Source organism: Tursiops truncatus, chromosome 12 (assembly GCF_011762595.2).
Source record: "Tursiops truncatus isolate mTurTru1 chromosome 12, mTurTru1.mat.Y, whole genome shotgun sequence".
Lineage (NCBI taxonomy): Eukaryota > Metazoa > Chordata > Mammalia > Artiodactyla > Delphinidae > Tursiops > Tursiops truncatus.
The window spans coordinates 44,513,862-44,585,950 of record NC_047045.1 but is presented as its reverse complement, the minus strand read 5'-3'; the positions used below and the strand labels follow the sequence as shown (position 1 = coordinate 44,585,950).

The 72,089-nt window shown below is 37.1% G+C and overlaps 1 long non-coding RNA gene across 1 annotated transcript; it reads left to right on the top strand.

Moving 5' to 3' along the window:
* The first annotated feature begins 32,031 nt into the window (after window positions 1-32,031).
* LOC141276092 (uncharacterized) lies at window positions 32,032-42,440 on the top strand. Its single transcript, XR_012325034.1, has 3 exons — window positions 32,032-32,149; window positions 33,558-33,725; window positions 42,274-42,440. It is a non-coding gene; the product is annotated as an uncharacterized lncRNA (long non-coding RNA).
* The last annotated feature ends 29,649 nt before the right edge of the window (window positions 42,441-72,089 follow it).

The window sequence follows — 72,089 nt, the reverse complement described above, 5'->3', positions numbered from 1 at the left end:
CTAGTCAGGAAAAAAAATGATAAACAAACAAACAGCAATAACAAAAGAGCAACAGACCTTCCATCCCCAAGAGTGTTATTAAGGCTTTGTGAATAAAACACCCAGCAGTCAGGCCATCAAAGCATAGCATGTAAAGTCTGAGAAAGCATGATATTTCTAAATCAATAAAACATCAAATTGGTCCTAGTTTTGCTGGAAAAAAAATCTAGTGGTTCAACTTTAAACGTGAAACACAGAAATTTAAAAATAGATCAAATTTTTACTCGATATTACTTGTTTTTTAGGGTTTTTTTCCCCCAAATAGGACGTGTACACCTAAGATAAAGTTACATACAACAATGCATGTTAGAATTAGTAATGTTTTCTGAATGAAAGAGGCTCTCAGCTAAAGCTATCGTTGGCATCACAGCCATGGTTGGAAACTGTTGCTAGGATGAGTTCACATCTCTGCATGTTTGCTGATCTTTCTTCCACATAACTAAGTTATTCAGCACTTTTCTAAATACATGTTTCAGATCCTGTCTCTAATTTTCCTTCTGGTCCATACGCTGTTTTCCTAGTTTTCTTCTCCCTCATGCTGCTTCTAGAAAACTGTCATGGAACACATCAGTTCAGTCATATATGCACATATAAAAATAAAATAAAATAGACTTTAAAACATAATTCAAAACACATCCAATCGTCTAAATATTCAGAAATATTTAGGAAAAAAATGGACACCTAGAAATCTCATTCTTATGTTGTTTTGTGTTTCTGCTTCTGCACTTCAGATAAGAGTTACCTTATATAAATAATTTAATCTGTAAATTTAAATTAACGTTGGATGGGATTCACTTTGATGACATCGCTCATGGAGAGAAGAGAATAAGGGCAGATGGGATGATCCTCATTAAGGAGAAGGCAGGGAGGGATACAGAGCCATGCGAGGGAAATAAGCTACCAATGGAAAAGCAACGAGTAGGCTTCTAGGACTGTAAAAATGAGAAATATCAAAAAGGAAGGAATTTGAAAGGAGGGTTAGTATCAGGAAGTAGGCATAGCAATAATTAGTGAATATTAATGTCAGATATCAAGGAAAAGAAACAAGTTCAAAAGAGCATGTGTGTAAAATGTTTTTCCAGTGTAGAATGTGATGATTCTGCCACTTGCGTCATGGAGTACGTGAACAGTGCCTCATGAAATTGTGCCTTGCACCCTGAGTGTGACCATAAATGAGGGCCCTGGGTATCAAGAAAATCGTTCAATTTAAACAGCGTATCTGTCATTGGTGAATCTTTCAGAAAGTACTTTGTTTTCTATATCAAGCAAAAAGCATGGTCTACTAGAAAGGCCCTTCCCTAGGAGCATGAAGACCAAGCATAACATTATTATTTTTAACTATATAAAGTCACCATTATTAGACAGTTATTTTAACCTACAAAAATGTTGATTTCATAGAGTTCAACGTACCAGTTGCATAATCTCGGTTAAGACGTTTTACCTTTCTTGGTAAAAGTTTCCTTACCTGTAAACTAGACTAGATCAGTGAGTGCCAACCTGTATTTTGCTTTGCCACTTTTTACATCACTACACAGCACTATCCGCAATAACACTCCTTATGCACAGTGATTCTAAATGGGGACAGGGGTGAAGGTTTCACATTTTTTCTCTCCTGCAGACAGTTGTTCTGATATGCTTCTTTATTGAACCATTCCATTTTCCTGCCTCATTGAAAACATGAGAGTGAGGTGCTGGAATTGTTCCAGTGAACAGAATAGTTCTTTGAATGTCAAGTACCAAAAGCTACAGTCTAGTTAGTACTCAAAGTCTAGAAGAGGGCTTCTCTGGTGGCGCAGTGGTTAAGAATCCGCCTGCCAACACAGGGGACATGGATTCGAGCCCTGCTCTGGGAAGATCCCACATGCCACGGAGCAACTAAGCCCGTGTGCCACAACTACTGAGCCTGTGCTCTAGAGCCCGTGGCCACAACTACTGAAGCCCCTGCACCTAGAGCCCATATTCCACAACAAGAGAAGCCACCGCAATGAGAAGCCAGTGCTCCACAATGAAGAGATGCCCCCACTCACCGCAACTAGAGAAAGCCCGTGTGCAGCAACGAAGACCCAATGCAGCCAAAAATAAATAAATTAAATAAATAAAATTTTTTAAAAACACTCAAAAAGCCCAAAGTCTAGAAGACCTAAGCCCCATAGTTACAAGTTTAATCTACCCACATGTATGTTGCATATCCTGAGATTCTTCTTCTGCAGCAAATAGAGGTCACAGGCCAGCATCAATGGGTTGAGAGTGTGATCATTTTGATGGTCAATCACATAGGAAAATCGGTGGCCAGAAATAAAGGTCAAGGCTAAGGGTTAAAGTAACATACTAAAGTGGAGAATCCTCTACTGTCTTTTGGGAGGGCAGATGAATCTGGGGAATACAACCAGCTTCACTTAGGAAGAGGTACAGTAGAGCTATTTAGATTATAGCACTCGTGACACCATTTTGTAACTCCTGTTTAATTTCCTGTTTTTGCATCCTCTCTGTTTTTGTATTGCAAATATCTCTAAGAATGCCTTCTTGGCATTGGTAGACACTCAATATTTTTCCTTTTTTAAAAACTTTATTATCATGAAACAATTTGATAATTTGGACAGAAAATTTGCAAAAATAGTACAAAGAACTCTTTTATACTTTCTATCCAATTTCATGTGTCATTAACATTTTGTCATATTTACTTCCCCATTTTCTCTCTCTACCCAAGAGAGAGAGTAAGTCATATACTTCATGGCCCTTTACCCCTAAATACTTAAGTGTGTATTCCTGAAAACAAGGAAATTCATATATAGTCACATTCCACTTGTCAAAATCACATTATAATCCATATCTATACTTCATGTTTATACTTTGTCAATCACCCACAATGTACTTTATAGCAACATTTCCAGTCAGTGATACAGATTGCAGTTAATTTTGATTTCCTTTTTAATCTATTTTGATTTGGAAAAGACTAATACTTCTTGAATAAAAGCCAAGGAGTATTCTATCCTCCCAACTCTCTTTTTCTTAGTACTGAATTTAACACCAGGAATTTCATAGACAGTAGTTGAAAGGAAATGAGACTTGAAATCAAAAGACTTAAGATTCAGACTGAAGTCACTAAATATGTAAACCAGAGTAATTTTTGTAGCTACAGTCTTCTTTTGAAGTGTTGATCACCCTCATTAATACATTATGAAGTATATTGTAAAAGAGGCAAGAACCCCAAATAGCCAAAGCAATCTTGAGAAAGAGGAACAAAGCTGGAGGTATCCCACTCCCTAACTACAAACTATACTATAAAACTATAGTAGCCAATACAGTATGGTACTGGCACAAAAACAGATCAATGGAACAGAATAGACAGCCCAGAAATAAACCCACTCACACATGGTCAATTAAGGAGGCAAGAATATAAAATGGGGAAAAGACAGTCTTTTCAATAAATGGTGTTGGGAAAACTGGACAGCTACACGTAAATGAACCAGTCTAGAACATTTCCTCACACCATATACAAAAACAAACTAAAAATGGACTAAAGGCTTAAATGTAAGCCCTGAAACCATGAAACTCATAAAAGAAAACATAGGCAATATGCACTTTGAAATTGGCCTTAGCAGTATTTTTTTTAAGACAAAAAGAAAGGAAAGGAAACAGCAGCAGTATAATTTTTAAATGTCTCCTCCAACAAAGACAACAAAAGCAAAAATAAACAAATGGGATCACATCAAACTATAAAACTTTTGCACAGCAAAGGAAACCATCAACAAAATAAAAAGGTAACCTACAGAATGGGAGAATATATTTGTAAATGATATGTCTGTAAAGGGATTAAAATCCAAAAAATATAAATCATACAACTCAACATCAGAAAACAAACAACCTGATTAAAAAATGGGCAGGGGATCTGAACAGGTAATTTTCCAAAGACCTACAGATGGCCAACAGGCACATGAAAAGATGCTCAGCATCACTGATCATCAAGGAAATGCAAATCAAAACCACAATGAGTTATTATCTCACACCTGTCAGAATGGCTATCATTAAAAAGACAAGAAATAACAAGTGTTGTTAAGAATGTAGAGAAAAAGGAATACTTGTGTCCTGTTGTTGGGAATGTAAATTGGTACAGCCACTATGGAAAATAGTATGGAGCTTCCTCAAGAAATTAAAAATAGAACTATCATACGATGCAGTTTTTCCAAAGAAACAAAAACACTAATTTGAAAAGATATACGTACCCCATGTTCATTGACAGTAGCCAAGATATGGAAGCAACCTAAGTGTCCATCAACAGATGAATGGATAAAGAAGTAGCATATATATACAATGGAATAGTACTAAGCCATAAAAAAGAATGAAATCTTGCCATTTGCAACAATATGGATGCACAGGAGGGTACTATGCTAAGTGAAATACGTCAGACAGATAAAGACAAATGCTTTATGTTTTTACCTATATGTTGAATGAATAAATATAACAAAACAGAAACAGACTACAGATACAGAGAGCAAACTAGTGGTTGCCAGAGGGGAAGTGGGTGGGTGGATTGGTAAACTAGGCGAAGGGGAGCAAGAGGTACAAACTACCAGTTATAAAATAAATGAGTCAAAGGGATGTAATGTATCGCACATTCAATATAGTCAATAATATTGTAATAACTTTGTATGGTACATAATCTATAAAAATATCAAATCACTATGTTGTACACTTGAAACTAATACTGTAAGTCAACTATCCTTCAATTTAAAAATAAATAAATAAATAGAATCAAACAAGATGTGTGGAGGTTTTGTTTTTGTTTGTTTACTCATTTTGTCTAGCTTCTTTCACTTAACATAGTGTTTTTGGGATTCCTCCATGTTGTCATTTGTGTCAGCAGTGGATTCTTTGTTACTTCTGAGTGGTATTTCATTGTACAAATACTATAATTTGCTATTTGTAATCCTGTTAATGGACATTTGAGTTATATCCTTTTTTTTTGGCAATTAGGTATAAAGCTGCTTCTCATACAGGTCATTTTGAAGACACATGTTTATTTCTCTAAGGTTAATACCTAGGAGTAGAATTGCTGAGTGATTGTTATATGTTTAACTTTATAGGAAACTACCAATAAATTTTCCAAAGCACTTGTATCACATTACCCTGCCATCAGCAATGTATGAGTTCCAGTTCTTCCACATCCTTGCTAGTACTGGACACTGAAAATTTTTTTTTCTGGTCAATGTATAATGGTAAATCATTGTGATTTAATTTGCATTTCCCTGATGATTTGTAATGTCAACACCTTCTCATATACTTTTTGACCATCATGTATCTTCCTTTGGGAGATATCTACCTAATTCCTTTACTCACTTTAAAGGATTATTTGGCTTCTTATGGGTTTGAGGGAATTCTTTACATATCCTGGATATAATTTCTTTGTTGGATATATGTATTGCAAATATATTCTCCCAGTCCATAGTTTGACTTTTTCCTCTCTTATTTGTATATTTTAATTAGCAAAATATATTTATTTGGATGAAGTGTAAGTTATGATTATATTCTTTCATGTTTAGTGCATTTTTGTCCTAAGAAATCTTTACCTATGCTCTCAGGTCACAAAAGTATTTTCCTGTATTTTCTTCTAAGAGATTTATGATTTTACATATACATTTAAGGCTATAACCCATCATGACTTTATTTTTGTTTGTGGTGTGAGGGGGAGTCATGATTCCTTTTTTAACGTATGTTTATCCAGTGGCTCCAACACCATTTGCTGAAAATGTAAAGTGCCTCTGTAGTCTCCTGGTCTTTGCTGTTTCTGATGATAATTCAGCCATCATTTATATACTTGTTCGCCTGTGTATAATTTCTTTTTCTCTGGCTGCTTTCAATATTTTGTCTTTATGTTGGGTTTTCAGAAGTTTTATAATGATATGCCTAAGGTGGTTTATTTTGTATTTATCTTGCTGGGAGTTATTCAAGTTTTTGGTCCTATAAGTTTATGTTTTTGAACAAATTTGGGGAATTTTTGGCCAATATTTAAAAAGAATAATTATCTGCCCCTTCTTTCTTTTTATATTTATCTACTTTGAAGTTTATTGACCTTTTTGTATTAGTTTTCGATTGGTGCCATAGCGAATTACCGTAAATTTAGCAGCTTAGACCCACATACACGTATTATCCTACAGTTTTGTGGGTCAAATATCCAGTGCAGGTTTCACCAGGCTAAAATCAAGCTATCAGCGAGGCTGTCTTCTTTTATGGAAGCTCTAGGTAGATCCATGCAGATTGTGGGCACAGTTCAGTTCCTTGTGTTTGTGAAACTGAGGTCCCTGTTTCTTTGCTCACTGTCAGCTGAGGGTCGTTCCCAGCTTTACAGGTTCCCTGCCTGCCTTAGTGTGTGGGCCCCTTTCTCTGTCTTCAAATTCATCAATATTTGGTGACATGTCTCTCACACTTCAGATCTTTCCTGTCTTCTTCCATTTTCTCAAATCTATGACCCACTTCCACCTTTAAAGACCCATGTGATTACATGGGGACCACATAGATAATTCAGGATAATCTCTCTATTTTGAAGTTTGTAGTCTTAATTTAATGTGCAAAATTCCTTTTGCCATGGAAAGTTACTGTAAAGGAAAAACTTCCTCCTGTGTGATTCTTTTAATATTACTCACACTCAATACTTCTGGTCACCAAATGTGTCGGGGGGTGGGGTTGGAAGGGAAGGCGGAGAAGGGGTGCAGGGTAGTTTCTACACACAAAGCAATTCTGTGACACCAGCTAGGTGTCTTACAATTTAACTCAATTATGACATTACCTACCTGGAGACAGAGTCAGATCCCATAAGTTGAGGGCTCAATCCTACAAGCCTGCCCCCCATTTTGAATGCCAACTGCAAGTCCAGGTCGTTGTTACCTATGCTTCTGACCAACTGGCTACAATTCAGAGGTTCCCAGGACCCCTACCTCAGGCTTGATTAATTTGCTAGAGTGGCTCACAAAACTCAGGAACACATTTTACTTACTAGATTACAAATTTATTATTTAAAAATGTAACTCAGGAACAGCCAGATGGAAGAGATACCTAGGAGAAGGTATGTGGGAAAGGGCCAAGGAGCTTCCATGCCTTCTCTGGGCATACCACTCTCCCAGCACCTTCACGAGTTCACCAACCTGAAAACTCTCTGAATCTCATCCTTTTGGATTTTTACAGAGCTTTCATCACATAGGTGTGATTGATTAAATCATTGGCTGTTGGAGATTAACTCAATCTCCAGCCCCTCTCCCTTCCCAAGAGGTTAGAGCCTGGGACTGAAAGTTCCAACTCTGTAATCAAGGTTGGTTCCCCTGGTAACCAGCCCCCATCCTTAGCGTACCTGGGGACTTTTCAAAATTCCCTTCAGTAATATAAACTCAGGTGTGGTTGAAAGGGGCTTGTTATGAATAACAAAAGACACACATTTCACCTTTATCACATAGGATATTCCAAGAGTTTTAGGAGCTCTGAGCTAGAAACTGGGACCAAGATCAAATATATATTTATTATAAATCATAATATCACAGTTACATATTTACAGGTTCCAGGGATTAGGATGTGAACATCTTTACAGAGCTATTATTCTGCCTACCAAAACATTTTATCTGCTAACTCCAATCTTCTACTAAATTCATCCACAGAATTTAATTATTTCAGATGCTAAATTTTTCATTTCTAGGAATTCTTTTTGATTTTTTTATAGCTTTCATTTCTCTACCAATAATTCCCATCCGTTCACTCTCGTGACCATCTTTTAAATTAAGTCCTTATGATAGATACTTAAATGTCCTTTACTGTTAATTGTCTACTAATTATCAGTGGTCTACTGATATTGATTGCTTTCATCCTTGATAATAACTCACATTTTCCTATATCTAATAAATTTTTTATTGTACCCTTGGTATTGTGAACTGAGACTCTGAATTCTGTTTTCTTCCTGTGAGAAGTGGTGATTTTCTTTTTCTGATAGTTAAATTACTGGCTGACATTGAATTTTTGAAGTGTTGGTTTTATACTTTGTTGGAAGATATTTGTTTCCATTTTGCTCTTAGCACTTGGGCAAATCAGGGAACATAGTATTTGCATCTAATATGGGGAATTTCCTGGGTTTCAGCGGAAAGTCTGAGGTATTTAACAGGTTCCTTTTACTTGGCAGGACTCAGCTCTAAACCTGTCTTCCCAATATGGGTCAAGAGCTAAAATTTATGCTGAACTTTTCCAGCCACCACATCATTGATTTGGACTCCTTAATGTAATGCTTACTATCTATGAATTTCAGGAAATCGTCCACAGGTTGGAGGGGAGTTTTGCGGGACCCCAAAAACAGATTTGGGGGTCCTGTGTCTGTGGATCCTTTTCTGGGCTTTCTCCCCTTAATTTCCAGTCACTCTGGTAGCTCCTACCTTGTAATAAAATTACAAGTCAGTAAGTGGCTTCTGCTTAGTTTTATCCAACTGCACCACACATTAATTGGGTATTGCCATCAGGAAAAAAAGGCTTTAAATGTGGCTGTTACCCAGGATGGTACCCTTCTTTCAAATGTTAAGTCCGTCTCAGAGTCTGCTTACTTTGGATTATGTGCCAATGCTAATCCAAAATAGACACTGAGGGATTTAACTGCTTTTTAAAAAATATTTTGTCCAGGGTTTATAATTGCTATCTGCAGGAAAGTTAGTGCAATACAAGCAACTCCACCAGTATCTATGCTGGAAATTTGTCTCAAGTTTTTAAAGGATAGGATACACTTTTAAAGGATAGCTGTCTTCTGTGTTGAGAACATATAGTGGGGGAGGGAGACAAGGATAGAAACTGAAAGACAACAGGGAGTTTCTTGAAATGATCCAGCCAAGAAATGAGATTAACTTGTCCTAGAATGGTAGCAGTGAGGTGGTGAGAAGTGGTCAACTCAGGATATAGTTTTCAAGTAGAGCCAAAAGAATTCCCTAATAGATTGGGGATAGAGTGTAAAAGACAGAAGTCAAGGAACACAGCAGCTGGCATGGGAAAGTTATCTTGAACTTTGGAAGAACGAGAACAAGGAGCATGAGTTTAGCTTTAAACATGTTGAAATCAAGATGTCTATTAGACATCTAGGTAGAGATAGCAAGTAGGCAGTTGGATATTCAAGTCTGGGGTTCTGGATAGAGGTCTGATAGAGATGTAAATTCAGGGGTTGTATTACTTATCTGTTGCTATGTAACAAATTGTCCCAAAATTTAGCACTCTAAAGCAAAAAAAAAAGAATCTCACACAGTTTCTGAATGTTAGAAATCTAGACATGGCTTACCTGTGTTGTTCTTGCTCAGAGTTCCTCACGAGTTTGCAATCAAGTTGTTACTAAGGCTGTATGTAGTTTCTGAACACTTGATTGAGGCTAGAGAATCTGTTTCCAAGATCACTCATGTGGCTCTTGGCAGGAGGCTTCAGTTCCTCACTATATGGACCTCTACATAGGGCTTCCCAGGGCATATCTTCACACAGAGCAATTGATGACTGAGAGAGAGAGAGAGAGGGATAACCCAATATGAAAGCCCTAATCTCAAAAGTGACAGGCCATCACTTAGTCACACTAGAAGGGTCACTATGTATAATCCACACTCTATACTCAGGGAAGTGGAATTAAGCTGTCTTTTGGAGGGAGAACTATCAAAGAATTTGAGAACATATCTTTAAAATTAGCAGAAAAGTAATCAGCACAGAGATAATATTTAAAGTCATAGGACTGGATAAGAGCATCAAGCGAAAATGTGAGACAGAGAAATCCAAGACCTGATCTTTGGATCATACCAACAGAAAGAGGTCAAAGAGAAGAGAAGAAACAAATAAGGTTTTAAGGGAGAAATCAGTGAGATAGGAAAATAAAAAGATTGTAAGGTCCTTGAAGCTAGAAAAATAAAGTGCATTGTGTGCTAAGCCCTGTAATAGGTTTTACAATAAGATCTGCTTTCTACCTTTTTACACTTGGTTTACAGACATTAATTGCACCTAACATGTACTGCATAATTATTACATGCGGCAGATATGTCTGGGCATTTTAAAGTATGTTATTTCATCCTTATAATAAATCAATGAGGAAAGCTTTATTATTCAGCATTTTAGAGATGAGAAATGCATGGTTCAGAGAGTTAAATAACTTGCCCAAATTCACATAAGTAAGTTGCAAAGCTCATAACTGAATTATGGTCAGCTGCATCCAAAACCCAAGTTCTAGCACCAGCTTTCAAAATATTTGCTAAAGTATTAACACCTTAAAATGGCTGTATCTTTCATCTACCATTATTTAGTTAATTATTTTAGCCATAGAAACAAATGATGTTTATTAAAAATTGACCATAATCCTTAAGAATTTGAAATACCATCTTTGTAAATGAAGGTATTTACTCCAATATGCAGAGTATACAAAAAATACTATCTTATAAACACAATAAAGTACGGTAATTCTTCAGCAATGTCCATTGCATTCAACTTTTCCTTTCCATTTCCACTGCTACCTATTTTATTACTTACCTATTAGTCATCTTATTAGGCTCCCATTTCTCTGACCCTAAAAATGTATAACTGGACATGTTAACTCTATACATAACTGTCATGTTAACCTTCCAAAACACAAATATCATTCTGGCTTATTACTAAGAAAATTTCAATGATTAAATGGGGCCAAGTCCAGGCCTGTAATTCTGGTGTTCTTTTCTAATTTCATCTTCTTAGCCTGGCCTCCAGTACATCCAGCCTATAAATCTTTTATGTAGTCCTATCTCCATTTCTTTTTTTCTTTCCCTTCCTGAAATGTTTACTATTTCTTCCAATCTTCCTCCAGTGTAATCAATCAATCTGTATCTTGCCTGGGGCCAGAAGAATCTCTCCATTCTCTGAACCCCTGATGTCATGAAGTTCCTACCATGCTGCTTTATATTCTTAAACTTTTGCGTTTGTGCATTTCTTTACCACTGATGTACAAGCTTCTTTTGGAAAACTACTGTGTCTACTGTATTTGTGACTCTGATAGCTTATAGTATTATAGCTGCTAATTCATAATAGCTGCTTAATATTAACTAATATATAAATCCTTAAGTTGACAGTAAGTATTCTATATATAATAATAGCAAATGCAGAGAGCTTACTCTGCAATGTTTTCTTTTCTAAGAGTTTTATGTATATTAACTCACAAATGTTCTCCTTCACTTTCATAAAACTTTGCCCAAAATGTCTAAAATTCACTTTTGGTAAAAAGAACTGTTGAACATGCTAAATTGTGTATTTCAAACAACATGTGTGGCATACCCATATATATCAAGTTTGTAACATAAGCAAAGAGCTATCCTAAGTTTCCAGCTTCCCCACCAGAGTACAAATGGTGAATAATGAAGTGAATGTGACAGGTTATCATTCTTTTAGTAGCACCTCATTTAGCTCCATAAACCATCATCATTATCCCATCTACTTTTTATTTATTTATTTATTTAAACATCTTTATTGGAGTATAATTACTTTACATTGTTGTGCTACTTTCTGCTGTATAACAAAGTGAATCAGCTATACATATACGTATATCCCCATATCACTTCTCTCTTGCACCTCCCTCCCACCTTCCATATCCAACCCCTCTAGGTGGTCACAAAGCACCAAGCTGATCTCCATGTGCCATGCGCTGCTTCCCACTATCTATCTATTTTACATTTGGTAGTGTATATATGTCCATGCCACGCTCTCACTTTGTCACAGCTTAGCCTTCCCCCTCCCCGTGTCCTCAAGTCCATTCTCTACGTCTGCATGTTTATTCCTGTCCTGCCCCTAGGTTCTTCAAAACCATTTTTCTTTAATTCCACATATATGTGTTAGCATACAGTATTTTTTTTCTCTTTCTGACCTACTTCACTTTGTATGACAGACTCTAGGTCCATCCACCTCACTACAAATAACTCAATTTCATTTCTTTTTATGGCTGAGTAATATTCCATTGTATGTATGTGCCATATGTCACATCTTCTTTATCCATTCATCTGTCAATGGACACTTAGGTTGCTTCCATGTCCTGGCTATTGTAAATAGTGCTGCAATGAACATTGTGGTATATGTCTCTTTTTTAATTATGGTTTTCTCAGGGTATATGCCCAGTAGTGGGATTTCTGGGTCATAAAGTAGTTCTATTTTTAGTTTTTTAAGGAACGTCCATACTGTTCTCCATAGTGGCTGTATCAATTTACATTCCCACCAACAGTGCAAGAGGGTTCCCTTTTCTCCACACCCTCTCCAGCATTTATTGTTTGTAGACTTTTTGATGATGGCCATTCTGATGGGTGTGAAGTGATACCTCATTGCAGTTTTGATTTGCATTTCTCTGATGATTAGTGATGCTGAGCACCCTTTTATATGTTTGTTGGCAATCTGTATATCTTCTTTGGAGAAATGTCCATTTAGGTTTTCTGCCCATTATAGGATTGGGTTGTTTGGTTTTTTGATATTGAGCTGCATGAGCTGCTTGTATATTTTGGAGAGTAATCCTTTGTCAGTTGTTTTGTTTGCAAATATTTTCTTCCATTCTGAGGGTTGTCTTTTGGTCTTGTTTATGGTTTCCTTCACTGTGCAAAGCTTTTAAATTTCATTAGATCCCATTTGGTTATTTTTGTTTTTATTTCCCTTTCTCTAGGAGGTGGGTCCAAAGGACCTTTCTGTGATTTATGTCATAGAGTGTTCTGCCTATGTTTTCCTCTAAGAGTTTTATAGTGTCTGGCCTTACATTTAGGCCTTTAATCCATTTTGAGATTATTTTTGTGTATGGTGTTAGGGAGTGTTCTAATTTCATTCTTTTACATGTAGCTGTTCTGTTCTCCCTACGCCACATATTGAAGAGGCTGTCTTGTCTCCATTGTATATTCATGCCTCCTTTATCAAAGAAAAGGTGACCATAGGTGCATGGGTTTACTTCTGGGCTTTCTATCCTGTTCCATTGATCTATATTTCTGTTTTTGTGCCAGTACCATACTGTCTTGATTACTATAGCTTTGTAGTATAGTCTGAAGTCAGGGAGCCTGATTCCTCCAGCTCCATTTTTCGTTCTCAAGATTGCTTTGGCTATTCGCGGTCTTTTGTGTTTCCATACAAATTGTGACATTTTTTGTTCTAGTTCTGTGTAAATGACATTGGTAATTTGATAGGGATTGCATTGAATCTGTAGCTTCCTTTGGGTAGTATAGTCATTTTCACAATATTGATTCTTCCAATTCAAGAACATGGTATATCTCTCCATCAATTTGTATCATCTTTAATTTCTTTCATTAGTGTTTTATAATTTTCTGTATACAGGTCTTTTGTCTCCTTAGGTAGGTTTATGCTTAGGTATTTTATTCTTTTTGCTGCAATGGTAAACGAGAGAGTTTTCTTAATTTCTCTTTCACATTTTTCATCATTAGTATATAGGAATGAAAGAGATTTCTGTGCATTAATTTTGTATCCTGCTACTTTACTAAATTCATTGATTAGCTCTAGTAGTTTTTCTGGGAGCATCTTTAGGATTCTCTATGTATAGTATCATGTCATCTGCAAACAGTGACAGTTTTACTTCTTCTTTTCCAATTTGGATTCCTTTTATTTCTTTTACATCTCTGATTACTGTGGCTAAAACTTTGAAAACTATGTTGAATAATAGTGGTGAGAGTGGACAACGTGTCTTGTTCCTGATCTTAGTGGAAATAGTTTCAGTTTTTCACCACTGAGAACGATGTTGGCTGTGGGTTTGTCATATATGGCCTTTATTATGTTGAGGTAAGTTCCCTCTACGCCTACTTTCTGGAGGGTTTTTATCTTAAATGGGTGTTGATTTTGTTAAAAGCTTTTTCTGCATCTATTGAGATGATCTTATGGTTTTTCAACTTCAATTTGTTGATATGGTATATTGCATTGATTGATTTGCATATATTGAAGAATCCTTGCATTACTGGTATAAACCCCACTTGATCATGGTCTATATCCTGTTAAAGTGCTCTTGGATTCTTTTTGCTAGTATTTTGCTGCAGATTTTTGCATCTATGTTCATCAGTGATATTGGCCTGTAATTTTCTTTGGGACATCTTTGTCTGGTTTGGTATCAGGGTGATGGTCGCCTCGTAGAATGAGTTTGGGAGTGTTCCTCACTCTCCTATATTTTGGAAGAGTTTAAGAAGGATAGATGCTAGCTCTTCTCTAAATGTTTGATAGAATTCACCTGTGAAGCCATCTGGTCCTGGGCTTTTATTTGTTGGAAGATTTTTAATCACAGTTTCAATTTCAGTGGTTGTGATTGGTCTGTTTATATTTTCTATTTCTTCCTGGTTCAGTCTTGGAAGGCTGTACTTTTCTAGGAATTTGTCCATTTCTTCCAGGTTGTCCATTTTATTGGCATATAGTTGCTTGTAGTAATTTCTCATGGTCCTTGTATTTCTGTAGTGTTAGTTGTTACTTCTCCTTTTTCATTTCTAATTCTATTGATTTGAGTCTTCTCCCTTTTTTCTTGATTAGTCTGGCTAATAGTTTATCAATTTTGTTTATCTTCTCAAAGAACCAGCTTTTAGTTTTGTTGATCTTTGCTATCGTTTCCTTCATTTCTTTTTCATTTATTTCTGATCTGATCTTTATGATTTCTTTCCTTCTGCTAACTTTGGGTTTTATTGTTCTTCTTTCTCCATTTACTTTAGGTGTAAGGTTAGGTTGTGTACTTGAGATGTTTCTTGTTTCTTCTGGTAGGATTGTATCGCTATAAACTTCCCTCTTAGAACTGCTTTTGCTGCATCCCATAGGTTTTGGGTTGTCATGTTTTCATTGTCATTTGTCTCTAGGTATTTTTTGATTTTCTCTTTGATTTCTTCAGTGATCTCTTGGTTATTTAGTAGCTTATTGTTTAGCTTCCATGTGCTTGTATTTTTTACAGACTTTTTCCTGTAATTGATACCTACTCTTATAGCATTGTCTTTGGAAAAGATACTTGATATGATTTCAATTTTCTTAAATTTACCAAGGCTTGATTTGTGACCCAAGATATGATCTATCCTGGAGAATGTTTCATGAGCACTTGAGAAGAAATTCTATTCTGTTGTTTTTGGATGGAATGTCCTATAAATATCAGTTAAGTCCATCTTATTTAACATAGGGCTGGGATGTCTTTGATGGTCCAATATCCTGAGCTCAGCTCTCCCACCTCCGAGGCTCAGGCCTGACACCTGGCCGGAGCACCAAGACCCTGTCAGCCACATGGCTCAGAAGAAAAGGGAGAATAAATAAATAAATAAATAAATAAAATGAAGTTATTAAAGTAAAAAAAATTTTTAAATATTATTAAAATTAAAAAAGTAATTTAAAAAAAAGAAGAGAGCATGCAAACCAATAAACAATCCGCCAATGATAACAAGCGCTAAAAACTTAACTAAGGTAAACATATAAATCATAAACTAGTCAGTCACATATGGCAAACCCTAAGTCTACAGTTGCTCCCAAAGCCTCAATTCTGGGATGATTCGTTGTCTATTAAAGCATTCCAGAGATGCAGCGTACATCAAGTTGATTGTGGAGATTTAATCCACTGCTCCTGAGGCTGTATGGAGAAATTTCCCTTTCTCTTCTTTGTTGGCAGAGGTCCTGGGGTTCAGCTTTAGATTTGTTCCTGCCTCTGCATGTAGGTTGCCCTCTGGCATCTGTTCTTCACCCAGACAGGAAGGTGTTAAAGGAGTGGCTGATTACGGGGCACTAGCTCACTCAGGCCAGGGGGAGGGAGGGGTACGGAATGCGGGGCGAGCCTGCGGCGGCAGAGGCCACTGTGACATTGCAACAGCCTGAGGCATGCCGTGTGTTTTCCCAGGGAAGTTGTCCCTGGATCATGGGACCCTGGCAGTGGTGGGCTGCACAGGCTCCCTGGAGGGTAGGTGTGGATAGTGACCTGTGCTTGCACACAGGATTCTTCGCGGCTGCAGTAGCAGCCTTAGCATTTCATGGCCGTCTCTGGGGTCCGCGCTGATAGCCGCGGCTCGCGCCCATCTCTGGAGCTTGTTTAGGCGATGCTCTGAATCCCCTTCTCACACACCCTGAAACAATGGTCTCTTGCCTCTTCGGCAGCTCCACACTTTTTCCCAGACTCCCTTCCGGCTAGCTGTGGTGCACTAGCCCCCTTCAGGCTGTGTTCACGCAGCCGACCCCAGTCCTCTCCCTGCGCTCCAACCAAAGCCCGAGCCTCAGCTCCCAGCCCCCGCCCGCCCCGGCGGGGGAGCAGACAAGCCTCTCAGGCTGGTGAGCACTGGTTGGCTCTGATCCATTCCTCTGTGCGGGAATCTCTCCACTTTGCCCTCTGCACCCCCGTTGCTGCACTCTCCTTCAAAGCTTCCCCTCCCGCCCACCCCCTGTCTCCTCCAGTGAAGGGGCTTCCTAGTGTGTGGAAACTTTTCCTCCTTTACAGCTCCCTCCCACTGATGCAGGTCCCGTCCCTATTCTTTTGTATATGTTTATTCTTTTTTCTTTTGCCCTACCAGGTACGTGGGGGGTTTCTTGCCTTTTGGGAGGTCTGAGGTCGTCTGCCAGCGTTCAGTAGGTGTTCTGTAGGAGTCGTTCCACATGTAGATGTATTTTTGATGTATTTGTGGGGAGGAAGGTGATCTCCGCGTCTTACTCCTCCACCATCTTGAAGGTCCTCCCCATCTACTTTAAATAAACATAACCACTGACTTATGTTTCAGTGTACACTTAGCATTGTTAGATAACTGTATTAAAAAGCACTTCTTTACATTGTGAATATAGGCCTAATTTAGGCAAATTATATCTCCTATAGTGACCTCAAGTGTTGTTAAATCAATGTAAAGAAGAAAAGTTTACCCTATTTTGTTGATTTTAGTACCTGAACCTGGAATAATGCTAGTTGCAGACACAGAAAGCATCAAATAGACTAATACCTATGCTATGAGGTTTGATCCTCTGAAACGCTAAGGTTTGTCTTTTTTTCACACAGACTTAGAAGAACAGAGATCTAAGATTTAATTTTTCTTGATGAAGAATAAAGCTGTATTGATTGCTGAGAAAAGAAAATCAACCTATTTATTTTTACAATCATCAGATTGTAATCTATGGTCTTCTTTTATACATTGCCCAAAAGAGGCTACTGATTTCTGTAGATCTAGCAGTTTCAGAAATGGAACATTTTATGAGTGATATCAAAGTAATACAGAAGTTCCAAAGTAAGATACCTGGAATTGAAAATCCTGATAAAGTAGAAACTACTTTCCAGTTTCCTCAAGGTGCTCATTTAGTATTGTTTCCTAGTGCTTGGCAGATTCTCTTCCTCATCTCTGTGTCATGCACCTGAATGCAAAGATAAATGGACCCATAACATACCCATCTGAAAAGGAAAGAGAGAGAAATTGCATTTCTGGGCTCAGCAAAGAATTGTGGCAGGAAGATTTGGTGGGCTCCCCCAATCCCAGTCATGATGTTTACTGTGGTGTGGATTTAATCAGAAGTGTATATGGAGTTTTAATTTTTAAAAAACAGCAACTATTACTTTCTTCAGCTGTGATAAAGGAATGATTATCTAGTAGCATATTGTTCTCAACAAACCAGATGGAACTTTAGTACATCCTTCCAAATCCCCTCATGATTTAGTCTTAAATTGAGTAACAGGGAACAAAAGAATCAGTTTGCTTTTTAGGAAACAAATGTTTAATCATCACACTGGACCCAAGCCGACCTGCAAAATTCTTAGGACTGGCAAAACACAAAAATAAAAACAAAAGACACAATTTTTTTTTTTCAAAAACACTGCTAGCACTATCCAGTATTATTAAATCATTCAAGTTTGTCTTTGGCAAATCCAAGTACCCTGCTTCTCTGTCCTCTTTCCTCTTGCTATTACTCCTCTCCAGCAACTCCCCTTAGGTTCCTAGAGCTTTCAGATCTATCCGTGAACCTCAATTTAAATATGTAGAGAAATAAGCTAAAAACATTTTCTAAGAAATGTCAATGGTATTACTTTTTTCCAGGGTTTTTGTATGTTAAATTTAATTAAAAAAAAAAACTCCTGAGCACCCATTCTATTCCAAATTCTGAAAAAGAGTGAAGAAGAGGCCTGGACCCTGCCCCTGGGTTTTCAGTCTCAGAGGGGAGACAGAATTGTAACAGATGCCCAACCTACACTGAGTTAAGGTTAGGACAGAACAGTGTTAAAGGTACAGAGGAAAATGAAAAATTTTACTCTCTATTTTGGGGGTCATGGATGCCTTGGAAGAAGCACTGAGTGTGAGCTATTTGTAGGACTATAATCTGGAGATACCCAGGAGGAATTGAATATTTGGGTCTGGGACTCTGTAAAACATCAGGACTGAAGATATTAATTTGAAAAGCATCTGTGTCATCCATCCTCAGATCATAGAGAACTCTCTAAATGAGTATTTTGCAAAGCCTATAACTTGCACTAATAATCTCATGAGATGGTCTAGAGAAAATAGGGGTCTAGGATCAAATAAGATTAAGGAATACCACATGCTTTACCCCCTCCTTTGGAAATTTGTAAATGACATTAACATTTTAAAGGAACTGACAAGTCCTACAATTAGTCCAGATGTAGGAAAAGAAGCAGAGGAAGCCAAAAGAACAAGACATTTCAAGAAGATAAATATGATCATTTGTATAAATCTTAGAAGAAATCCCCAAAGTTAAGAATTGGCAGGAGAGTATCTCACTCAGTTTGTTGTTCCACAACTCAGCAGAGACCATGGCATATATTATGCACTCAATGAATATTTGGCAGATTAATCAGTGAATAAAGAAATGCAAGAGCAAAAGCAGTAATTCCTCATACAATTCCATTCAACGTTCTACAAAATGCGTATAAAGACAGAGAAAAAGACTGGCAGCGGTACAAAATATTTCACATAAAAGAACATCATTCAGTTTTGGAGAAAACTTCATAAAATACATAGCATTTGTTATGGAATTGGAAGTATATTCTTAGACTCTATAGCAGTGGTTTTCAATGGGAAAGAGGGAGGGCAATTTTGCTTACCAGGGAACATTTAGCAACATCTGGAGACATTTTTGTTTATCACGACTTGGGCAGGGTATGGCTACTTTAATGTATGGCCACCCTCCAACACACAGAACAGCCCTCCACAGCAATGAATCGTCTAGTCCAAAATGTCAATGGCACTGCTGTTGAGAAATTCTGTGGCACAACATATGATACAGCAGCACATACAAAGCAACAAGTGTGAGTCCAAACCAGGGGTAGGAAAAATCTTCGATTTACCCTCCTTTATCTGCCCTAAACTCTGGCCACAGAAATTACACAGACCAGAAAAACATGTGATTTTTTTTTCCAGCTGCCAAAGAATCATTTGTTAAGCCAAGCAGAGTCTGCCCATATATCCATTCAGGGGCTTCTACCCTTAAAGCCAGAGGTACATGTTGGCCAACACTAGCTGAAATGCCTTTCCCCTTAAGGAAAGAATTACTAAGTCCATCCTTTCTGGACTAATCACTATTAGAAACAAATATTCTAAGGTCTGTGCAAATCAATCTGCCTTTGGTTCTAGAGCTGAAACATGGCAGTGTCTGTACCTAGGAGAAGAGCAGCCCAGGCTAATGAAACCAAGAAAGCATCTTTTGGGACATGCCAGGTCTGGGTGAATCTCCACCTGTATAAGAATAAGCAAACAGAAAAGAACAGTAGGAAAAAGGCAAAGTTTAGCAAACTATGCTTGATGTCTTCAAAAACATGAAAGAAGGAAGTGTCCTCTGGAGTAAGAGAAGACTAAAGAGTGTTAAGTAAAGGCAGAGATACAAAGAAATCTGAATAAAATAATGAGAGAATGCACAAAACCCCAGAGCAAGAGCAGAACTGAAATTCCCATTAGAGATGCTATAAATGGATGTGACCAAATCAAATTGGTGATAAGGATAGCAGATTTGAGAAACCTAAAGTCTAAAGGTAAAGGACAGAAGTGAAAGTGACAGGAAAATTTATAGATATGGAGGAAAGGGAATAAAGATACAACCCAAGAAAGTTCTTTCTGACACAACTAAAGGAATAGTATGACACAGAAAAATCTGCCTAAGGTAAAAAAAAGAAACCCAAATTTATAGATTTAACAGCTTCCCTAAATATCAGACTAAAATAATAAGACTCATTCTGGAAACAATGGAAATCTGGGATTATAGAATAATATATGAATACTAAAAACATCAAAGAAGAACGGTGGCTTGCCTACAAGGGGATAAAAGTCAGGCTGACATTAGACTTCCTGAATCCTGAATAACACTGTATACCAAAGGAAAACAGAACAGGTTATATATATCCTGTGAAATAGAAATAAAATCTGTGAAAAATAATAAGAGAAAATTTACCAAAACATAATTGTGGTGACAAACTTGTGCTTGCCCTATCAGCCTGTGGCAAATTAAGCATAGAAAAGAATTCGAATTTGATTCCAGTTGATTAAAATACGATTTTCATATTTGAATGAATAAAATTGAAGTAATGTTGCATGTCAAAGAGAATAAATTTTTTCAACATCAAATATTACTGATATTATATATATATTATATATTAATCATAATGTCTGTCCCCGCTTCTTGCAATGACTTCGCTCCCTTCCTCTTTTTTCCAGCTCAAATGCAGTGTTGTTTTGGTAAATCAGCTCTCTGAACAAAAAAAAACGTCCTGCTTTGTAGCACTTGCCAGTTTCCATGGGGTTGATATTCCCACCATGGCCAATTTTAAGTTACAAAATGTTTTAACAACCAGCTGTCCAGATTCCTGAATATTTAATGATGGAGATGGTAAGATCCAACTACATCCCACCACTGAGAAATTTTACCTTCTCTGGTGAAGCAGTTCCTCACTTACCATGTTTCATTAAGGGTAGCTGTTTGCATTCATGTTTTTATCACCAGACTAGGAATCACTGGAGAGTAGGGACTGTAATAACAACAACCACATCAACAACAATAATAATAATGATGTCATCATTTGTTTGCTAAAGAGGGGAAAGATGGCTGAGAGTATTGAATCCTTGACAAAATAAGGCTACTGGCACTACAGATGGAAAAGACCATTGGAAGAGACCAGAAAATATATAGACTTTATTACTGGAGTTTGGCCTCAAAGCTTGGAAAGGAATCCTAAGCTCCGGTGAGCTAGAACAGACCCCAGTTGAGTCACAAAGTATCTTTGTTGAGTCCCTGGCCTATGTGAAGATGTGTCAGGTATTTATATTTGCTCCTTTTCCCTAAACACGCACTGAACTAAGCTTAATATCTTTCTACATTAATAGTATGATGAAGCCATGAAAGATAATTTCAAGGCCTAACAGAAAGCTAATGTACCCACTCCAGTACTGGACTGTGGAATCCATCTGATTACCAATGGGCTTTCTGAGGAAGTTACAGAAAAGAAACATTTCTCAAAGGAGAGAAGGCTTTGGATCCCTGTATGACAATGACATAGGGGAGAAGCCAAAATCCAACAAATCCAAAAGTTCATTCTGTGACTACCTGACATTTTAAGTCCTTTGCTCATCTCACCCAGAACTCTGCCCTCCAGAGCCCTAGCAAGGTGCTGTCGCCTAGGGGTTCCTATTGTCCCTGATCTGAAGCAGAGTCAGATCTCTAGGTGGGATGGAGGGACAGCTGGTGTTGTGAGTGGAAAAGAGCCTTCTCACTAGAGGTGGGGTAGTAACTCTGGCAGGGTCAGCAAACTTTTTCTTAAAGGGCCAGATAGTAAATATTTTAGACAATATTTAGACAACAGACAATACAGTTTCTGTTGGTAGAAATTAAGGGTACACAGTTCCCAATTCATAACAGTTAAATTCTCTTAATTTTCAGCAGCACAAAGTCATAAAAGAAGAAATATTAATAGTGATATAGAATAGAACCTAAGTATTTTGATCATTTCACCATAATCAAAACTTGAATAAGAACAACATAATTGCAAGGGTCAACATCCTCTTCAGCATTGAAGGACAGCAATATTTATTCATATGCCTCATTGTTAGTCTGGCAGTTTCTTGTTATATGAGAACCTTAAATTATGTTCCATGTGGAATTTTATTTTTAATGTGCAATCTGTGAGAACAAGACTGTTCTTGTTAAGATTTAAGATTTAATCTTGTCAAGATTAAACTTTATTTTGAACACAGGTTTAACATTTAGATGACCATTTGAGAATGTGACACATTTTATACATATTTCAAAAGTCCTTCTCTGACGCCAGGTCTGTACAGCTGAATTAACAATTGCAACAGTCAATCCAGTGTTTGCAGCTGTCTTAACAACCAAACCAGATTGCTGCATGGTCAATCAGTTGATCAATGCATAATTGATTGTGAAGATAGCCAGAAATATCAGCTAATTTGTTAACTGTGCAGAGATATAGACAAAGCCAATGAGCAAACTGAAGCAAGGAAATTAAAAGAATGTAATCAAAATTGTTCTGATCAAAGGTACTATTTGGATGAATGAGACCTAAATTTTATTTATTTTTTTTCCTCTTGGAAAATCTTGAGTATTTCATGCTTAGAATTCTTGACATTTATTAACTACCTCCAGCAATTCTCTTGTGGAATGTGCTTGAAATACGCTCTCCCTTGGCCCTACACCAATATTGCCACTTTGTTAAAATAAAAACAAAAGTATAAAATAGTATGTTTTCTGAAACAGACACAGACAGCAAGGTTATGTAACCAATTATTTTACAAGGGTGATACAATAAAGCAAAGGGGAGAGGAAGCTACAGGAGAAGGTGAATGTTAAAACCAGCATTTAAGAAAGAACATTTAAAAAGTAGATAAGAGCTTGAGAACTCATCCTCACACATAATTTAAAAGTTAAGTTTTAACAAATCATTTAATTTAGTATATAATATGTATTATATGTGTATCTAACACATATACAAAATGAAATGACATTATAATTATGTATATGTTTACATATGTTTTATTTTATAAATGTTATATAATTTTAGACAAGCAGGTTATTGCCTCTTGGAGATAAAGCATGAAGATACTCTGGCTGATTTTTTAAAAACCCTACGTTCAAAATATTTGTGGCCATGTATATGCAAACAGATACTACAAAACTACAAAATTTTTATGGAGTTAATATTAAAGTACTAATGGAAAACGAGCTTTATATGGCATTTGAACACTTTTTTCCATTTATGATTTCATTTGAGCCTCACAGCCTTATTCTGTAGGTCAATCAAGAACTAGCATCAGTCATATTTTAGAGATGAGGTACCTGCTGGTCGAATGAAAGAGGTGACTTTGCTGAGGTCACACTAATAGCTAAAGGGTGAAATAGATATATGATCAAGGTGTTCTGACCTTTTCTGTTGAATGATTCTTCTTTACACCATAGCAACACTGAGATGTGAAAAATAAGTTCTTTATTTTACAAATAATCCTTTTTCCTGAAACTTGCTAAGAACCTGTGTAAATATTACGTATAATGCACATGTTTATCAAGAAGAGTCAGAATAAGTTAAGCCACCCCAGTGAGTTAACTGTCTTTGGTTGTAGAACAATATGAAAACACACACAGTCGAAGCCTCATTTTGGTGCATATTTTAAGAACTTAATTGTCTGTTTGTCCAGACACACTGTGCTAACCACAGGGGAAGGAAAACAGACTTGCTTCTGTTTCAGACCGGTTGATATGGGAGCAATAATTCCTTGTTGTTTTAGAACTGTAATGTAAAATTATCAATATTTAATGGGTGAAATGGATTGGTGCATATACTTTCTTCAAAATAGCTTTTTCTCCTCTCTTCTTCTTTAGCTATGTCCTGTCAAAACGACAGTAAAACAAAAGTTTTAAAACATAGGCACAGGGCTTCCCTGATGGTGAAGTGGTTGAGAGTCCGCCTGCCAATGCAGGGGACGCGGGTTCGTGCCCCGGTCCGGGAAGATCCCACATGCCGCGGAGCGGCTGGGCCCGTGAGCCATGGCCGCTGACCCTGCGCGTCCGGAGCCTGTGCTCCGCAATGGGAGAGGCCACAACAGTGAGAGGCCCATGTACTGCAAAAAAAAAAAAAAAAAACCATAGGCACAACAACATCTAGATATTTACCACCAGTGGGATTTGTAGTTAATCAGCATGAAGAATGAGAAATAACTGAGGGAGACTTCCCAGTGACTAAAGGTGGAAAATTAAGTTTTCTTCTAAAACCTATGGTTTTGTTTCTGCATCTGAATAGTGTTGGAAACATGATTCTAGAAAACAACCATCTGGTTTTGGTTCCACAGAGAAAGAAAGTCACTTTCTAGTTCTCCACCCTCTACGTATCCTTTACCAATCTCCTTCAAATGCAGCTCATTTCCCACTTAAATCTTCATGATACCTCAGAATCTGCAACATTTGTTTAGTGTCTGTTATCTGTCAGGCATTGTGAAAAGCAGTCCTTATAGTTCATTATTATTTAACAATTCAAGTCTACCTTTCTTAATTTTACAATTTAATAACGCGTAGACTCCTTCAATATTACTCGTGATTTTTATCATTAGTGTTTCTCCCTTAATTTTTTTGTTTTGTTTGCTTCATATCAATATTCTGACTTCTATTATTTTCTTTTTGCAAATTTTAGTCACAATTTTTGAGGTTTTGGTATACACCAGACCCAATACAAATACATTATAAACATTATCTTATTTCATCTTACTTGACTTTCAAAATCCATAAAGTAGGCATTATTACCCCTATTGTACAGGTGGAAAGTAGGCTCAAATGTTCATTCATCAGAGGTCACACATTCATTCAGTGGCAAAACCGAAACTCAAATGTAAGACTCTGATTTCATGTCTCAGGTTTTTAACTTCTAACCAACTCAGCATCTGATTTGTTATATTTTTGTATACATAGGAACAACCAATATAAATATAGATTGAAAGTATATACCTATGATGGATATTCCTCTAATAGTTTATACAGAAGAGGAATAATTCATTGACCTTCCTTCTACACATTACCTCCCCCATCACACCCTCTGCCCCAGCCATGGCCCATGAGAATGTCTTGATTTCTTTCTATTGACACTAAAAAGTGCACCAGGCTAACTAATACATTCTTAGGTGTAAACTCTGCCCTCCTGTGTAAAGAAATAGGGGAAAAAACCATTTCTCCCTGTCAGGCTAAATCATATTTCAATTAGTACATGTAGCAGATAAAGATAAACTCAAATTCTTTCATACTTCTCCCACTTTCTTTCTCTTCCCTTGAATTTTGGCTGGCCTATTGCTTTGACCAATAGAGGACAAAGAAAGTGATGCTCTGCTATTCCTAGGCTCAGCCTTTAAGAGGACTGGATGCTTCAGCCCTGGTCTCTCAAAGTCCTAAGTCGCCAAGGAAGAAGTCAAACTACCCTTCCACCCAGAGAAACGTCATGAAAAGGCCTTGAAATTACATGAAAAAAACCATGGGCTCGGCAGAACCCAGTTTCTACCCATCCCCAGCAAGAGTCCAGGCATGGAGTCTCTTAAATCACATTCCCAGGAGACAGACTCTGAGATCAGAGATTTGTATGTAAGAGGTCATTGGGAAGTTTGCCCAAGAACAATACCTATGAGAGATGAGCCAAGCGGGTTGGGCATAGGGAGAAGGTGAACTGTGAAACAGTTGTACCAGGTGAGCTCTGAAGCTACGATGGTCCTTGAGAGTGTCTTGTCTTGATGCAAAGAGACAGAGCATTTATGCTTCAGCATGTAGGAGTCATTGGATGCAGGCTAGACCCACCCACGCAGTAGACGGTATGCCCTTGGACAAGAAGGTTCAGTCCTGAAGAGTTCTGGGCATTGTACCATAGCATCCACTAGATGGAATTTCAAAGAAAAACATTCGTTAATTGACTGACCTTAATTCATGGAGATTTCAAAAGGGAAAACGCTCTGGCAGAAAAGGTTTACTCCCCTTAACTCAGCTAGACCATCAGATCAAAAAGGGCTTAATTTTGCAATGAATGTTAAAGTGAACATTGTCTTATGTCTTCCAACTTTTTAAAGTATAAGGAGTACTAAGTGTGAGTCCAAAGAAACTATTTGTTAGCCACGTGATCTCAGGTAAATCACTTACACAACAGTAGACTGAGTTTGTCTTGTGCCAAGAACAGTATACCGGAGGTACCCTGAGGGAAAACCTTAGGACTATCAGGGAAGTAAAGTCAGTGACCTTCTCAGAGCTTCAGAAACCTCATTTTTAAAAGGGAGATAATTCTATCTGTCTAAATTGTATACTAGATTTTCGACATCAGTTAATAATTGATGTGTGTAAAATTCTACAAAAATTGTAACGGACTATAGAAAGTTAAGCTATTATTGTTATTCTTAATAATATTTTTCCTGCTGTCAAATATCTGATCCAAAAACTTCAATCGAAGTGAGTATGTATTAATATATGTATTTATTGTCTTAAGCATCCATTTGAAAATAACTGCTAAAGTCAGTTTATAAAAAATGAAAAAACTTTCCTTTAAATGGCTTTTTATTTAGGAGTCTATACAAATCAATTTTCATTGTTCTTCCTTTTCTAAAAAGGTATTGTCTCTTTAAATATGCATTGCTAGCATGTAAGTTATATAACATTTTTGAAAAATGTTCTAATTAAAATTGACAAGATTCTTCTTGCAAAACCTATTCCAATAGTCCTTTTCTGACACCCACGGTCATCAAAATAACTTTAGCGGAGAGGTAGGAAAGTCAAATTAATAGCAGTACACTAGGAATATCTTGCCCCAAATCCTTCCAATCCCAGATTTCTTTTATTAGATTTTCGCTCCATTTTTGTCCTAACTGGATATATAGAGAATCAGTTAAAGAAGTATATAGACAAAAAAATGAGATCAAGTCTGACTGTGTTCAATCAATAAGAAAACCTTCATTCCATCTACCTCTGATTTCCCAGACAACTTATGATGCAGGGATCACAGACTAGGCTGCACATAGTATTGCTGTCGAAATTAGAGGAGAAGAAATTGTTTTCTTGACAAATTAATTTTCAATTTCAAATGGCCTAAAGGAGCCCTGAGCCCTTGTTACACTTTTAATTTAAATTAGTAAATGCAGGTCTTGATGAAGTGGGGACCTTCTCTTTAGTCACAATTAAGAAGGAAACCATTACTTTTCTCTGGGCCAGTGTTCCCATTTTGCTTTCATAAAATGGCCTTAAAAAGATACTGAGCCTGTTTTCTCTTGTTGCCATTAATCAGTAAGAACATGGTTTTGCAACGGCTTAAACTAAAATGAAATGACCTCTCCTAAGAGCTCCACTCATTCCACTGTTTAGAAGCTTTTTCACCTATTTAGGTAAGCAATGAGATTTAACTCTTATTCAAAAATCTCAATTTTTTTTTTTTTTTTTTTGCGGTACGTGGGCCTCTCACTGTTGTGGCCTCTCCCGTTGCGGAGCACAGGCTCCGGACGCGCAGGCTCAGCAGCCATGGCTCACGGGCCCAGCCGCTCCACGGCATGTGGGATCTTCCCGGACCGGGGCACGAACCCGCATCCCCTACATCGGCAGGCGGACTCTCAACCACTGCGCCACCAGGGAAGCCCTCAAAGTCTCACATTTTTATTGAGGTGTTTGAATTGTTCATTTTTGTTTCCATAACAGAGGTAGATTATAAGGCCCAAATTACCGCTTCATTAAGTATCTGGTGCAGAACCTAAACATCTCAACTAAATACATCTTCACCTTCTTATGATAAGACAGTTTTGTTTTAACGTGATATTCTCAGCATCCCCAAAGCCCACCTCTATTCAATTGGAAAAATCCTGAAGCTGAGCAGAAACTCAAATCAAGCTCTCACAGGTTCACAGTAGCATGGATCTGTGGTCTGTGCAGCCGGTATCTAAAGCATACAGTTTCCCTTAATTCAACAACACAGAGTCCTGGCCTTTAGAGCACTCCTCAGAGAAGCGTGAAACCTGACTTCCTTCCAGCATTTGCCAAAGACCCACTTAAGACAATGAATGTTTGATACAAATGGGATAAAGAACATTTTAATTGTCCATGAATCCTGGATACTGTAAACACAATACCTTTATCACCAGCTACCCAGAAGCTTATCAAGAGTTTACAGAAACAAACACTTTCATGTTCTCTTGTTGGAAGTGAAAACTTATTCAAACTTTCTCTTGGGCATTTAATAATATGAACAAAAATTGAAAATGCACATTTGATTTGACTTAAAAACTGCATGTACAAGTATTTATTCTAAGAAAATGATTAGACTTTACACCAAGTTGCATGGATGCTGACTGAAACATTTTTATAGTGCAGATAAATTGGAAATAGCCTTAATACTCATAGATACAAGATTAATTAAATTAAGTATGACACAGCAATACAGTGTAATACCGTGAAGCCATTAGGAAGACTAAGGTAGCTTTCTCTATATGTAGATCTGTAAAGATTTATTGTTAAGTTAAAAAATGTGGGAAAGCAAATATAATTTGAATTTTTGTTTAAATGTATATAAACACACATCCATATTAAAAAGTATAGAACTATAAGTATAGTTATTCAATGGTTGTGTAAACTCCTTCACTTTAGACATTATACATTTCTGTATTTTTAACTTTTGATAATAAGCCTAACATTGTTTTCTTATTTTAAGAAAAATTAACCTTTTCATTACAAAAATATTCTGAATGAAACCAGATTGTACCATATTACCTTAGTTCTCATTTAACTAGTTCAGTTTAAATGTAATGTTAAATTCCCAGATGTGTAGAAAAGACGATATAAGAAAATTGGGACAATATTTCTAAGCTAAACTGCAGTAAATCACGATAACTACTTCTGAAATCTAGTACTGTGCTAACTGCCTTGCTTTTTTTTTTTTTAATATTCAGAACTACCTAAAAGAGATACTACCATTAAAGTACTACTAACAAAGTTACTGTTATTATCCATATCTTACAAAGGGGCAAATATATATATATATATATAGGTATATTGAGTAAATTTGCCAGTCAGTAGTAGAATTGAAAGACTAAACTAAATATGTCTAACTCAACAGCCAGTGGTCTTAACCACTATGTTAGACTATTTTACTATTTTATTGTATGAAGGCCATGGCCAGGAAGACAACAGCCGCTCTTTGCATACTAGATACGACACATTTAATACAGGAATTCAAGGCTTTAAAAATTTGAAAAATCTGCAGGGAAGAAGGTCAGAGAAGTCTCCACAAATTTCTAAGTCAGAAGGTCAGAGGCAAGCGGTTCTTAACAGCTCACAGAAGCTTCTGCATTTCTTAAAAGTCTCTGGAAGTCGTCCATCAACTATTTCAGTCTGTGATAGGAAAGCAGGTGCCTCTCAAGAGCTTGTTGGGAAGCCTCCATGACATGTCAGGTCTGTTCATACATCTGGCTGCAACTGCTTCTTTAGGAAACTGGCTTCTTACGTTCCACCCTCAGCCTCACCCAGTGCCTCTCATTGGCAAGCTCTAAGCTGAAGCAACACAGAATAAAGAATTCTGAAAAATGTAATTCCCAGCTTCTCTACAGTGCAGAAGTGACATTAGAAAATGAAGGTAGAACCCTGAGTTAACAAGAGACAATCCAAATTATTGATTTACTAAATATTATATATATATAGGTGTGTGGCTATCTATGTAACAATATGTAGATGTATAGATACACACACTTACATACATATATACATGTTAGGTGTATATATAAGCAGTATAGCATAATAGTTAAGAATATTGACTCTGAAGCCAAATGGCTTGTGCTCAAACCCTGGTTCCCCCATTTATTTACTGGGTGAGTCTGAGCAAGTTGCTTACTCTCTCTGTGCCTCAGTTTTTCCATCTTTAAAATGGGAATAATAATCCTACTTCATTGGATTATTGTGAGGGTTATATATAAATTATATGTAGCTTACAATATTGCTTGGCACATAATAGTGCTGTATAATGTTTTAATTATTATCGTTGTATTTGTTATTTGACATCACAAAAAAAGACAAAAAAAGCTTTTAGAGTGCAGTGTCAGGGAAAAGTTCACTTTTTTGAGACAATGTGAATCAGAATCTCATATTCTGCTTTGTTTTTGTTGAAGTTCAGGAATAAAATTAGCACATGTTCAAACTAACCAACTCATGCCAGTTTCAGATATGTATATTTATTAACTACTCTTGATAGATTTTTATTCTGAATTTTATTCTCCATTGTTCCATTTATATATTCAATTTGGAAGGTAGTGGAACATAAAGAGAAATTTAAGAAAAAAGGGAGAAAGAGGGCTTGCTTACATATTCTACATTGCTTTATTTCTACTTCTCCACCTCCTCCAATTAATGTTAGGTTCTTCATTAGACTTTTATTTTAAATTTATTTCAATTATTATTTCTGGTTATTGGATAATTCATTTATAAGAGGTTTTTATATTGTCTATTAGCTGAGCTTCCCAACTTTTCTTAGGAAACTCACCAACCATGAATTAATTAAAATATATTTAAAAAAAATTCTTGCTGCATATTCTACAATTTGCCCTAGAGTAAGAAACAAAGTTTCCCATGTGAGAAGTAGCTCAAATGCAAACCAATACCTGAAATCCTGAGCATCTGTCCAGTTATTTGTTAAAACCACCGATTGTTTTCACCATTCTATGTGTCTTCAAATGTAGGATAGTTCTTTCCCAATGAGCAGCAAATGGACCTTGATCTAACTGTATTTAACCTCTGAAGTTGAATTTCTCTTTACCTGAGGTGTCTCCAGTTTCCCTCAAAAAAGAACTTCAGGCATGTCATAGCCTGCTTTAAAGTCAGATGATCTCCCACATATCTCTCATATTTACTGAAAAATATATATCTTCATTATCTCTCTCCTTGAGGTGGTCCTCAGAGCCCCTTCAGAGTGAATTTCGTAAATACTACACGGCTTACATTTTTACATCAGACCATTCGAAACTTACTCTATAAATCTGGTGACAATTCACACGTTCATTTTCTCATGATGCATTAATAAACCAGGCAGACAAATTTCATTTTTATGTAGTTTTGAAAGATTAGGTAGATGGAGGTAATGTCTCCCCCACACATAGAATATTTAGATATGATTACTTCTAACTCAAGCTGTCAGTTTATTGCTAAAACTTGAAAGAATCAAGAGATTAATAAATGTTTGCCTGTCCTGTGAAATCATGAAAGGTTCTTCTCATTTGACAAGCTTGATGATGGATTTTGGAATGCATGGGGGAAAAGTGCTGACATTTAAAAAATCTATATCACTAACTCTCATAAATGCAGTTTTCAAATATACAATTGTTCTACCTGCCACAACAGCATTTAACATTTTAAAAAATTCAAACATTAAAAATATCTGTGGGCTTCCCTGGTGGCGCAATGGTTGAGAGTCAGCCTGACGATGCAGGGGACACGGGTTCATGCCCCGGTCCGGGAAGATCCCACATGCCGCGGAGTGGCTGGGCCCGTGAGCCATGGCCGCTGAGCCTGTGCGTCTGGAGCCTGTGCTCCACAACAGGAGAGGCCACAACAGTGAGAGGCCCGCGTACAACAACAACAACAACAGCAAAATATAAATATATATATATATATTATATATATATATAATATATATATATCTGTAATAAGAACCTGCTGTATAAAAAAAGAAATAATATAAAATTCAAAAAAAACTGCCTCTTTTCTTTGAACAGCCCAACTTAGTAGACACGTACACATGTATCAGTTATGCTTTGTTCTTCATTTATGTTTGCATTATTGAGAGAATATAAATAATGTTAAAATCAGTCTAAAGAAGGAAACTTGAATTCCCATATTATTTCCATTGAGCTCATGTTTCAGTCTCATAGAGAGCCTATCCTACCCCTATCCTTGTTTTATGACTATGAAAAAGCCTAAAAGGGGTGATGCAAAAGTTCACATTTCTATACACAACAGGTAATGTGTCTTTGTGCTTAACTTCTTTGAGGTCATTGACTCCAACTTTAATCCAATGCCAAAAACATCTGCAGGTCTAAGTACATTTGAAAACGGTGGAGGGAGGACTTATTCAAGATCAGTATGACCCAGGCCCCAGCCCAGCTCGTAGAAGTGAAAACAGTGCACAGGGTTCCAGACTCCAGGAGCAAGACCTCAGGTATTCATGGTCTCTTGAAGCTCTACAGTCAGTACTGTTTGAGAGGTCTAATCAGATGAGACTCAGGGCCTTATGTATCCTGAGTGTAGAAATCATCTGAACCCCCCAGACTCCAGTCCAAGTGACCCCTGCCACACAGCTTCCTCTTGACCAGGGGATTCTGGTGCCACTCAGCTCTCCAAAGGTAATCCCATGTCCCTTACTCTAGAACTTCAGTAAACTTGCTTTACAACTGCCCTGGTTCCTGGTTCCCTGTGACCCTTCCATTCTGAGTGGCATGTTACTGTCTAGACTGTGTCATTTAAACCTGCTCAACCTAAATTGACACTTTTGGGACTGTACCCTGAACCAACACTACTGCCAGCTTACATGACAAAGGTTCTGCTTGGAGTTTCACAAGCGCCATCTCACCTATTCCTTGCAAGCTCATCTGAGGGGATACTGAGTGCCCTCACCCTACAGTTGAAGAGACTGAGATTCAGAAATTAGGTAGCTTCCTGAGTCATAGAGCTAGTAAGTGACAGAGCCAGGCTTTGCACACACATGAGGCTGAACATGGACTATATGTGCTTAATTGCTTCACTAGACCATTCTCTACTAAAGAGACAAACTTGGCTCTGACTTGGAAACAGAACAAGGCCAAGGCAGTACATGTATGTGTTATTAATAAAAATATTCTATTGAAACAAGAACATTTCTCAATAGTGTCCGCAAATAATATATGTAGACTTAACACTCAAAAAAAAAAAAAAGATTTAGCTTCATAAATTAAGCTCAAGTTTCTGGATCTTTCTATGACCTTCCACTGCTCAGTCAAGGATACTAAATCCATTCCCACTGGTCTACACAATCTTTTTCCTGAAGGCACCTAGTTTCAGGAATCCAACTAAGCCTACTCCACCTCAGTCCACACAGACCTGAACCTTCATCATCCGCTACAATAAAGTCAAGAAAGGAACGTCCAACTTGGCCACCCACAGATGGATGGGCAGAGGTTTGGAAAGACAGTACATCCACCTGGGCATGATTTACCTCCTTCTGGACTGTGTCAACAGTCTTATCTCACATCCATTCTACTCCCCCCCCACCCCCGACCAATATGTTCACCACAATGCAGCCGGGGCTTTTCAGAAAACAAATCTGATCCTGTTCCTTGTCTTAAAACAGTGTTCCCTCCCCACTTCCCCTGGTCAGTTCACTTATCATTCAGGTCAAATTTCATCAACTCCGACAATCACTTCCTGGGGAAACCCCCTGCCCCCCAGCCTTTCTTACCTGGTTAAATTTTAAATTGATTCTTTAAATTGTTAAACTTAAGTTATTTAAAATATTACCATGAGCTTCTTTTTCATAGGTCATGTCACAAGTTGCAGTTTCATATTTATAGCAGTTTGCTTTTCTTTCTCAGCATCTCTCTAGCTCCCAGCACAGTGCATGGCACAGCCTACTCATGAGTATCTGCTGAATGAAGATAAGTGATCTGGTGAAGTGAATGGGGCATTGATTTACATTCACACCTGGGCACGGTGAAATCTGACTCCGTTGATCAACACATACAAGTTAATTAAAGTAAAAGGTCAGTAAAACCTTTACAAAGGATGACTTTTTGGCAATATTACAAGGACCATTGTTCATATACAATCCTGGAAAAATTTGTATGCGATAAATTATGATAAATAAGGAAGTTGTACTTCTTATAGTTATGAGACATTGCTTTGATAGTTCCTATTTTAAGTTTTGTACCAAACCAAGTGGCTAATTACGCTCTGCTTAGGAAATCTATTCCTCTTCGATTATAAGCTAGTATGTTACTTCTTTCTTCCAAGGAAATAGGAATGAGTGGCTATCTCGCCTTGAAGGCATTTACCTGAAATATCAAATGGAGGAACATTCCTATTTCATTACTTAATCTCCAAGTTGAGATGAATCACCAAACACCGTACTTTTGCTAAATTCATGTATTACAAAGTGACAACCCAGCATCAAATCATGGTTCTAGTGTGCTTGCAACAGTCAGGACACACATTCTAGTGACTTTTTTGTTTCTCCCCTTTATTCCCTTTAACATGGTGATAATCAGAACAAATTGATTTTGTTTCTCAGATTGCTAAAATCTTCCCAACACTTTCTTCAACACTGGTGCTGAATAAATCATTGTAATGTTCCCCAGAAGTGAATTGAAAATTAATTTACACAACCAAGATGATCCTCCTAATAACAGGGTACATGGAATGGGGAAATTGGAAATCATTACCCAGCAAACATTATCTGCATTATTTTTGTAGCTGCTTTAGATTGCATTGTAATAGAAAATTAGAAGACCGGCTGTGAAGAAGTTTAAGAGGGTCCCCTGAAGAGTGTGTGCTTTAAAATTGATTCTTTAAGAAAGCATTAAAAAGCTATTGGAATTGATTGCCTGCTAATATAAAGGAAAAACTCTTCACCACCATTTGAGTTAAAAAAGAGCATCTTCATTCATGCATGTTATTAAAACTACTGGCCTGAAAGCCCCTGTAGAAAGATAAAGGATATGGATGGGATATTAAAACAGCAATCTTTACCTTATCTGGGATTTAAATTTAATATGTTGCTTTTATTAATTTAGCAGGAACCATTAGTTAGGATGTCAAAGAGTGGATTTACAATTAAAATTCTATAGAATGGTGGTGTCTTTAACAAACAATGGACCAGGAATTCTTCATTAATCTTCCAAGCATGGGGAACACCCCTACAAAGAATAAATCCTGAATTTACAGTTTTCTTTATTGCTAAGTTTTCTGTGCAGCAGCAATAAAAGTCATAGCTGATAACACCCCTGATTAGCTCTTGAATCTTCCCCTGAAATGGGGTAATGACCAATCAGATCCCAGCAGTTGGCCAGAGAGAAAATAGCATTCACCGTCTTAAAAATATGTCTTTAGAGCTTAGAAAGATTTCCATGTATCTGATGCAGTGGGCTATTGTTTGAGAAATGATATTGTAGATAGATTATACAAACATATAAGCAACCCAATAGGGTGCCTCAACACTAAACTATTTTCTTTTTATAGCCTTTTGATTTTTACCACATTCAGTGGGAAATTGCCGTGTCTTTTTTAATACATGATAAGTAGAACTACTTAACAGCAAGGAATAATGATAAGAAATGCCTTTTTCAATACAATATATTATCTTTTTCTTTAAAAGTTATCTCAGAATTCAAACTTCACCCTCACCTCAATCACTTTTTTCTCTCTCTTCCTCTGTTTTAATGGACTGTGAATAATTTCTGCACAGATGAGTTATCTCAGCAAAAGTTTGGTACAGAAATAGTAGCATAGATATAGAGCATGTAAACTAAAATTGTATTCTAGAAGGAAAATCCCACCCAGGACCACCTTGGAGCCTCCCTCTCAGTGCTATCAGCAGGTCCTTGGTGATGTAATAGAAACAGCCTCAGAAAGAGGCCCTTTGGGAATTAGGAACTTTGGGAGTTAGTTAGGAACCCTCTGGAGATAATTGAAATGGACCCACCTGCATTATACTGAGTTTTGAATTATTCTGACTAGCCTGGTAATACATTTCTCATATATCAGCTTCAAATATTAACATGAAACCTAAAATGCTATTTGGACTAAACACCAGAACAATTCTTTATTAAACCATATTAATCAAAATAGATTCCTTAATAGGCTTTTTTATATCTATTTTATTAATATGTTACTTTTAGTTGATTAGTAGTAACCATTCCTGTATGTCCTGGTTTACTTGGGACAGTCCCTGTCAAGGCCACTCACTTGTAGTAATTTTTAATTAAGACCTTCCTTCACTCTCAAAAGTATACTGATTTAAAGGATAAATTATATTCCCAATCTATTTATAAGTAATTTCTGAAATATAGAACTTTTAGGTCATTTGTAATAGAACCTAGAGTTATTTTTATCAAAATATTTAAGCTTAAAGTTAAAATAGCAAAGATTTATGCTTCCAAAATAAATTTCAATTTCACTGCCACCCATAAAACTCCTTAACACTTTCAGATTACAGAAGTCATACATGGACTTTGTTAAAAAGATTTTAATGACTAAAATAATATGCGAAAATTCTCCATAAACTTGCTCCACAAAGGCAAGCATTGTTAACAGATCTTTGTCTACAGATACAAAAACAGAGGTATGTTATTTTTCAAAATGGGATCATAATACTTTTAAACTGGTCTTTTCACTAGGTTGCAGAAACCAGAAAGTAAAGAAGATGGCTTAAATAGCAAACGATCTTATTTCTTTATCATGTCTCCCGATTCTGTTGATAAAAGGCAAAGATCAAAATAGCATATGCTGACAGAGAGTAAAGAAAACCTGGACAGCAAATGGCAACCCCAGCAATACATACATGTCTCCCAATCTACCACTTTTGTGCCCAGGTTCCTGGGCTCCTATAAGTTTTCTTACTTAAATCCTTCACCAATATTACCAGTATTAAACACCACACCAAAGCTAACACTAAGAAAGACCAAGAAAAGGAGCGAAATTAACATGAATACTTTAATTTTTTAAAAAACCTCTAAAAATCAAGAGTCATGTTTAAATTGAAAGGTCTATTTATTACATGGGTGTTATGTGTCAATGCATATTATAAATAATTAATACAGGTTTATTAATGTTTATGGCAAAGATAATTATATTGTAAAAATATAAACAAGCAGTAGAAGAAATTAATAAAAACAATAAAAATTAAAATCATCTTTATTAATATTTTATGATTGATATGTAACTTTTTACAATGATAGAAGTCATATATAATATAGGAGAGATCTGTATGAAATTATTCCTTGTGTGAGCTTTGGAATTTTCTTCTCTTATAAAGGTTCTCATTAGTTAGAATTCTATTTCAACCAACATGCTGGCACAAACAACCTCTAACATCATGTGTGCTGGATATCAAAATAATTTTAATATTAAATTAGATAATAAAAATATTTTCTACAATCACTGATGATAGCAACATAGAAACATAGACACAGTCTTATTGTCCTAAAATTAAAATGGAAGAGCAGCTATTTTAAAAGTTGGGTTTTTTTCTAAGAAATTATATTTTATTAGTTCTTTTTAAAGACAGTGTCTCTCCCTCTTAAAAGAAGCACAGAGCTAGAAACTTGTTCTTTGAATCTAATGGATAGGAATATCAGTAAACAGAAGACACATTCTTCTAGAAGAAAGTAATTGAAAAATGATTCGAAAACCATCTCCACATATCAAAAGACCAAAGGGGAGGGAAAAAAGGGATGAAAGTGAGATCATCTGTATATCATGTATCCACAGAGAGATGTAGTTCCTGTCCTCCAAAAGAGGAAGAAATTAACTGGGAAAGAAAGTATCCATAATCTTTAAGTTAGCAGAGCTTATCTTCTCTTTTCTTATTCATTTCTTAATAAATCCAAATTGCTACTCCACTACACATACACAAAAGGAAAGCCCAACAATAGTTCATCAGAAAACTGAGAAAATATATATCCCTTAGATGAGCCTACAGAAGTGGAAAGAAGTCAGGAAATGAAAAGGAGAGAAAGCTAGCTTTATCTTTATAGTTTTTAAAGAGTTATAAAAGACTAAATAGCATTGTTTGTATATGGTCACCATTCTTTAGCCTTTGGAAAATAGATGAAAGAACACTGAAAAAGTAAATACTCTTCACCTTTATTATGTGTTAAGTTGGTTTCAAATAACCAGTGGGCACATCAGCTAAATTGCTTACACCTTGGGGAAAGTAGTACATAAACACACACACACACACACACACACACACACACACACACACACACACACACACACAAAAGAAGAAAGCTAAAGCTGAGAGAATATCAGATATTTCCATTTTATACTGAAATGTCCAAGTCAGTGTCAAACTTCCGTAGAAATGTTTAAAATGAGAAATACAGAAGTTCAAAATCTCACATATATCATCCTTTTAAGAAGCACTTCTCTCACTTTTCTTCCCTTAATTAACATGTTAAAGGAAAATGAACAAATTGAAGGACTAGCACATTGAAGGACATTCCCTTTAATAAGAGTAGACATCATCCTTCAACTGTCTTGACCAGATCTGGAAATTGACAGTACCATGTCCCTGCAGGAAATTCTAGATAAAAAGGGCCCCCACCCCAAGCTGCAGATCAGCCATGCTCATCCTTCTCTCCATTGTGTGACAAGCCATCAAGACAAATTATTTGCAGAATCTCAAACAGATGGCTTGGGGACAAGTTAGAAATGAAAAGAACCTATGAGAAGAAAATTGTAAGTTGATCCTCTTTTTTGAGAGATACAGTCTCCTCTGACTGGGCCCTTTGGCCCAGGAACTATGCATAAACCTTGCCTAAACTTTCTTAGAACTATACTTGCATTCTACAACTTTTCCTGCCCAACCTTCTCTCCTTCCCTCTCTCTTACACAGGGGTTAGACCTGCATTATGACTTGAAAGCTCTCCCAGCCCCGTCCTATGTTGCCTGTAATCAAACTTACGGGTTGGCTTCTTGGGGGGGCAAAAATAACACAGTAGCTCTGCCTCTTTACTTATCCTAACCTGTTGTGATATATTCCTCGAAGGTCTGCTGAGTGGTAAGCTCCTTGTCTGAAAAAGTTATGCAAGTAAAGGGGGCCTAGTGTGTAGATTTGAGGAAGTCTAGAGTCAGCCATGTGGCAGAATGCATTGGTGCACATGAACAGTGATAGAGAGGAGACTCAAAGGATGGGATTCAGAGTCAGAAGCTCTGGTGAAGATGCTCATCTTTGACGCTACGAGAGGGTAGGCACACACAAAATTCCTTAAAGGCATTGTGGAAGAAACAAATTATGTGATAAAATGAATGAAACAGGGCTTCCCTGGTGGCACAGTGGTTGAGAGTCCGCCTGCCCATGCAGGGGACACGGGTTCATGCCCCAGTCTGGGAAGATCCCACATGCCGCGCAGCGGCTGGGCCCGTGAGCCATGGCCGCTGGGCCTGCACGTCCGGAGCTTGTGCTCCGCAACGGGAGAGGCCACAACAGTGAGAGGCCCGCGTACCACACACAAAAAAAAAAACAAAAAAAAAATAACAATGAATGAAACAGGCAGAAAGTACATCTAGGACAAAGATCTCTCTCTCATTCAGAGATATCCTTTTGTATCAACTGCCTAGAATAGCATAGGAGATATAAACCATGCTGCTTAGCAAGATCTAGATAGTAACTGTGAAAAACAACAAAAAAGGAATAAAGTTCTCAGGGAAAAGATTATCTTGAAACTAGGGTCAGCAAACTTTTTCCAAAAAGGGCCAGTTAAAATGTAAAATCATTCTTAGTTTGGGTCCCATACAAAAATAGGAAGAGGGTCAAATTTGGTCCAGGGTCTATGGTTGCAACCCCTGGCCTAGAGCAGAGGTGAGCAGCCCTATCTGCCTAAGAGCCAATTCAGGAAACATAAAAATGCCATATTTATATTTCATTCAAAATGAAACTAACTTCATAGCATCCTAGCAGAGAAGTGCATATTGTTACAATTTAAATTACCGACTTAATTGAATAGGAATTGAATTGAATGTTGCTGAGGCAATCTGTCTTCTTTTTAAGTCACTAAAATGTTCATTTTATTAGTTATTTGAGAAGTAGCAACAAGAAGGCAGCTTTCTGATCTTTTAGGCATAAATTCCATTCTGAGCTACATTATGCAACTAAATGGCTGGTTATTACCAAAGGTGATGGATTCTGCTTCCCTGTTCTGGTACCATTCAGTGGAGCACATGGTGTCCAGACTCTGGCTGGCCTTGTGACTTTATTTTATTTTCAGAGAGGAGTCTACCCTTCATCTTTTCTGATACTTTGGTCTCCACTACCTGAAATTTGCCACATGTTTGTTTATTATAAGTAGTAACAATGATCTAGTTATTTATTAAGCATTTGTTTCTTTGTGCTTAACCTTGCTACACACACTACCTCATCTAAGTTGACACCACGAGGTTGATGCTTTTATGGATGATGAAACTGGGACTCAGGGAGGAGATATGATTTGACCAAGGTCACGGAATTCATCTTTCTGTAGTAGAATATTTTCGTCTTAGCCAGCATAGTACTATTTCCCTTTCTTCTGTTAGTTGAAGAACCATTTTTCTACTGGCCGTTCCACACTATAGGATTCTGGTAGGTCTGTCACTTCTACAGCCCGGCTTCTCACGGACCTAGCCCTCAAGTGTGGGTGAGTCCCCAGAATGGATAGTCAGGATGGATACAGTTATTGATCTAGGAATAACCATTTGCAGGACCAGAGGCCAGGACAATGGGTATATTTAAGGTACCAGGGACCTTCTTTGTCACTACACAAACACAGCCTGCTGGTGAGTATTTCCAGTATTGAGGAAAGCAGAGCTGAGAGATGGAAAAAAAGTGAATCGTACGACATCTTCTGAATCCAGGTGTAGCTGAAGCTAATGCCAATCCTTGAACCTGACAGTAACAAAAGTCGATAAATATCCCTTTTGTTTAAACCAGAGTTGGATTTCTATTAATGCAACAGGAAGAGTTCTGGTTAATACAATACTAGAGCCAGAATTTAACCCAATATATCTGATTATATAACCATATTAATTAAGTCTTCATTAAAGACAAATTAGAGGTTATAGTTATACCATTGTTAACAGTGTAATCAAGATTAAAATGTAGAAATGGTAGCTAAATGCCCTGTGAATAGCTCTAATCATGGTAATTAGCATTTTTGTTATAATTAATTTTTTATATTTTTCCATGAGCATCTTGAAGACAGGTACTGTATCTTATCCACCCCTGTAATCCTGCTGAGCCCAGTCCCTAGGACTTAGAAGATGTTCAGTAAATATTTTTTGAATAAACAAATATTTATAGCAATTTATTAATAACAGAAGTCTACCTTTTATTTCAAGTTAACTTGGAATACTCCTTCCAAGTTAGCTGCATGTCCTGATCTCTCACTTTTATTCAGATCTTTGCTTAACAATCTGACCTTAACTGAAAGGTTTTCCAACAGAGGTTTCTAACACAGTCTCCTACTCATCACTCTTCCCCATCTTACTTTAGTTTTCTTGATAATAGCTACACCTACTGATACAATTTATTCCTTGTCACTCTCACTAGAATGTAAGCTTCTTGAGAGTACTACCTCATACACAGAAGGCTCTCAGAAATGATTGAATGGCTGAATATTTACATTGTAAACAGTGTAACTGGAGTGCAGATTAAATCCACATTTCTAATGCCTTCTAACACCTTTTAGATATTCATTTAATATTTTATAATTAAAACGTAGTTAAATTTAATATTTGTATATGCTAATGTAATGAATATATGTTTTAAAAATTATGAAATATGGTCTTAAGTAAAATATTTTGCCATAAAAATCTTCTACTAAATCCATACTAGTAATCATATTGATTAATACAGTATTGCCTTAAGACAATCTGTTAAATCAGCCATCTGTTTGCTCATGATGTTATGGTAATGATATCTTAGCCTAGATTAACTGTAATAATATATTGAGGCTTAGTGACATCTAAGTGTATATCATGACTGATGCACAGAAACTGGACTTATTTTTAAAAATACTCTCTTTGACTTTGTTTTTGTGTAGAATGTAATCCAATTGTCTAAACCATCAATTTTTAAGTAAATACAGATATGGACCCAAAGCAATGATAACTTACTAGTAAAATTATATTTTGAGAAACTCTACAATGTAAAAATAATATAGTTATGTAGGAAACATTTTAGATACACATATCTTACGATAGAAAGCGATCATGAAAAGAATGATATCATGCAGATTAACTAAAGAACATATTCAATTTTTGCTCTTGTTTCATTCATCTCCCAGTTAGACTGACTTTAAGACAGAGCTTCAAAAACTATGGCAATCATCATTGTTCCCTCTCTCCTAGTTTATGTGTGCATTGCTCTTGTTGGTAAACTTTAGTACTACTGAAAATGACATATTTGGTATTTTTCCATGAATACCATGGACTTTAAAAACTATTATATTACAATTACAATACAAATCAGGAGCCCTGTGTAATTAAAATAATAACAGTACATTATCTCTTGCTGACTCCCAGTGTCTAGCAGTTTCTTGCTCTTTATTTCTCCAGTTAGCAGAGGGAACAGCTGTAGTTCTACATGGAATATACCTGGCAACTTGAGGCATCCAGATGCCAACTCCTGCTTTAAAAAGAAAAAAATAAAAGGAAGAAGAAGAAAGCACTCCTCCTCAAGGTAATGTTTCCTTCAAGGCAACTAGTTTTTGGAGTGGAGATTAAAGGAGAGAAATCAGACTTGTGATTTGGGAGGAAAGAATCCAGACCACCATTTGATTTTTATCTGTAACAAATACAGACGACATGTCATTAAAATACCAGTTCCTTGACCAAGGGATCACCTCTTTCTATTTGAAAAGTATAAATAAAATCTTTGCTCACGCTTTTCTGTGCAAATGAGTGATTTAGCTGTAGTTTCCACCTTCTTAAAATGAAGCATGGTCAAGGTTTTCCTCCTACTGAGGAGAAGGGATAGCTATGTGATAATTACACCAAGGGGATGGAGCCACGGGAAATATTGTACACTGGAACCCAGGGGGTGTGGGAGAGGGAAGTGGGGGAAGAGGGAGAAGAGGCAAGGCTTTATGTGCATTGTGCTAAAATGCCAGCTCTTCTTTTAAAATTGAAGTATTGTTATTTTACGATGTTGTATTAGTTTCAAGTGTACCAGCTCTTTTGTTTTGAAGTTTTAACAAAAAGTTAAGTATAATCTAAAAGTTTCAAACTCTAAATCAGTCACAGCTCTTCATTTAGAGTTTATATAAAATTATACATACAGTGTGAAAAAACACCTGAATACAACAAATGTCCAGAGTAATTTGTTTTATAAGGTTCTGACTAAAATGCTGAATTTCCAAATATCTCAAATAGAATAAGCTAAAAACGTATATCTATTTCTGATTACTTATCCTTGCTTTCCACTGAGGAAGATATCCAAGTGATGGTCACTTTTTTTTTTTTTTGCGGTACGCGGGCCTCTCACTGTTGTGGCCTCTCCCGTTGCGGAGCACAGGCTCCGGACGCGCAGGCTCAGCGGCCATGGCTCACGGGCCCAGCCGCTCCGCGGCATGTGGGATCTTCCCGGACCGGGGCACGAACCCGTGTCCCCTGCATCGGCAGGCGGGCTCTCAACCACTGCGCCACCAGGGAAGCCCGATGGTCACTTTTGAATTGAGACCAAAGAAGAAAAACAAGTCATCATAATTACAGTGTATTCAGGAAAATAGATTTCTTTCTTGCAGTTTTAGTTTCTTTTGAAAAAGAATCCTCTTTCTTTGCTGTTCTAGTCATGAATTGAACTCAAGTGAATAAAACTCAGTAATTTTTATGGAATGAATTTACCTATTTGTATCAAAATTTCAAGTTCACAATATATACAGTATACATATATACATACACACACATATAGACATTAAGATGAGTATTTTACTTCATCTTCTCTGGAAGAGAAGCATTTTGCACCTCTTCCTTTTCCAATGTAACTTTATGATACATATACATATAATATTGCCTTTTGACTGCACATGTGTCCCTAGATAATGCCTTTTCTTCCACCCTATTTGAATATCAATGAAAAAAGTCTATTTTCTTTCATTCCTTAATACTTGAATCATATCCTCTACTCGCCAAATCACAACTTGCACCACGACAGTCATAAATGACACCATCATAAAATAATCCTGTAGCCAAAAAATTAATAAGTAATCTATCCTAAAACTGAACATAGGGAGAGGAGGACCTTCAAGATGGTGGAGGAGTAAGACATGGAGATCACCTTTCTCCCCACAAATACATCAAAAATACATCTACATGAGGAACAGCTCCTACAGAACACCTACTGAATGCTGGCAGAAGACCTCAGACTTCCCAAAAGACAAGAAACTCCCACGTACCTGGGCATGTGGCTGACAGGGTCTTGGTGCTGTGGCCAGGTGTCAGGTCTGAGCCTCTGAGGTGGGAGAGCCGAGTTCAGGACATTGGACCACCAGAGACCTCCCAGCCCCATGTAATACCAATCAGTGAGAGCTCTCCCAGAGATCTCCATCTCAATGCTAAGACCCAGCTCCACTCAATGACAAACAAGCTCCAGTGCTGGACACCCCATGCCAAACAACTAGCAGGACAGGAACACAACCCCACCCATTAGCAGACAGGCTACTGAAAATCATACTAAGTTCACAGACACCCCAAAACACAGCACTGGACTCAGTCCTGCCAACCAAAAAGACAATATCCAGCCCCATACACCAGAACACAGGCACCAGTCCCCTCCACCAGGAAGCCTACACAACCCACTGTGGGCAGACACCACACAAAAAATGGGAACTATGAACCTGCAGCCTGCGAAAAGGAGACCCCAAACACAGTAAGAAAAGCAAGATGAGAAGACAGAGAAATATGCAACAGATGAAGGAGCAAAGTAAAAACCCACCAGACCAAACAAATGAAAAGGAACTAGGCAGTCTACCTGAAAAAGAATTTAGAGAAATGAGAGTAAAGATGATCCAAAATCTTGGAAATAGAATGGAGAAAATACAAGAAAGGTTTAACAAGGAACTAGAAGAAATAAAGAGCAAAGAAACAATGATGAACAACACAATAAATGGAATTAAAAATTCACTAGAAGGAATCAATAGCAGAATAAATGATGCAGAAGAACAGATATGTGACCTGGAAGATAAAAATTGGAAATAACTATCACAGAGCAGAATAAAGAAAAACGAATGAAAAGAATTGAGGACAGTCCCAAGACCTCTGGGACAATATTAAATGCACCAACATTCGAATTTTAGGGCTCCCAGAAGAAAAAGAGAACAAAAAAGGGACTGAGAAAATATTGGAATGATTATAGTTGAAAACTTCCCTAATATGGGAAAGGAAATAGTCAATCAAGTCCAGGAGCACAGAGAGTCCCATACTGGATAAATCGAAGGAGAAACAGGCCAAGACACATATTAATCAAAGTACCAAAAATTAAATACAAACAAAAAATATTAAAAGCAGCAAATAAAAGACAACAAATAACATACAAGGGATTGGCCATAAGGTTAACAGATGATCTTTCAGCAGAAACTCTGCAAGCCAGAAGGGAGTGGCAGGACATATTTAAAGTGATTAAAGGGAAAAAACTACAACCAAGATTACTCTACCCAGCAAGGATCTCATTCAGATTTGACAGAGAAATTAAAACCTTTACAGATAGGCAAAAGTTAAGAGATTTCAGCACCACCAAACCAGCTTTACAACAAATGCTAAAGGCACTTCTCTAGGCAGGAAACAAAAGAGAAGGAAAAGACCTACAATAGCAAACACAAAACAATTAAGAAAATGGTAATAGGAACATACATATCAATAATTACCTTAAAAGTAAATGGATAAAATGCACAAACCAAAACACAAACACTACTTGAATGGATCCAAAAATTAGAACCTTATATATGCTGTCTACAAGAGACCCACTTCAGACCTAGGGACACAAACAGATGGAAAGATAGGGAATGGAAAAAGACATTCCATGCAAATGGAAATCAAAAGAAAGCTGGAGTAGCAATTCTCATATCAGATAAGATAGACTTTAAAATAAAGACTATTACAAGAGACAAAAAAGATACTACATAATGGACAAGGGATCAATCCAAGAAAAAGATATAGCAATTGTAAATATTTATGCATCCAAAATAGGAGCACCTCAATTCATAAGGCAAATGTTAACAGTCATAAAAGGGGAAATCGACAGTAACACAATCATAGTAGGGGACTTTAACACCCCACTTTCACCAATGGACAGATCATCCAAAATGAAAATAAATAAGGAAACACAAGCCTTAAATGACTCGTTAAACGTGTTGGACTTAATTGATATTTATAAGGCATTCCATCCAAAAACAACAGAATACACTTTCTCCTCAAGTGCTCATGGGACATTCTCCAGGATAAATCATATCTTGGGTCACAATCAAGCCTTGGTAAATTTAAGGAAATTGAAATAGTGTCAAGTATTTTTTTCCAACCACAATGCTATGACTAGATATCAATTACTGAAAAAAAGCTGCAAAAAAAAAAAAACAAAAAACACATGGAGGCTAAAAAATACACTCTAAATAACCAAGAGTTTACTGAAGAAATCAAAGAAGAAATCAAAAAATACCTAGAGGGCTTCCCTGGTGGCGCAGTGGATGAGAGTCCGCCTGCCGATGCAGGGGACACAGGTTCGTGCCCCGGTCCGGGAAGATCCCACATGCCACGGAGCGGCTAGGCCCATGAACCATGGCTGCTGAGCCTCCGTGTCCGGAGCCTGTGCTCCGCAAAGGGAGAGGCCACAAAGTGAGAGGCCCACATATCGCAAAAAAAAAACAAACCTAGAAACAAATGACAATGGAGACACGACGACCCAAAACCTATAGGATGCAGCAAAAGCAGTTCTAAGAGGGAAGTTTATAGCAATACAATCCTACCTTAAGAAACATGAAACATCTCAAATAAAGAACCTAAACTTGCAACTAAAGCAATTAGAGAAAGAAGAAAAAAAAACCCCAAAGTTAGCAGAAGGAAAGAAATCATAAAGATCAGATCAGAAATAAATTAAAAAGAAATGAAGGAAATGATAGCAAACGTCAATAAAACTAAAAGCTGGTTCTTTGAGAAGATAAACAAAATTGATAAACCATTAGCCAGACTCATCAAGAAAAAAAGTGAGAAGACTCAAATCAATAGAATTAGAAATAAAAAAGGAGAAGTAACAACTGACACTGCAGAAATCAAAGGATCATGAGAGATTCCTACAAGCAACTCTATACCAATAAAATGGACAACCTGGAAGAAATGGACAAATTCTTAGAAATGCACAACCTGCCAAGACTGAACCAGGAAGAAATAGAAAATATGAGCAGACCAATCACAAGCACTGAAATTGAAACTGTGATTAAAAATCTTCCAACAAACAAAAGCCCAGGACCAGATGCTGTCACAGGCGAATTCTATCAAACATTTAGAGAAGAGCTAACACCTATCCTCTCAAACTCTTCCAAACTATACCAGAGGGAGGAACACTCCCAAACTCATTCTACGAGGCCACCATCACCCTGATACCAAAACCAGACAAATATGTCTCAAAAAAAGAAAACTACAGGCCAATATCACGGATGAACATAGATGCAAAAATCCTCAACAAAATACTAGCAAACAGAATCCAACAGCACATTAAAAGGATCATATACCATGATCAAGTGGGGTTTATTCCAGGAATGCAAGGATTCTTCAATCAACGTGATACACCATATTAACAAATCAAAGGAGAAAAACCATGTGATCATCTCAATAGATCCAGAGAAAGCTTTCGAAAAAATTCAACACCCATTTATGATAAAAACCCTGCAGAAAGTAGGCATAGAGGGAACTTTCCTCAACATAATAAAGGCCATATGTAACAAACCCACAGCCAACATTGTCCTCAATGGTGAAAGACTGAAACCATTTCCACTAAGATCAGGAACGAGACAAGGTTGCCAACTCTCACCACTCTTATTCAACATAGTTTTGGAAGTTTTAGCCACAGTAATCAGAGAAGAAAAAGAAATAAAAGGAATCCAAATCGGAAAAGAAGAAGTAAAGCTGTCACTGTTTGCAGATGACATAATACTGTACATAGAGAATCCTAAAGATGCTACCAGAAAACTACTAGAGCTAATCAGTGAATTTGGTAAAGTAGCAGGATATAAAATTAATGCACAGAAATCTCTGGCATTCGTATACACTAATGATGAAAAATATGAAAGAGAAATTAAGGAAACACTCCCATTTACCATTGCAACAAAAAGAGTAAAATACCTAGGAATAAACCTACCTAAGGAGACAAAAGACCTGTATGCAGAAAATTATAAGACACTGATGAAAGAAATTAAAAATGATACAAATAGATGGAGAGATATACCATGTTCTCGGATTGGAAGAATCAACATTGTGAAAATGACTCTACTACCCAAAGCAATCTACAGATTCAATGCAATCCCTATCAAACTACCACTGGCATTTTTCACAGAACTAGAACAAAAACGTTCACAATTTGTATGGAAACACAAAAGACCCTGAATAGCCAAAGCAATCTTGAGAACGAAAAATGGAGCTGGAGGAATCAGGCTCCCTGACTTCAGACTATACTACAAAGCTACAGTTATCAAGACAGTATGGTACTGGCACAAAAACAGAAATATAGGTCAATGGAACAGGACAGAAAGCCCAGAGATAAACCCACGCACATATGGTCACCTTATCTTTGATAGAGGAGGCAAGAATATACAGTGGAGAAAGGACAGCCTCTTCAATAAGTGGTGCTGGGAAAACTGGTCAGGTACATGTAAAAGTATGAAATTAGAACACTCCCTAACACCATACACAAAAATAAACTCAAAATGGATTGAAGACCTAAATGTAAGACCAGACACTATAAAACTCTTAGAGGAAAACATAGGCAGAACACTCTATGACATAAGTCACAACAAGATCCTTTTGGACCCGCCTCCTAGAGAAAGGGAAATAGAAACAAAAATAACAAATGGGACCTACTGAAACTTAAAAGCTTTTGCACAGCAAAGGAAACCATAAACAAGACAAAAAGACAACCCTCAGAATGGGAGAAAATATTTTCAAACAAAGCAACTGACAAAGGATTAATCTCCAAAATATACAAGCAGCTCATGCAGTGCAATATCAAAAAAACGAACAACCAATCCAAAAATGGGCAGAAGACCTAAAGCAACATTTCTCCAAAGAAGATATATAGATTGTCAACAAACACATGAAATGATGCTCAACATCACTAATCAGTAGAGAAATGCAAATCAAAACTACAATGAGGTATCACCTCACACCAGTCAGAAGGGCCATTATTAAAAAATCTACAAACAATAAATGCTGGAGAGGGTGTGGAGAAAAGGGAACCCTCTTGCACTGTTGGTGGGAATGTAAATTGATACAGCCACTACGGAGAACAGTATGGAGGTGCCTTGAAAGCAAAATATAAAACCATCATACGACCCAGCAATCCCACTACTGGGCATATACCCTGAGAAAACCATAATTCAAAAAGAGTCATGTACCCCAATGTTCATTGCAGCACTACTTACAATAGCAAGGACATGGAAGCAACCTAAGTGTCCGTTGACAGATGAATGGACAAAGAAGATATGGTACATGTATACAATGGAACATTACTCAGCCATAAAAAGAAACGAAATTGAGTTATTTATACTGAGATGGATGGACCTGGAGTCTGTCATACAGAGTGAAGTAAGTCAGAAAGAGAAAAACAAATACCATATGCTAACACATATATATGGAATCTAAAAAATAAAATGGTCATGAAGAACCTAGGGGCAAGATGGGAATAAAGACACAGACCTACTAGAGAATAGACTTGAGGACACGGGGAGAGGTAAGGGTAAGCTGGGACAAAGTGAGAGAGTGGCATGGACATATATATACTACTAAATGTAAAATAGATAGCTAGTGGGAAGCAGTCTCATAGCACAGGGAGATCAGCTCAGTGCTTTGTGACCACCTAGAGGGGTGGGAGAGGGAGGGTGGGAGGGTGGGAGATGCAAGAGGGAAGAGTTATGGGGATATAGGTATAACTGATTCACTTTGTTATAAAGCAGAAACTAACACACCATTGTAAAGCAATGATACTCCAATAAAAATGTTTAAAAAAAAGAAAAAAAAAGTCATGTACCCCAATGTTCATTGCGGCACTATTTACTATAGCCAGGACATGGAAGCAAACTAAGTGTCCATTGACAGATGAATGGACAAAGAAGATGTGGCACACGTATACAATGGAATATTACTCAGCCATAAAAAGAAATGAAATTGAGTTATTTATACTGAGGTGGATGGACCTAGAGTCTGTCATACTGAGTGAAGTAAGTCAGAAAGAGAAAAACAAATACCTAACACATACATATGGAATCTAAAAAAAAAAAATGGTTCTGAAGAACCTAGGGGCAGGATAAGAATAAATATGTAGATGTAGAGAATGGATTTGAGGACACAGGGAGGGGGAATGGTAAGCTGGGACGAAGTGAGAGAGTGGCATTGACATATATACACCACCAGTTGTAAAACAGGGAGTGGCAAGCAGCCGCATAGTACGGGGATGTCAGCCCGGTGCTTTGTGACCACCTAGAGGGGTGGGATAGGGAGGGTGGGAGGGAGACGCAAGAGGTAGGGGGTATGGGGATATATGTATATGTATAGCTGATTTACTTTGTTATACAGCAGAAACTAACACAACATTGTAAAGCAATTATACTCCAATAAAGATGTTCAAAAAAATAAAATTAAAAATTAAAAAAAAAAATGTAAAAAAAGACTGAACCTAGGAACCTAGATATTTAGTTATTTGCCCACATTCTCAAAAGAGTTTCCTTAGTTCACCATTAGGTAGCTACAGCACATGCTAAACAACAACTCCAACCATTCTTGTGTTTTAATGTATTAACACTCAGTCATCTCAGTTCTGACTCTAGTTAAAATCAGCTGGTTAGCCAACACCTTGTCCAACAGAACCTACAATTATGAGAGCCACATCTCTCAAAGACTAAGCGCTTAGGGATGACTGTAGTCTACAGATTGTCTTGTTAGGAACTTTTAACAGCTTCTACTTACGGATTAAGCAACAAGAAACAAAAGGCAAAACAACATTTGGAGAAACTGAGGAAAAAGACCTTTTAAAATTAAAACACCACACACACATACACACACATTCATTTAAATCCCTACAACTGGCCTTTGTTAGTTAAGAAAGTTATTTTTTTATTAAGAAAAACAGCATTTAAAAAACTAGATTGCTATATGAAGGATACTTAGTAAGTTAGCCAGAATAGTGGCCTATGTATGCTCATGGGCAGTTGTAAATTCCATCTCCCCCCACCAGCCCTAAACAAGCCCAGGTGCGTGGCATGCACAGTGTACCCGCCCCTCAGGGCATCCGATGTTCCCCCACTGGCCTTGCCGGTAATGGTCACAATCCTCTTCAACAGTCCCCTGGGGAGGAAATAAACCTGCACTGACCCTCAGCTTTCAAGCTCATCACATCCTCTCAACTTCCAGGTCCCTGTGCAGTGACTCAGCTTCCCTCTCTTTCGTTTGATATTGTTTAAACCCCTCTAGGCCACCACTATGTTTAGAAAATTGATTCACCCCACACTCATTATCCCCGTATTTTCTTCTCTCCAGTCCAATTTCTATAATCGAAGAGTGTTATTTAACTACTCCTATGTGCCAGCACCATTATTTGGGAAAATACATACACTCTAAAATATGACCTTTTTGGAACTTTTAGTGAAATTGAAGGTTAAAAACTTGTCATATCTTAAAAAGAGGATAGTACAAGCCACTGCATATTTAATTACTAAATGTTGTATTGAAATATCAAGGAGCACTGTTCTTAACCCCCTCAGGTACAGGTCCAGGCACTGACATTTTTAGAAAGCTTTCTCAGTTATTCTAATACATAGCCAGTGATGATATCTATTGTGCTGGAAAGTCTCCACCCTGACTGACAACTGGGTTTCAGTTGTAGGTAGGGAATCAAGAGGGTAGAAGCTACAGATACTAACCCATTGCTTCTCAAACTTTTGTGTGCACGAGAATTATCTGGGTTTCTGCTAAACATACACAGTTCTGGGGCTTAGCCTATAGAGAGTCAGATTCCACCAGTCACATGTGGGGACCCAGAACCTGCATTTTCAACAAGGGGCCCTGATAATTCTGATGTGGTGGTCACCAGACCACACTTTAAGGAAGGCTACTCAAAATCTAGTCACTATCTAGACTTGGGTTAAAATAATATTATAACAAGGTAGCCCAGAATTAACAAATCAACATGACTATCTTGCAAAACTAAATTATTTTATAAATTTATTTTAATATTCTTGTATTGCACTCTTTGACTAATATTCTTAGTGGGTAAAATGGGTTATCAATTTCACAGTTTTGTTTTACAATCACTAGATAGATGTTCAGAGCACTTTGAAAATTATCTTCCCCTTGCCACCATCATGACTTATTTAGAAAACTAAATGAGATCCACTGTTTTGAGAAAGATAGGGTAGAAAATACGAAAAAAAAAAAAAAGGAAAGAGAGAAAAAGACTTTCTTTAGTTGTACAGGCACATGTCTTTATGACTGTGTTTTCCTTTTCTTATTTTTTGGGGGAGGAGGAGAGAGGGGTAACAAAAGCCAACTTAGGTTTTATTTTAAAATTACTAAAGCTTTTAACTAATGATGTGCACATAAAATAAAATTCTGTGACTGTTGTTCATTTTAGCTCAATGTAACCAAATTGTCTTAATTAAAACTAAACTACTGAGTAAGAAGACTATCAAAAATATGTCTGTTCCTCAAGACAGAAATTTTACATAAACAAAATTAGGATGGAAACAGAGCTCCCTGAAGAAAAATGCACATGTAAACTGTAACACGTAACAGTACAAACTGCCCGACGCTGTACAATGCATAACAATGTTAGCTAATATATAATGGATACATTACATTGATCTTTATTCTACTTTTTAGACTAAGGTTTCCTGAACGATGTCAATAAAAAAATTCATAATTATACTTTTAAATTCTTTTAATTTTAAAATTGAGAGCAAGCATTTTATTTAATTTTATTTTCTTCCAAATCAAGGCCTGAAATTCACTATGCTAAGCCATCTGAATCCTACCTCCCTATGAACAGGCACATCTGCAGAAGATCAGAGTTCTCACTGACCTTGGGCACGCAGCAGTTTCAAAGGAATAATCTCATTTAGGAAAAAGAAAACCATATGTGAATCAACATTAACCGCTCTTAGCCCACATCAGGGATGATGGCCCCCTTGGCACCAGTCTGAATTTTGAGCTAAGGAATTTGGCCTGAGCTTCGTCCTGCTTCGCCAGGACAGACGGATAAAGAGGTGCAACATTAGCTCCATATTTCTGATTTTTCTAAATATGTCCTTTGTAAGTTTGTTTTCGATAGAAATTCGTACATGTTTTTTACTTCTGAAATCAGTTCCCTGTGCATTAGAGAGAACTGAGTGTGGCAAGTATGAGTAACAACTACTAACACATGTATTGACTGCCTACTGTTTGCCAAGGACTAGACTAGGAGTTTTACATATTTTATTTCTAATATTCACAATAATATCTCTAAAGTAACTGTTATCATCCCCATTGTACAGATGAGAAAAGTAAGGTGCAAAGGGCTGAATGTTTTGCCCATGGCAAATTAATTACAGGGACAACAAAATACTTACAATATGGTAATGATCCGTAAGCCTTGAATCACATTTTTCTACCTTCTGTGCTGTATTTAAAAAGTAAACAGCTAGCTTTTATTTAATGTTTACTTCATGTTAGACATTTTTCTAAGTACTTAAATGCATTAATTCTTTTAGAAAGTATTGTTGTTCTTCCCACTGTATAACTGATGAAACTGAGGCACAAAGAGGTCAAGTAAGTTGCCTAAAGCCTCAAAGTTGATCAATGGAGGACCTATAATTTAACCCAGGCAACTAGCTTCAGGATATGTACCTTTAACCATGATGGTATAAGAATATTAATAGGTTCCAAATAGCCATTTTTAAATTTAGTTCTTAAAATTCACAACCACATATACTCCAACTCTGTGCATCAGGATTTATCATAACAAGACAGAATGTTAATAATTCTAGTTGAAAAAAAAGGAAGACTAATCCTCTACCTGCCAAAATTTGGGCAGCAGAGACTGACCAGACATCAGAGACACTGTGCTAGGCTTTTTTCAGCAGTCAAGAAATTTCAGAGTAACATGCATTTCATCCTAAATAAAGGTGTTTTTTGCAAATCCATTAGCATACCTAAATGATACAACAAACAGCAAATGGGAAGAGGTATAGAAAAACAACACTGCAGCATTGAGAGAGGCAACACTACATATAATGTCCATCAGGTTGTCTTTTCTGAGTTTTAGCATCACAATTGTGATACATAAAGATAAGTATAATGAATCTTATAGGAAATAAATGTATAGTACTTCATAAAAAGGAAAACTCTGAGAGGAAAAAGAAGGGGTAATCTTTATAAGATCCAGTAGTTTCTGGTAGATTTGTCAAATTTGAAATAGAGGAAAAGAGATAATTATCACTCTGTCTTGTGGGAACTGGTGATGATGTAACAGCTTGAGTTCAGAGACTTGCTTTACAAAAGCCATAAGACTTGTTAGCAAACAATAATTCTGTTAAAAGAAAGAAAAAAATCTGTATTTGCAGAGGAAGGAAAATTGCAACACTTTTACTTAATAAAATAGCAAATATCAACACTGAATTACTCAGACATACCTACTGACTAGACTTAAATGTGGAGATATTCATAAAAATGGAGTCTCTCTGAGCTTTGATGTTGTTGCCTTTCTCTACCCCACCTCCTTTACTCTCCTGGGAGTTCAGCCCAGGACAATTATAGGGTTGCTATCACAGCAGCTGTCCCTGTTTCATGGTGCTGATTTTCTGCATGCAAATATGTGTACTCCAGAGAGATACGATGGTGAGAGTTAACATTAAACCTGATTCTAGTCTTCTAGGAAGACTAAGGTTTATTGTGTTATATAGAAAAAAATACTGAGTAGAAGTGTTCTTAGAATTTTGACTATTGTTCTAGTTTTATTTAACCATTAATACTCTGAAATAAATTATTTCTATAGAATTAATGAAGTGTACATACAAATAACTTAAGGAAGTTTTTAACCCCTAGCTTCTGATCCCTGCATACAACTTAATGAACAAACCAAAAAAGAAAAGAAATGGCCAAAGGCTTTGCATTTAAAATGAGTGTATTTTTTCTCTTAAATAGATGACATTGTTTTTGAAAGTTTCATATTCTCCCTTAAGCCATTAAGATGATGTCTTTAAAAGTTTCCTTTCCAGTCCCTTTCTTAGAATCGTCTGACCCGTCTAAGAGACAGTTTCTACATTTCTAAACTTGACTGCTCACTACCCTCAAGAAAGGACTTCGATACAATATTTTAGAAACAAAATGCATGGTGTTTGGGAATTAAGTACTCATTGTGACTGCATTCAAAGCTTGGTATCACAGGCTACATTCTTTTTTCTTTTGAACTATAAATTCTGCAACTTAGGTGGCATGGCACAATTGATAACAGCTTGCCATATGCCTTTGAGTTCACTGAGAGACATGCCATCTGCCACCACATTCAATGATGATTCCAAAAAAATATGAAGAAGGAGAAGAAGAAACAGAAGAGAAGGAGGGAGGAGATAGAAGAGGAGGAGGGGAAGGAGGAGGAGAATAGCAGAAGATTGTGATCAGATGCAGGAATATTGCCCATCATGTTCAGTCTAGGGTCTAGCCTGGTAGTAGTTCAGATTGTCTCTAGTCATGAAGCCAAAGCCCGACAATATCAACTAAATCCTCCCTTTTTCTGTAGGGGATGAACTGAGTACAATGCAGTTCACTCAGCATGATTATTGATGTAGGTTTAGAAAGAAGTCTTTGATATGAAAGTAAAAGCCAAAAATCCTAGGGCAATTTATATTTTAAAGGAGTTTTGGCCCAGGGAATGGGATTAAAACAGAAAGAACTTGCTTGTACACAGTTAATTTATTTGTAAAAAATGCAATCCTTCATGGAGGGTGTGGAGAAAGAAGAAAATGGCAAAAAATCAGGGACTTGGGGGAGATTATTTATAGTGAGGAAAATATCTAAATCTATTTTGGTACTATGTTTTATTAAGTGTGAAATAGTCTCAGTATATATATTTAACTCTACATAATAGAATTACTGTAATAAATCCCTTAAGACGACTCCCAAAGAACGGAAGTAATTTTTCTTAGAAGCTTAAAAATAGAAATCTTTCTCAAATGCATCCAGACAGTGCCCTCACAGTCCATATTTTGCCAAAGAAATAGAATAGAATATGTATATATGTGTATAACTGAATCACTTTGCTGTACAGTAGAAATTAACACAACATTGTAAATCAACTATACGTCAATAAAAAAAATAAGAGTAGAATAAATTGTAAATTTCACAGGAAAAATTTTACAAATAACCATGTGTTTAGTTGGTTTTGTTTACTTGAAAGAGGAAAAGATTCAAACCTTATGGACCAAATTTTGTCTAAGAGAATACTACATGAAAAACACAGCTGGATTTTAACCAAATTTTTCCTTGTAAAACGAAAAAAGTTTGTTAGAGTAAAATGCGTTTTGAGAATAAAATGTAACCCTCTTTCAGAAATCTATAGCCAATATTACAAGGTTGTCTTGTACCTAGCTTGTGAAATTTATTTAAAATGTTTTGTCCCAGATATGTGAAAGAAAAAAATGGTTTCCAAATAACTGAATTTCCAGTACACTTCTAAAAAATAAAATTTAATGAAATGATATGCAGCTCCCCAAAAGTGACTAATTATAAGAAACAATTATATTTGGGCTACTGTAAAAATTTCATATCACTATTTATTGAAAAGTATTTAATGGGCACGTAGAAAAGCATTATGGGTAGTATAAAAAAGCGAATTAATAATATATGGCATTTGTATATTGCTCTATAATTTGTTTACAACATGCTTTACCTACTTTATCTGAAAAACATATTTTTCTATTTTATGGATAAGAAAACTAAGGCTTGGGCTTCCCTGGTGACGCAGTGCTTGAGAGTCCGCCTGCCGATGCAGGGGACACGGGTTCGTGCCCCGGTCCGGGAGGATCCCACATGCCGCGGAACGGCTGGGCCCGTGAGCCATGGCCACTGAGCCTGCGCGTCCGGAGCCTGTGCTCCGCAACGGGAGGGGCCACAACAGTGAGAGGCCCGCGTACCACAAAAAAAAAAAAAAAAAAGAAGAAGAAAAAAGAAAGAAAACTAAGGCTTAGCAAAGTTAATCACATTGTTAAGGTCAAATCGCTAATAAGAGTTAGAATCAGAAGTGAATTCAGGTCTTATGATGTCATGTCAGAGCTCCTTGTACTCTTGCACCTTCCCTCTCTGCCAGAGACACCGGTGCTTCAACTTTCAGAGTTTGATATTAATCCCACATAGTTACCCTCATGTTTTCCATCTACTGTGAATAGAACTGCTTTGGAAGCAGTAACATTTTAAGCTGTTCTCAGCAACAGACACCTCTATAAATTAAGGATTTAAGAGTTTACTGGGGAAAGTGAAGAGAGGTGACTTTATGTCACAATTTGACACAAGCTTGTCATGTGGACAAGTTATACATTCATGAAATAAATACTGTTGCAAACAAGATATCCTTGCTAATGATATCATGTATTGATATATTAGAGTGATAATTTGATCAACACAATTAGAGAATCAGACATTATATAACAGGGTTCACCATAGAATAAACTTCTCACAATTTATCCAGGTCAAATTTGTGCATATAATTTATTAAAACCTGTTAGCATAGCACAGTGGTGTTAGAGAATTTTGAGTACTAAATAATTATTCTGCCAATTATCAAATAACTTATTTGTGGAGAAGGTCTAATCTCAGAAACTCTTTTGTTGCTGTGGAAATAGAATTTGAGATGTAGGGACACTTCAAACATAGGGTGTCTCCCAGGGAAATCTTCAAAGGCAATATGAGTGGGGTAATGCAAGAAAAGTTTAAAGTGTGCTGAATTTCTTGGAGAAAAAAGTGTAAGTCCTTGAATAATATTTCTCTGAATCACATCACATCTACCATTTTAGAAATATAGAGAGCTGTTTATAGAAAAAAGAAAAAGAAGCAGTAGGAACTGAGAAAAGGCAAGGGAAGTAAAGCAGGTAATAAAACAAAAAGACTTTGAGGTGCAGCCCTTGGGGGTTAAAACTGAGTCAAAATCTCCCAGGTCCATGAGACAGTGGTCTGTCTGGTAGAGAGAAAGGAAGTGGCACATCGATGGAGGGATTGATGGAGTCGGGTCAAAGACTCTGAGCCATTCCTTGTCTGTACTCTGAAAGAGCTAGCAGAAAACTGCAGAGTTTCATTCACAGGGGAGTGTTCGCTTCACTTAGCCAAGCTGTGTTCATAAAACTTTGTTATGTTTTCTGTATGTTAGTAAAACATTACCCAGAGCTGTTCCTACAAAAAGCACCTATCAAATAAGAAGTGGGATGAGATGATCTCCAAGGTCTGTTCCAGCTTTAACATGAGAATTCGATAAGTGGAAAAAGCCTAATGGTACTTTTAATAAACAGAAAGTCGGAAATGTTTGTTAAAAATCCATGTTTCAGGGACCCTTTTATCCAGAGGTCAAGAGATGGGTAGCTAAATTTATACAACCAGTTTTCTGCTAAGTTTGGGGTATAATTTTTGTCGCTAGATAGTGGATGAAATTCTCTCAATTGATAACTTTTATTTTCCCATTTGCCAGCTGCTCTTTTTTTCACTTGCCTCTTTTAGGAATTTGCTTGGCTCTTTTCCTCCACTTAATGACTATATTTAAGAAAGGATTTGGCTAGGTGCCTAGAGACTCTTGGGTGTTGGATGCCATATAAACAAAATTAATTACTAATTTCAGTGCCAATATCAGATCACTGGCAATGAGAGGCTAGTTGACAAAAAAAAAAGCAGACAGTATCGAAAATTTCAACAAATAATAGTACGCTTTTCACATAAATCAAGAATATGCAAAAATTAATAGGAAGAATCCTATATATTTGTTTACATTTATACAGTGTTTTATGGGTTTTTCTTAATGTTCTCATATACGTTATTTAATTTGATGGCCAAAACAACCTCACAAACTGGTTACTACTATTACTAACGTCATTTTATGAAATTAAGGAACCTCAGAGCTGTTGTGTTATCACATGCATTTTTTTCATTCACTCAACAGATAATGTACTGAAAATCTACTAAGTGTCAGATGTCACAGTAGGAGCTGTAAGAGTGACCAAGCATCCCAGTTTGCCCAGAGCTGGAGGAGTTCCCTGGGATGCAGACTTTCAGTGCTAAAATAGGACAGCCCTGGGCAAACTGGGATGCTTGGTCCACGCTAACATAATTCTGGTCATTTTTAACAGCACATCATGGTTCAAGTCACAAAAGAAGCTGTATACCAGAAGGAGAGCTCTGTCTCTCTCCTACCTCACTCAGGGCTTTTCCTGCTGGACCCCACTCCCAGTTCTGTACTAAAAATTCTCTCAGTGTTGCCAGTGATCACCTAAGCATCAAAAATAGCCCTCCTGTTCCCAACTTCTCTGAGATTTTTGACATTTCAACTACCTGGTATTCCCTTTGACTTCATTTTCTCTCTTTCCTTTCTCTCTCCTCTAGTAAGCCCTACATTTTCCCACCTAAACTTCCATCATCAAGCACTGACCCCCAAATTTTATATCCATAGCTGCAATAGAATGGCTTTGACACGAGGATGTCTGACAGAAAAAAGAGCCCCTCTCCTCCTGGCCATCGCACCAAGTATTCAAAGGAATCAAATCTCAGAACAAAAAGGTTCTGTTCTTTCCCACAGCCAATTCCTCCTCTTGACTCTTCTGTCTCTGTTGTTAGGCAGCACCCTTGCTATCCAGGCTCCATTTCAGTCATAATTGGTTTTTTTTCAACCACATCTAATGTATTACCAGTTTTTAGCAAGTTCTTTAGAAAGTTCTTCCTGTTTGTCTTTGCTTTTCCTGCTGTCACCGCTGTGGCTAAGTTCCTCTTTATCTCTTTTGCATTGCTGTTCTAGTTTTTTCCATGAATCAGCTACAGCCTCCCCTTTCATTTCTATCTTCACACCAGTTTAGTCTGAAGTGTTCCCAGGTTAAAGTGCATTCTGGTCTTCATTCCTAATGTTCTTTTATATGAACCACATTTTCCAGCCAAAATAAACGACTTGCCATGCAGTCCTTTGCTCCCTATGCCTTTGCTTATGTTATTCCCTACATGTGGAATATTTTTGCCTGTCAAAATCTTACTCATCTTTCAAGCCAATCTTTTTTTTTTTTTTTTTTTTTTTTTTTGCGGTACGCGGGCCTCTCACTGTTGTGGCCTCTCCCGTTGCGGAGCACAGGCTCCAGACGTGCAGGCTCAGCGGCCATGGCTCACGGGCCCAGCCACTCTGCGGCATGTGGGATCTTCCCGGACCGGGGCACGAACCCGTGTGCCCTGCATCGGCAGGCGGACTCTCAACCACTGCGCCACCAGGGAAGCCCGCCAATCTTAAATTTCCAAGTTTAACTGAATTTTTTTGCAGTTCCAAAAGGATGTAAGCACTCCCTCCTTTGAACTCATTTTACTTGGTACCTCTGGGTGACTCATCTCACCTGCTTTATATTATAATTCTTTGCATCCTCTTCTCAATCCTCCAACTGGATCATACACTGCTTGAGACTATGACTGTGTCTGACTCATTCCGGGATCCCTGCTTTACCCAGCAGGCATTCATTAAGTTTCTCTTAAAGATTGAACTGCTCTAGCTCCCCTCCCCATTCTGGCTTTAAAATGCATTTTGTCGTTAAGTCATTTTGGATATTTAACAATTAATGTGCAACTTAAACAAATATATAGTGAATGCGTGAACATTATAATTAAAAAACAGAAACTCAAACATCCAAGGATTGTCCAACATCAGCACAAAGTTTCTGAGTACAGAAGCGTTCACACTAGGAGACTAACTTCCAGTTGTGTGTTTGTACACACACATGTTGTCCACCCAGCCAGCTCCTTATCAGCTCCCCTGCAGAAAAGGCCACAGAGAAGGAGAGTTATTCCAGGAAGGGCAATCACTTCCATTCAGAAAAGAGACTTTAATTGAATAATTTTTCACGTGGTTGAAATTGAATTGGTACGGCACTGCAGGAAGAATGCCTGTTTGGGGCCTAAATTGTTTTTCCCCATTTAGAGGAGGGCACAATGTAAGCATGAGATTCACACAGTTAGGAAATTATAAATACGTATTTGGATTTTAGGACAATTCCAAAAGACACCCATCAGTGTGACCCTTGAAGGGTTTCACTTAATTAACCGGGAATCAATTAAAACATTAGAACTTAAAAGTTTCATCACAATATTTGTTTAGTTTTTACGGAGACAATTTCAAAAATAGCAAAGTTGAAGAGAAGTAGTCATTTTTCGTGATGTTTTCAAAATATTCTTCTAAAGACTTTGGGTCTGCATATGGAGGGAAAACAAGAGATTGATGTGAAGAAAATCATGTTCTATCTTATGTTATCCACTGTCCCTTCCCCTTTAAATTCTCTCACCATCATCAAGTTTCTCAAGCTGTGCACAAACATTTGAGGGCCTGCTACTTCGGGCACTGCTGGCAACACCCAAGGATGGAGACCTAGTCTTTGCATCTTAATACAGCTGACTCTTTTACCCTTGTTCTGAGCCGAGTTATATCAAGGAAAGGGGGAGATGAATGAATGACCCATGCGTCTCACTTCTAATATCTGCTGCTTCAGATTTGGAGTTTGATTTAGTGTCTCTATCAGAGAGTTTAAGGAAACAAAGTCTTTTATCTTCTTTAAATAAATTCATGCACTGACACACGATTTACCTTCTCTGGCAGTTTTATTATTCAGAACAATGGGCTTTTTTAGTTGTGCAGTATTTTGGCTTTTCCCTTTCCTCTCACGTTGATAAACAAAAACATTCAGTCTGGTAACTTAAACAAGGATAAAACAGAAGAGATACATGCCATCAAGACTACAAAAGTGCCATTTTTGTCACTGTCATTTGTTATATAAAGGGTATAGAATGGAAAGCAAAATAACCCTCCCCTTTGTAGTGGATGTTAACTAGTATTTTACAGAGAAATTGACGATGAGCTCCTGACACCTTCTCTACCTTAATTATTCATCAATTTAATAAGTATTGATTAAGGACTTGCTCTGTGCCAGGGATAGTAACTGGCACTGTTTATACAGGTGAACAGAGAGACAGGTGCCTGTGTCCTTCAAGGTCACTAGTCTAAACAGAACCACCTGTATTCACATTCCTTCCCCCTTTCTTCCTGCCTTCCTTTCTTTATCAGATCTTATTACATTTTATTAGATCTATATTAGATCCTCTATCTGGTCCTTATCCCATAAAGAGTTTCTCGTTGTTTTGGTTTTTTTTAACTCTTTCCTTTCACTCCTTCGTCCTCCGTTTCTCCTTCCGATCAGCATGTAATATTCAGTTTTCTGTTTTTTAAATTCTCCCTCAGATTCTGGTCACTGGTCTTGCTCTTTGAGCCTCTTCCTCAGGGATTTCATGGACATGTTGCTGGCTCTGGGCATGTTTACTTCCTCACCTACCATTCTACAATTTCCCAGCTTGCTCTCCCCAGAGTCACTAAATAAAACGAATATCTTTTAGGACTCATCGTACTGATTTCTTGGTAGCATTTTAAATGTTAAGCAAACTTGCCTACATTAAAGAGTCCCTCCTTTGGGCTTCCAACACAGTACAACCTCTAGTTTTCCTCTTACATTTCTGGCCACAGATGCTCATTGTCTTTGATGAACTGCTCTTCCTCTGGCCTTCTGAGACATGCTGGTGTGGTGCTAGGCCCTCATCTTTTTACAGTGTTCACCCCCTTGGGTGATCTTGATAGTGAGATGGTTTCAGTTATTTTAACCAGTGGAGTTCAAATCTTAGTGTACATAAGAATCAACTGGAAAATCTGATTTAATAGATGTAGGCTGGGGCCAGATTTAGCATTTTAACGAGCACCCCAGACAATTCGGAGAAAAGCAGTGACCCCCTGCAGATCATCTTTCAGCACTGAACTAAACTATAATTTCTATGAAGGCATGAATTGAATCTGTTTTACTCATCATGGAATTTTCAAAGGCAGCAGAGCAGCTAGCAAACAGAAGTGTTCAGTTAATATTTTCAGGACAAATGAATGTATATGTGGGTGACTCCACCACATCTGTAGCTCCAGCCCAGATTTCATTTTGCATTCCCCACCAACCCCTAGTGAATGGCCTCATAATCCACTGATAACAAATCAGAATCCCTGATTCTTCCATCTACCTCAACCCTTCCATCCAGTTAATTAGTAAGCATATCTATCTCAACCTTCTAATATCTTGTAGAACCCGCCACTCCCTTCTGTCACTGATGTCAATGTCCTAGTCCAGGCCACCATCATTTCTCAACTAACTAGGCATACTGCCTCATTCTTACCCCAAGTTTCCTTAAACAAATATTGCAACATTAGGGTCCAAACACATTAATATGATGTGTATGGTCCTTTATGAGATGGCCTCTGCCTGCCTCTACAAATATTGTTCACCTCTATTCACCCCACTTTATGTTCTACTCATAATGAATTGTAGGAAGTATTTTTCTTGTTTTTCATTCTAATAGTGTTTCCTTTAACAAAAACTTTAAAACATATATTTATTTAAATGCCAGCTCCAGGTGGGAGATTTTACTTTAAGTATCACCTACATAAGCTACTGAGTTGTCCACATTCTTACTCCTTCATTATACAGTTCCCAGCTCTCACTTCTTAGCCTCTGTTAAATGAGTCTGGTGTCTTTGATATGATTATTGTTATTATTGTTTTTACAGTAAGTTACTATTGCATTATTAATTTTATATGATATATCCTATCTTTTAAGAATAATATTTTTAATTTGCATTGTTTCATAATTTTTTTTAACTTTTCTCTAACTTGTGTTAGTGAAAATCTTTCTTTAGTGCTTTTGTGCTTTACCTCTCATTCTTTTTTTTTTTTTTTTTTTTGGTACGTGGGCCTCTCACTGTTGTGGCCTCTCCCGTTGCAGAGCACAGGCTCCAGACGTGCAGGCTCAGCGGCCATGGCTCACGGGCCCAGCCGCTCTGCGGCATGTGGGATATTCCCGGACCGGGGCACGAACCCGTGTCCCCTGCATCGGCAGGCAGACTCTCAACCACTGCGCCACCAGGGAAGCCCAGCCTCTCATTCTTTTGAAGTATATAACTAAGTAACTTTTCAAGAATGTGGACAGGTAACATTTTCTCAGACCGAATAAAACCCAAAATTATCTTTCTGTTTCCTAAATGACAGATTGATTAGATAAAACATTTATAGATTGCAGAATTTTTTAGCCCCTCAGACTTGTTTCTGGACATTAATTTTTGCCTCAGATGACCTGAGGCCAAACTGGATTTTCTTTCCTTGAAAATAAATTACATTTACCTGATTAGATACTTATAAGGTATTTTAATCTATGCAATTCAATATTTTTTATTCAGTGAACAAGTAGAGATATATTTTCACTGAGTTTTCCCTGGATTACAGTGAGTTTTTTCAATCCTCTGTTGAATGCTGGTTTACCAAATGAGCCTGTTAACAAGACAAAGCTGAGTTACCTTGATACGAGAGCATGCTGCCTCCGTAGTATTCATAGCATCTCTGAGGAGAGAGGGCAAAGTTGGCATATTGATAAGATTTTGAAGCCTCATTTAAAGTAGATCTTTTCATGGGGAGGAGAAGAGAAGGAGAGTAAGGATCATGATATAATAGTATAGGACTGGTAAACACAGCAAAAAGAAGATTTTGAGAAGAGAGGTTCAAAGTATCTTGGGGAAAAAAATATGACCAAAATACCATCACTATACCTAAATAATTAACAGCATTTCTCTCTTCTTGAGGTATAACTGACATATAACATTATATATTAGTTTCAGGTGTACAACATAATGACTTGATATTTGTATATATTGTAAAATGATCACCACAATAAGTCTAGTTAACATCCATCACTATATATAGTTAACAAATTTTCTTATGATGAGAAATTTTAAAATACACTCTCTTAGCAACTTTCACATATACAATACAGTATTATTAACTATAGTCCCCATGCTATAAACTACATCCCCATGGCTTATTTATTTTATAGCTGGAAGTTTGTACCTTTTACCCCCTTCACCCATTTTACCCATCTCCCACCCCCTGCCTCTGGCAACCACCAATCTGTTCTCCGTATCTATGAGCTTGGTTTTTATTTTATTTTATTTTTTAGATTTCACATGTAAGAGAGATCATATGGTATTTGTTTTTCTCTGCCTGATTTATTTCACTTAGCATAAAGCCCTCAAGGTTCATCCATGGCACAAATGGCAAAATTTCATTTTTTCCTATGGCTGAATAATATTCCATTGTATATATACTACATTTTCTTTATACATTCATCTATCAATGGACACTTAGGTTGTTTCCATATCTTGGTTATTGTAAAAAATGTTGCCGTGAACATAGGGGTGCAGATACCTTTTCGAGTTTAGTGTTTTCGTTGTCTTTGGATGAGTACCCAGAAATGGAATTGCTGGATCATATGGGAGTTCTATTGTAATATTTTGGGGATCCTCCACATTGTTTTCCACAGTGGGTGAACCCGTATACTCTCCCATCAATAATGCACAAGGGTTCCCTTTTCCCTACACCCTCACCAACATTTGTTATTTCTTTTCTTTTTGTTAATAGCCATTCTAACAGATGTGAGATAATATCTCACTGTGTTTTGAGTTGCATTTCCCTGATGATTAGTGATGTTGAGCATCTTTTCATGTACCTGTTGGCCATCTGTATGTCTTGTTTGGAAAAATGTCTATTCAGATCCTCTGTCCATTTTTTAATCAGATTATTTGATTTTTTGCTATTGAGTTGTATGAGTTCTTTATCTATTTTGGATATGATCCACCTACCAGATATATGACTTGTAAATATTTTCTGCCATTCAGTAAGTTGCCTTTTCATTTTTTGATAGTTTCCTTTGTTGTGCAGAAGCTTTTTAGTTTGATGTAGTCCCACTTGTTTATTTTTGCTTTTGTTGCCTTTGCTTTTGGTGTCAAATCCAAAAAATTATTGCCAAAACCAATGTCAGGGAGCTTACCATCTATGTTTTCCTCTAGAAGTTTCATAGTTTCAGGTCTTACATTCAAATCTTCAATCCATTTTGAGATAATTTTTGTATATGGTGTAAGATAGTGGTCCAGTTTCAATAAATTTTTTTTTTTTTTTTGCGGTACGCGGGCCTCTCACTGTTGTGGCCTCTCCCGTTGCGGAGCACAGGCTCCGGACGCGCAGGCTCAGCGGCCATGGCTCACGGGCCCAGCCACTCCGCGGCATGTGGGATCTTCCCGGACCGGGACACGAACCTGTGTCCCCTGCATCGGCAGGCAGACAGACTCTCAACCACTGCGCCACCAGGGAAGCCCTCAATAAGTATTTTTTATTGTCATTAAATATGAGTGTTCAAGATCCCCCAAATTATCTAATAAATTTTGAGGGTTACAAAGTTGCCTTGGGATGTAAACTTTCCTTCACCATTTTCTGTTGAAGAGTTAATGGGTCTTTCAAGATGTTTCTGGAGAGATCAATAAAGTTATTTACAATATTGTGTTTGGAAATCATTTTCCTTAGTCTCCTCTGAACCTTGATGGTTTCTGTCTGCCCTTGCTTTTTATGTCTTTGAAAGTCTTGAGCAGGATCAGCCAGGTATCCTTTAGAGTGACCCCCAACCTGGGTTTGTGTCCACTGGAAAAACAGAACAAGGATGAATGGATGGATGGATGGATGGCTACATAGATAGGCAGATAGATTGCAAAACATTGGCTTAGTGACTGTGGAGGCTAGCTAGACAAGTCCAAAATCTATTGTTCAGGCCATCAGGAAGGGTAGGCTGGAAACTGTCACTGCAGGAGCTGACACTGCATGCCAGAGTTTCTTCTTCCTCAGGGAAACCTCACTTCTTCTCTTAAAAACTTTCATCTGATTGCCTCAGATCGGACACACTAGATTTTGGAGAATGATCTCCTTTGCTGAAAGTCAACTGATTGCAGAAGCTGATCACATTTACAAAATGCTTCACAGCAATACCTAGATAACAGTTTGATTGAACAACTCTGTAGTATAGCTTAGCCAAGTTGACAAATAAAACTGACCATCACACTGGAGTTATGGATTATATTAAAAAAAGAAACAAAGGTGCATCATATATTAAGGGGTATACAATATCCACATGACATTACTGTGATGTTGATCTTCATTCACTTGGTTAAAGTAGCATTTGCCAGGTTTCTCCACAGTAAATCTATGATTATTTCCATTTCCTACTCTACTTTTTGGAAATCAGTCACAAAGTCTAGAGCATTTTAGTGAGTAGAGGAAATTAATCTTCACATCCTATAATGGGGAATATCTACATACACTATTTGGAATTCTTCTGTAAGAAACATTTGTCTCTTTCCCCCCATTTATTTCTTTATTCGATCATTTGTTTTTGTCAGCATAGACTCATGTGTATACTTTGGATTATAATCTATTGATAATACTACATTTTTTTGTTGCTCAAATTGTTCCATCTCTGGTCATTCAGAGCTCTTTTAGGTTGGTTCTTGTGTCTCTTTGACATGTCCCCCATACTTTTGCTTTTTGAGCACTTCCTTACTTTTTTTTAAATATAAATTTATTTATTTTATTTATTTATTTTTGGCTGTTTTGGGTCTTCACTGCTGCGCACGGGCTTTCTCTAGTTGCGGTGGCGGGAGCTACTCTTCGTTGCAGTGCGCGGGCTTCTCATTGTGGTGGCTTCTCACTGCGGTGGCTTCTCATTGCGGAGCATGGGCTCTAGGCGCGCAGGCTTCAGTAGTTGTGGCACGCAGGCTCAGTAGTTGTGGCTTACGGGCTCTAGAGCACAGGCTCAGTAGTTGTGGCACACGGGCTTAGTTGCTCTGCGGCATGTGGGATCTTCCCCGACCAGGGCTTGAACCCGTGTCCCCTGCATTGGCAGGTGGATTCTCAACCACTGTGCCACCAGGGAAGCCCACTTCCTTACTTTCTGGTACTTACAGGTAATTCAGACTCATCTTGTATTTTCCCTGCGCCAGTCCTAGAACCAGCCATTCTTCAAGGAGCCCTATTACTTTGATTGGAGAATGGTATTTAGGGTGTGGGGTATGCTTGTTGCTACTGGGGTGTCACTGCTTCTAGGCTCTCTCAGCGGACAGTGCTGGGTACTATATGCACTTATACTAAGCTGTGTACCTTTAGTTGTTTCTATATTAATCCAGTTCTATATTAAGCTAAACACAAATTCTTACCAATGTCTCCAACTCTAATGAATCAGTGCAGTGTTCATACCAGACTTCCTTTTTTGTTAATATGTAACTTCCCTTTATTACAAAGAGAAACTTGGCCCCTGCCACCCAAAATCCATTTACTTATATGTTCAGTCCCAGTATATATGTAAACCAGTTTCAGAACTGTTAATCCATACTTCTGTGAGAAACAGATTTGCCAGAGTACAGAGTTTATGCACAGTTTTTTTTTTTTGGTTTGTATATATTAAACTGTACTTTTTGTTATGTACAGTTCTATGGATTTCAACAAATCAAATTATGTAACCATCACCCCCAGAACATATGAAACATTTCCTTCACCCCAAAATTTTCTCTGTGCATCCTCTTCGTAGTCACTAACCCCACTACTATAATTTGTCTAAGTTTTAAATGTCATTTTTGCTTTTTAGTCTTTTGTATATTTATGTTTATTTTATTGGATAATTATAGGGCAAGCTCAACTGGGGTATGATAACCAAATGGTTATCTTTCCATTCATTCTATTTTGAACAAGTATTTAACAAGCTATTCATATTACCATGCATTTTGATGAACGCAGATTATATACTGAAGAATATTTCCATATTAAAGGTTATGGTTATTGCAGATAAACTTTCAATTAATTTATATTTCTCTAATTGACATTTAAGGCTTATTTGGAAAATCAGCACAATCTTTATTAAAAAAATTAGTTATAAAAAGTGCTTAATGTAATACTAACAAAGGTATATTAAGAAAGAAAATGATACAGCCTTTCTGAACTGTACTTGCTCTTAGTAATGGTGATGATATATCTAATTCAATGTTTTAAAAGAATTCTATACTACATATAGCAATTCAAAATGGATCAACTAAATAACATATGAATATCTCATTGTCATATTTATTTTGATTTTATACATATCAAAGCAATAGACCTTGCTTGTTAAGTTTTATTTCTCATATACTTAAGAAAGTTCAGAAGACCACTTTGCTGTCTGATAAACTGATAGCTCAGGTCAAGTGTACATGCATATGTGTATACTTATTAGGGAAAGAAGTGAGATTCATTGTTTAACAATTCATAGTCTTATATTCCCTGCTATTTTCTTTCCTTGACTCCATATAACTCAGTCTGCTTAAATTTCAAATATTATAGTATTGGAGAAAACATATTTAGAGAATTCTTAAATTAAGTGTATCTTTAAAAGAGACGTAGAATTGCATTATGATCTCCATTATAATAATTTTCTATTGTGCAAAATAGCAGTTGAAAGAATTTTAAAAACTAGAATTAAGAAATAATATTTGTAGTCTCATTTCACTATATCAGTTTTAAGACAGAAAATTCCTGAATTAGAAATCACCTATTATAAGAATCTCAGAGACCTTTTCATTAATTTTCATTCCTAAAATCAACTAATAGAAAAATATTGCAATTCTGCTTCATCTGCAATTTTGTGAGCAAAATGATACACCTGCTTTAACCTGTATGATCAGATGACACTGCTTTCAGAAATATTTTAGGAAAGACTGCTGCCTTGACAAATATGTTTTTGCCTGAATTTATATAATGCATATTGAACAATCCCTGCAGTAGAAGAGAATACAAAAGCATTTGTAACTTTGCAAAATAGAATTGAAGGCCACAAGGGGTGTGGATGATAATCTTGTTGTATAGACCTGGTAAAACCCTCCTTTGATTTTAATCCCAGGGTCTGAGAGTTAGAGGGGACGACAGAGGTCATCTAGATACAGGTTTTGTAATTCAATCTTGTGTTTACAGTTGAATGTCCCTTGTATTCCAGTTATCTCTTTGCTAAAAATAAATGTGGTGAATGCTAATAAAACGTGATCTCTTTGGGAAACTATTCAACAGAATGATTAATTAATTGAGAGAAAGGTTGTATGATAACTGAAATGAAAACAGCGTTTTTTATTCAACATTCAAAACACATTTGACATTTTGTTGTAAACTGTATGTTTCTAGCAGCTGTTAGGGTGATTGTTTTGCCAATTTCTAATTGCAGATGTTGGCAGCTGGAAATTAGGAGCAAGTAGTAGTTTCTTTAGAATATAGAATTAAATGTATAAAAACATGAGATTACATCATACTTTTTCAGTCATCTTCAAAACTGCTATGAGGAGCAGCGTTTTAGAATCTCTACTAATTATTGTAAAGGTCTGATAACCTTAAACATTAAAAAACTTTAAACCTCTACTAGCTATAAAAAAAAAAAGCATGTCACTTTTCATAAGTAAATTAGATGGCAAAGAAATCTCCATGGCCAGAGCAAAGAAAGAAAAATAAGGAATACATAAACTCCTTTTATTTAATTTGAATAATTAAATAAAAGGAGTTTTATTAAATTATTCAGATAATTGCTTCAATTCTCCCTTTAGCCTTGCCTGTGAAGACCTGACAAAATGCCCTTTTCTCCCACAGTAATCTCCAGAGCAGCATAAAAGGATGCTGATAAACATTAATTTTGCATTATAAGATAGTCTCAGTAAGTGATAGTAGTTTCAAGACGAATGTGTTGGCCTCCTGAGAACAGATTTTAGGAATGAAAAAGGAGCTCTTAAAACTGCTTTTTTTTTTTAATTTTTATTTTATACTGGAGTATAGTTGATTAACAATATTGTGTTAGTTTCAGGTGTACAGCAAAGTGATTCAGTTATACATATACATGTATCTATTCTTTTTCAAGTTTTTTATAATGTTGGTTATTATCTTGCAATAGTATTTTCCAATCAAAGAGACTGCTGAAGACACTGCTCTTCTAGCCATTGATTACTTCCTCCTGCAATTAGAAATAAGCAGTGTCTATTCCTAGAGGTATAGCTTATATAGTGTGGTCCACTCTTCTAGTCACTTACGCTAAGTCTACAGGGCGGTTCTTTAAGATATACATTCAAAGGAGTGACATCACCAAGTTGGCAACATAGTTTTTTCTCTGACTTTACTCCCCCTCACAAGAAGAACAACTAACAGCTATTCAAAAATAAGACACCACTGAGAAAATCTTAGAATATGTGGATAAGCTGAAGCATCCCCTGCACCTCAGAGACCAAGACAGACTGCTTTAGAAGAGTAAGAGAAGTGGCTACACATTGCAAACAATAGAAAGAAAATAACTGTCAACAGAAAATTCTATACCTGGTGAAGCTATCCTTCAAAAATAAGGAGGAACATAGATTTCCCAAACAAACAAAAGCTGAGGGAATTCATTACCACCAGACCTGCCTTACAAAAAATGCTAAAGGGAGTTCTTTAAGTGGAAGCAAAAGAATGCTAATTAGCATCATTAAAAAAAGGGTAGTATAAATCTCACTGGTAATGGTAAATAGATAATCATAGTTAATTCTGTAATATGGTAATAGTGATACGTAACTCACTACAACTCTAGTTTAAAAGCTAAAAAATGTAGCAAGAATAAGCATAAATACATTAATCTGTTATTAGTTACACAATATTTAAAAACCATGTAAATTATAATAGCAGTAACATAAAATGTGACGGGAAGAAGTAAAAATGTATAGTATATTAATTCTATTGAAGTTAATTTATTATCAGTTTAAAATAAGGTGTTATAAGATTACAATTTATGTAAGCCTCATGGTAACCACAAGAGAAAGTCTTGTACTAATTACACAAAAGAACATGGTAAAGAAGTCAAAGCAGGGGCTTCCCTGGTGGCGCAGTGGTTGAGAGTCGGCCTGCCAATGCAGGGGACACGGGTTTGTGCCCCGGTCTGGGATGATCCCACAGGCCGCGGAGCAGCTAGGCCCGTGAGCCATGGCCGCTGAGCCTGCAC